Source organism: Pieris rapae, chromosome 4 (genome assembly GCF_905147795.1).
Source record: "Pieris rapae chromosome 4, ilPieRapa1.1, whole genome shotgun sequence".
NCBI classification, from domain to species: Eukaryota; Metazoa; Arthropoda; class Insecta; order Lepidoptera; family Pieridae; genus Pieris; species Pieris rapae.
In genome coordinates this window covers 6,488,527-6,557,130 of record NC_059512.1, presented here as the reverse complement: position 1 = coordinate 6,557,130, position 68,604 = coordinate 6,488,527, and the positions used below count along the sequence as shown (strand labels likewise).

The 68,604-nt window shown below is 34.4% G+C and overlaps 7 protein-coding genes across 10 annotated transcripts; 3 read left to right on the top strand and 4 right to left on the bottom strand.

The window, feature by feature from the left end:
* Window positions 1–16,121: 16,121 nt before the first annotated feature.
* LOC111003009 (3-phosphoinositide-dependent protein kinase 1) lies at window positions 16,122–21,329 on the top strand. The gene is made up of 5 exons (XM_022273334.2): window positions 16,122–16,540; window positions 17,844–18,099; window positions 18,181–19,119; window positions 19,222–19,499; window positions 19,714–21,329. Exons 1-5 carry the CDS (start codon window positions 16,391–16,393, stop codon window positions 19,816–19,818), a joined length of 1,728 nt encoding a protein of 575 aa, XP_022129026.2. The 5' UTR covers window positions 16,122–16,390; the 3' UTR covers window positions 19,819–21,329.
* Window positions 21,330–23,705: 2,376 nt separating this feature from the next.
* On the top strand, window positions 23,706–25,488 carry LOC111001796. Its single transcript, XM_022271821.2, has 3 exons — window positions 23,706–24,066; window positions 24,369–24,617; window positions 25,050–25,488. The coding sequence occupies exons 1-3, from the start codon at window positions 23,884–23,886 to the stop codon at window positions 25,203–25,205; spliced, it is 588 nt and encodes a 195-aa protein (XP_022127513.1). The 5' UTR covers window positions 23,706–23,883; the 3' UTR covers window positions 25,206–25,488.
* Window positions 25,482–28,731, bottom strand: LOC111001795 (IQ domain-containing protein K-like). Its single transcript, XM_022271820.2, has 5 exons — window positions 28,467–28,731; window positions 27,087–27,226; window positions 26,657–26,751; window positions 26,305–26,434; window positions 25,482–25,601 (listed from the first exon to the last, which is right to left on the bottom strand). Exons 1-5 carry the CDS (start codon window positions 28,714–28,716, stop codon window positions 25,506–25,508), a joined length of 711 nt encoding a protein of 236 aa, XP_022127512.1. The 5' UTR covers window positions 28,717–28,731; the 3' UTR covers window positions 25,482–25,505.
* A 459-nt stretch (window positions 28,732–29,190) lies between these two features.
* On the bottom strand, window positions 29,191–34,275 carry LOC111001808. Of its 2 annotated transcripts, XM_022271835.2 has the most exons (6): window positions 34,169–34,275; window positions 32,889–33,236; window positions 31,631–32,797; window positions 30,574–31,392; window positions 30,180–30,472; window positions 29,191–29,982 (listed from the first exon to the last, which is right to left on the bottom strand). In XM_022271835.2, the coding sequence occupies exons 2-6, from the start codon at window positions 33,231–33,233 to the stop codon at window positions 29,373–29,375; spliced, it is 3,234 nt and encodes a 1,077-aa protein (XP_022127527.2). In that variant the 5' UTR covers window positions 33,234–33,236; window positions 34,169–34,275; the 3' UTR covers window positions 29,191–29,372. The 2 variants fall into 2 exon arrangements, with proteins under 2 accessions (XP_022127527.2, XP_022127528.2); XM_022271836.2 differs by lacking the exon at window positions 30,574–31,392.
* Window positions 34,276–42,590: 8,315 nt separating this feature from the next.
* On the top strand, window positions 42,591–43,553 carry LOC111001806 (cuticle protein 16.5). Of its 2 annotated transcripts, XM_045628111.1 has the most exons (2): window positions 42,591–42,896; window positions 42,939–43,553. In XM_045628111.1, exons 1-2 carry the CDS (start codon window positions 42,675–42,677, stop codon window positions 43,476–43,478), a joined length of 762 nt encoding a protein of 253 aa, XP_045484067.1. In that variant the 5' UTR covers window positions 42,591–42,674; the 3' UTR covers window positions 43,479–43,553. The 2 variants fall into 2 exon arrangements, with proteins under 2 accessions (XP_045484067.1, XP_022127524.2); XM_022271832.2 differs by having other exon boundaries at window positions 42,591–43,553.
* A 1,968-nt stretch (window positions 43,554–45,521) lies between these two features.
* On the bottom strand, window positions 45,522–46,475 carry LOC111001794 (larval/pupal cuticle protein H1C-like). Its single transcript, XM_045628088.1, has one exon. The coding sequence runs from the start codon at window positions 46,386–46,388 to the stop codon at window positions 45,606–45,608; it is 783 nt and encodes a 260-aa protein (XP_045484044.1). The 5' UTR covers window positions 46,389–46,475; the 3' UTR covers window positions 45,522–45,605.
* Window positions 46,476–48,771: 2,296 nt separating this feature from the next.
* Window positions 48,772–49,726, bottom strand: LOC111001805 (larval/pupal cuticle protein H1C-like). Of its 2 annotated transcripts, XM_045628090.1 has the most exons (2): window positions 49,421–49,726; window positions 48,772–49,378 (listed from the first exon to the last, which is right to left on the bottom strand). In XM_045628090.1, the coding sequence occupies exons 1-2, from the start codon at window positions 49,640–49,642 to the stop codon at window positions 48,860–48,862; spliced, it is 741 nt and encodes a 246-aa protein (XP_045484046.1). In that variant the 5' UTR covers window positions 49,643–49,726; the 3' UTR covers window positions 48,772–48,859. The 2 variants fall into 2 exon arrangements, with proteins under 2 accessions (XP_045484046.1, XP_045484045.1); XM_045628089.1 differs by having other exon boundaries at window positions 48,772–49,725.
* Between the last annotated feature and the right edge of the window lie 18,878 nt (window positions 49,727–68,604).

Here is a 68,604-nt window from a genome sequence, read left to right as displayed (position 1 = left end):
CCAATTTGCCATTTACAGAACATGAATTAATAGCAAAAATACCCCTGTTTGCTTTTCTAAAGTGTTTCCAATTTTGAACGAATATAATTTATGTTTTGTTAAAGTAAAATAATTTTAAATTAAAAATCGTTTTTCCTTCATTGGCGCTTGTATGCTACTCTTAGGTAAATAAACACATTTTGTCCGCAGTGCATACTCGAGTGTTTTGCAACGCGGAGATCCCCGAGTGTAACTGACTAATCACTTGTTTATATGTATAAATGATTGCTCATTGGAATTGAATTCTATTTTTAGACGCTTGTTGTTATTTTCATAACAAGGTGAACTGCAAATTTTATGCAGGTTGAATTTATCATATAAGCAAAACACAATGAAAACGAGGCCTCGTCGTTTCAGTGCGGGCACTTTTTCAGTTCAGTATGTAGGGTCTCTTAATCTAACCGATTTTTTTCATCTGCGCCTCTACAAAATAAAATAAATAAAATACGTTTATTTTGAAACATAAGATCATAAAGGTATCACTTATTCCACGTCAATCAATTCAAACCTATAGGCATCCCTACTCATCGGCAAAGAAGACAGAGGGTGTAGGCCGAGAGAAAAAACCGGCGTAAAAAACTCTCGGTACCTACTCTTTTAAAAAAGCAAATCATCAAACAATATTTAAAACAAATGTATCAAATTAATTAGAAGTAGTCTGCCCAGCACTAGTCCCAGGCCCTTTTAACAACTAGATAATCGCTAACTTAACTTTACATAATCTGGTATTCTACTCGAAAACATTGCGCAAAGAATAATAATGCGTTTTCCTTAATGGCGACCATCCCACTACAACGCACTTTCCTTTGAATGAACAATAATTTATCGGGTTAAAAGACATCGGCCTTGCATGTATATACAATCAATCAATCTGACGCATAATGTGTCAAGCCGTATGGACTTCAGTCAATTTATAAGTTTCCGTTATCAAGATAGATCATGTTTCATGTAACCTTTGTATTGTACACATTACACGTATCATAATACACCTACTAATACGTAGATTGACGAAGCATTGGTGCGTTGTGAAGACCGCATAGGCCAGTCACATTACGGTTAAGGCCCTATCCCAGCACGAATTGCTGTGTCAGTGTCTTAGGGTAGACTGCGGTGCGCAATGGAGAGCACTGAGGCGCACCGGCCCATAATAACAGTAAGTTATGTAAAACATTAAATTAATGTAATTTTGTCAATGTTTTTTTTCAGAAATGGATTACCTGTCTTTCGACAAAATATGTCGTATAAATTACAGAATCATATTCTATATAAATTTTCGTCATAAAATGAATTCAAAGTGTCAAAAATTGGCTATGTTTGGATTTTTTCCATCGAGCGAAGTTGTTTAAATAGTTTATCGATCTTTCTAAGTAGATACATAAACTGCTCAACCCCACCATCTATTTTTTTAATTTGTCCTACTTTAAGAAACGGTGACATAAAATGGAAAGAAAGAATGCACTTTTTGGGAGTGCGCATGGATATGCCTTCGCGACTCTTATAGGCAATACCGAGGCAAGGCAATGCCAAAAAATGCAATAAATTTAAGACGTAGCCCTCGGAATCTATTGTTAATTCAAATTGTTTAATAATACTATCGAAATTTATTTCGGTCCTCAAAAAACCGCAGTAGGGTTTTTCCTGTGTAATCAGTATGAAATATGCGTTTTGACAAATTACGTTCTCTGATTAGATAAGTGTGTTTTCCATGTATGACCAGTAATTTTGATTCATTTGCACTGTTTCTTTTCTACTACTACTACTAAATAAAATTCATAATAGATAATCAATTTTATTTAAAAAAATGAAATAGCCTTTAATGGAGAGGAAATATAAATAAGAAACCCAAACGTGCCTTATACGTGTCAGTTTTTAAAAGTGTAAAAAAACGTTTGCTGATAATACAAGTATAATAATGATATTGAAGACAATACGTCGGTCCTCCAAGGTCGGGGTTATTGAACCTATTTACGTCTCATTTCAGGCGCCAACGTTGCCCTACGTCGTGGAAATTAACTGCGACTTAATTAAAAATTCAACAGCTTTGCCTAGACAATACTTTAATTTAGAAAACGATATACTTCCAACATACGTATAATATGTTACTGGCATCTTATTATTATTTTTTTAATCAAATATTTAGTTGAAAATTATAACATTTATACGTATTTTGAATAATATTTTGGGCTGTGGCAGAGGTAAAAAAAGAAAATTTGGAATAACGTAGTGGAATACTTGGGGCCATTCAAATATTACGTAAACACTAAGTCTTTTGTTTTCTTTTGTGGTGATTACTTTAACAGTATGTATGTTAATAACAGTACAGTAACAGAAGTTAACCGGTTATGTTAAAAATGCGTATGAATTCACAATCACATTACAACAGTGTCATGTAATATACGACACAATTTTAGTTTATTATCCCTAATGTAATATAAAATAAAAAAATTAAAATACATTATTGCGGTTTATATATTTAGTTGTTTAAATTGAAAATGCTTCAAATAAGGATTATACAATTAAATATTTGGTTGACGAACAATTTTAAAATATTTGTCTTCACTTGTTTTGATAGCGTCACAATGACATCGTATCGTAAACAATCGTGTTTTGCTTTGAATTGTTATCAGTTGTTGTTTTGGAATTAGTATATGCAAGCAATAAAAGTTATAGTTGCTTCGTTAAAATTCGTATTGTATTTAAGTGTGCGGAAAAGAACCTTTTAAATTATATTTTATTGATACTCTAAACTGTCACTTTTATGGACAGGACAATTAAACAATTATGTATTATGGAAGAAATAATATATACCTATAAGTCTGGAAACTGATCAGACGCAGCGCTAACCAGTTCCATGCAATCAGATCAGATCTGCTTATTAATAAGTTGTCTAAAGACTTTGAGGTAGGTACTATTGCTATAAAGTATCTCTAACGCCCGAATCCAATTATTAATCCAAAATCTCAGATTGTAAGCTTTTGCGACTGTGAGATCACACCGCGACTATCGATCGATCTCCTATCTGCATCCCAATAACCAAACCCTACGAAGACAATCCATTTTTGGCGAAGGATAGAATGCAATATCTTCGCTCTTTACACTCATATTTGATAAAGTAAATAAAACCGTACAAAAATCTTAAGATAGGATATTGGCACAGTTGAATTGATATTTTCATACAAAGGTCTACATACACCTTTTTTTTTTTTTTTTTTTTTTTTACTTGGGGAAATGCTTTGCGCATACCCTTCCGCGGCGCGACTGCTTGGTGCAGAAGGATTATGTGGGACTCGCCATTGTGCATACCCACTAAAACCCCAAGGTGCCACCAACAATCGCCTTATGCGGGATGCGGTAACAGCAGAGCCTTATCCGCTTCCCAACACGCGATGCGGCGGTTGCGTCCGCCTCTTCCCGCCCATTGTTGATTTGTGAGGATGCTTGACACAGCAAGCATCTTTCACAGACCGGGCCATACGCATTTACAAATAGCTAGGGGAGATCGGGTCCAGTACTTGCAGGGATGGGTCATCATCCCTTCTTTTAGACGCATGGACCCCTGCTCCCCGCTTAGGCACTTTTTAGGCGGCGAGAATTTGGTGAGCGCGTCGCGCGTTTATGCGACGGGCCTGCGGTTTTCTTCGCCGTCGCGGATGGGCATCGGGACAAAGCTCCCTGGTCCTTTCCGCCTCTTCTTTTATTTTCATGACCGCCTCGCAGAAATTATAAAATATTTTCCACGGGCCGTCATTTCTCGCGCTCACTAAAACCTTCAATACATTTGGAAGTGTTGCGTCCTCGCCCTGGAGTGCATCCAGCAACGGTCCCCTTTCCACGTCCCATGCTGGGCAGTCAACAATTCAACGATCCAACCTACCATTAATAGCTTGTATCGACAGATGGCTCTCCCTCTATTGGTTATTGGCACACCTTTGTCAATATTTGGATTAAGATGTCTATCTCAGATGGTCAGAAATGGATTGAGATAGGTTTTGTGCGTAGAACAACACTGAAATATGACTAAAGTCGGGGTTGAGCTTTGATTTAAAAAATACAAACAAATTTATGGTGGTCTCAATTTCTCATAGATAAACAGTAGTAAAAGTATGTTAAAAATGATTTATCAGTAGTGTCAATATGTTTTTTTCGCGATTCTGTTGAGCTAAATAAAAGGGAACAGTTTTATCAAGGAAATGTTTTGTATTAAAATATTCGCGTGACCGTTGCTAAAGGAACCAATGACCATGTCGGTAACTGACCGTCGGGTTTTTGACATCCTTCTATACCGACTGAGTTCACAGACACAGCCAACATATTTTATGTTTAGATGAAAACAGTTTAAATTTGGAAACGTGACCTGTTTATGTAGATACAAAAATAATGTGATATTATCTGAATATCTTTAGACGGATTAGAAGTGGAAATAACGAAAGAAGCCATTTTTTTTTGGGGTATAGGCAAATCTCAGGACTTGCGAACTTTTACGGAACGGATGTTAGAACATTCTTAAATATTTATTTATACATTACTTGCAATTTGCAATCGACTACAAATTGTGCAATTTTTTACCAGAATAATTTTAAATTATAAAAAGATATTGTTTGTTTATTACGATGTTTTATGTGTGGCCTTTAAGCTTGTTGCAAAAGGGGAATCCGCTTTACTAGAATACCTTAACAAAACAATTGAATATTCAAAAGTTTTTCCTTATGAGCAGTATTTATTTACTCAGCGCGACTCATTCACTTGGCGCCCGTTCTGTTTTCAAAGTTCCGTAAACATGTGGTAGATACAAAGTACACATGGGGTATTTCCGGTGCACTAAATACATAGAGCGATGCGTGCGCCAGAGTGCAATGGAATATTCTCGGAGTGAGTGAACGATGCCCCTTGTTTACAATCGTGAGTGGAACATGTATGTAGCGGACACGCGACCCTCATCGGTCGTATCACTTGCATCGGCATGGCGCGCATATGTTGCTCTTTTTATTACACTTTTGTTTTACTTTTGGGGCTAATTCTATTGTTATATCATCTATACCGTATATGAGCTGAATTAAAATTTGCTAAGTCATGTTGTAAACAACGATTTGAATGAGCGTTTTTGAAATGCCGGCTACGCACTCGCGAGTCAGGTCGTATATAGGTGGTGGCCGTCAACCCTTATGAAAGTATTTTTAATTCGTTTACTGGAATATTTAGGGTTAGTATTACATTCATTATTAAAACGCTGTTCTGCTGTTGGTTTTATTCGTTTAACAAAAATGTATACAACGTTATTATTCTTATAAAATTAATTTACTTATTAGAATTTTAATTTGCTGTTTTAGTAATTTATTCGGTAGAATAAGTATTTTAAATACCTAATTAATAATAAAGATAGTAATTTAACGGTTATAAAATAGATAATTAAACGTGAAATTGTATTTCTAGTACAACAGTTAAATGTAAAATAGTCGTCAATAAAAGATAGTGTTATTAAGAACATTGTTTAAAATATTCGACCTTTACGAACACACGGGAATCATGTTTATAAACACAGCCTTTCGATAAAAGGTTATCACGCCATTGCATACTATGTTGTAATCGTTCATATACCTCAGTACTTAAACGCCATTTGTGTTACCCAACACCTAGGTACGTTTCCATTTTTTTTACCGATCATGACACCATTGTTTACGGAATGTGGAATTCTAGGAATGAAACATTAGGCTCATGTTCTATTCATAGCGAGTGATGAGAGATCTGATGGATTTGTGACGCGGCCTCGTGGCCGACGCGCCGCTGCAGCGATCGATTTGGCTCGGCGCCGGCGTCCGTCGCCGATCACGAGGGAAATCTTGAATGTGAGATACTATGTTTGTTTTATATTTAAACATGCAACCGTACGGTTTCGTCGGTTTCGACAGATAAGTTATCGGACGTTTTTTATTAATTGATGAATGACTGAAGAGTGTTCGGAGTGTGATTGGTTCAAACTCTATTAACATTATTTGTTGTTTTGAATAGAGCTAATAAATAGGCGCTGTTAAAATTAATAATCATCTTGTAATATAAGTACTGCATTCGTAAATATCACTAGCCTATATTAAAAGATTCTAGGTTACAATATGAAGGTTGCACTTTTTTTGGCAGGCACAATATGAACACCGTTATCATCATTTGATATGTAATATCTTAGTAGTCATTAATTTTGTTATTTTTTCATAGTATAATTGCCTGGAAGAAATCGCTCGTCAGCGATAAGGTTGCCCGTTGCTTAATAACTTATTTGTACGTCTAAGGTTACGAATTGGAAATATATAAAATCACATACTAGTTTAAATTGCGTTACATGTAAATTGTATACAATTGTGTACCTGTATGTAAACAATAAACCAATTACCTCACGAAATGACACCATCTATCTGTGATGCCATCACGAAACCGCAAAAATCATGACAGTGTACAAATATTTTTAACGAAACGATCGTGTTAAACCTGTTTTTCTTGTTACTGTAATGGACCTGAAGATAGATGTTGTTTCGACTTCGTATCCTGACGTCAGCTGTTTTCGTGTCCGTGATGAATGAATAGACATTATTTATAGGAATGTCAAAATTGGGAGCGTGAACCGTTTAAGACAGGACGGATTTGGTCGTCAGTGTTGCGCCCACGCCGCACGTGATTCATTCGTTTGGCGGAGCAACGGTAAACATTACCCATTGCATGCAACCGACCTAGTATAGTCACAGACCATGAACAAGGCGATATCTAATAAGGAAATAGGATAGGTTTCTTCAGCTTTTGCATTACCTTTGGTGCAATTTTGCTTAAATTGTGATAGGTGATATTTATTGTATTTTAACGAAGAAAACTTTTTTTTGTTTATAAGAAATATATATGTATATACCAAATTATATTTCAGCTTTCATTGTCTATTATCGTATTTGTAAGCATGCGATAGTTATGGGACTGTAATCACCGGAAATAGTTAAGACATGGCGCGAAAATTGACACTAGACGCGTTAGTTTAGATTTGACAGATGACGCAAAGAATTAATATTAATGATGGAACGATGTTCGCATGAATATTTTGTAGGACGTTTAAATTAGTTTGAGTTGTACTAAAAAGTGGCGCCCGCCGACCAGCGTCCGCATTTAGCCGCAACATGATCCGTGCATCACCGCCACGATGCATCCAACAATAGAGCCCAGTCCCTAGTAGACAGATATTCTTTGTTTTGCATTCCACAGACTGATGTATTTTGCCTTGCAATTACAAATTGAATTTGTAATTGCGTTTGTCTCTGCTTTGTTAATCTAATGCGTTGTTAATACGTGCGGGCACGGTTCCAAAATGTTATAGAAGCTTAAATTATTATAATCGTAATTTATTGATTCATACGGGATTTTACACGTGATGAATGAATCGATATATCTTATTTAAGGTATTTAGAAATTAGATTGGATTCATTTTAAATTAATATAATACGACTTATTATTTATTGCAGTTGTTTACGAGAACTTACTGATTGTAGTGGAATGCAAAAAGTTAAAAAACAACTTTTTTTTAATATTTCTAATGAAACATTTTACGGTCTTTGATTGATAGAGCACAAATGTCCCAAATAATTTTATGATAAGTGAATGACTTGAATTTGCCGTAACTAGTCATCATGACAATAAGAATTCAAATTGACCATATGATTTATTTATATAATTAGTAAAATCTCTACTTTGCAAGGCAGGCAATGATTAAAGTATTCATCTGTCTCTTTTTATCACAGTGCAAATATTATTTGACAGAAAGAGACAAAAGTATACTTTCGCACTTCACCGACGAAGAAAATAAATAGTATATGCAATATGTATTTATTTTCTTCGTATATATAATATATGTAAATGTAAATTTTTAATAAATTCATATATGTATACATAATATATTACATAATAAAAGAAAATATTGGTAGTGTTTTTCGTAATAAATTAATTTAAGCCATTAAAGGCGAAGAATACATTGTTTTTCTAAATAGACCTTGGGCAATACTTTTATAATGAATTTAACCGTTACTAAGAAGCGTAAGCAACTCCTTAAATGTAATAATTTGGGACAAAAATGCCGGTGTAATAGCTAAAAATATTAACCCGCATAACATGTCTGATTTCAATTTAAATCAATAATTTTCTCTAATGCTTTTCGAATCAGTGACAGCTTCTGATTAACTTGTAGATCCTAACTAGAAATAGTTTCTAAAAGACACAATAACTTGCTTCTATGAGCAAGGTTTTAGGGTATGACTTACAAACGTATTAGATAGTCAATCGCGTGACGACTTTGAAGCCTACCCTCATAAATATAATATATGAAATCATGTATGTAAGATTGTCCCACCGAGGCTATATGGCTTTGTACATGTAGGTCGGAAGTGTTTGTACTTTTCTCGACAAAGTAGGACGATATTTCCACCCGGCTTGAGCGTAGGTAACTTTGTAAACATTAATTAAGCGTAAAAGGCTCCACGTGCAACGCAACTGCGTCCTCGTGTTTGTTTTCGTTCTGAGTTCACGGCGACAAAGGAAAATTTTATTGGTTTTTCGTGCAAATATTGTTTCTTGTTGACGATAAGAAATATCGAAATGAGTTCATAGTACTCCACGTGTAGATGCAGCACACGAGTAGTTTTACAACGCGTCCGGTGATCGTACGGAATTATGAAGATTGTCACTCGTCACTGTTATTATATGCACTGAGCAAATTCAATCGTACTAAATCTTTGTTAGTTTTAAATTTCTAAGTAGAACTTATTCAAAATCGTAGTTACTTATAATTTGACATCGTAACAAAGAGGTGTGTGTAAGGTGTAAAATTATTTCAACTGATTATTATTATCTGTAAAGGGTTTAATGTAAAGTTACACGATATTATAATACTACTCTCCAATGTTAATTACCTATATATTAAAATGGTACGATACGAAATACATATACTTATTTATTTTCTGTGTGACGTTCGATACAGACAAAAGTGCATTCTCGTCTCTTTCTGTCAAACTGTATTTGCGGTGAGATGGAAAAAGATTTTCTGTTTTTGCTTTTGAAATTAAAACAATTTGACTAAAATAGTATTATTCTCCAACTGCAGGCGGTTTATTACATTTATTTTGAAGGCTGTTTTTAAAACAGAGTAATGTGTTATCAAAAACAAATATCAAAACGTTTTACCACTATTTGCAACGTGATATAAAATCCAGATATTCCACTGATACTCACTCCACAGTTTTCACGGAAGTTCTAGGAGTACCTAAGGGAAGAACTCCTCTAAGTCTGTCTTCCGTAAGTAAACATTTAATGGAATTTGATATATTATGTGAGTCATGGTTTGACCTAAGTCTCGTTTCTTAATCTCCCTCAAAGTTTCGAGCAACAATACAAATCTGAAATGTTCATTTGAAAATATTAAGACACTTCTGCTTCGATTTTTAAATGCGACCTTCTGATGTATTGGGAGTTAGTTTTACTAAACATAGTTTTTATGCATAACCTTATAATGCATGAAAAAGCGTGCATAGATTTTTAGTATAGGGTTTCAGATAAGGCTTACACGTGGTATACGTTTACTACGGTGTAATAAACTGTGTCGTAAAGTATTTGTTGCCGTCTCGTGGGAAACATCTTACTTAGTTTTATATACAGTGACATACGCTTTTGAAAATGTACAATTGGGTGTATGCGGGTAGATTGTGCCTATTCTATATTGTATTGATAATTACTATGGGGCAGATGGTCGAGTTTTCAAATGGAATAGAAATATTGTAGCAATCCCGAGAGCACTACGGTAGAAAAAGATTTATTTGTAAAACTTATGATAATGTAGGTTATAATGTAATCGATATTTAAATAGCTTTACTCTTTTGTTCTAATTATATCAGATTGGTTATATTATGACGAATTACTTTATAATATTATTTACAAAAACAAACTAAATAAATTTATCAAGTAACACTTTTCATCTCCTTGACAATTAAACGAAGAATTTAGGTGAAGGTTAGTTTCTTTCTCATACTTAAAAAAATCGTTTTTTTAACATTTTCTCCTCTGAGAGCCCAGTAGCGTGCAAAAACGTATGGGGCTTCTTCGGCGCGGCAGCTGTAGTTAATAGTAACCAAGGTGGTTTTAGCAGGTACTCACCCTGCTTTCTAAATAACAAAGAACCTAAAAGGATACGAATCTCACATAATGCAACCTTCAATGGTGTGGCAGTTAAAAACACCAGGCGCGCTTAAAAATTATCCCAGCATTAAGCAATATATTATATTGTGTGGGATTACTGAAACAAACAATGTCTTTCACATAAAACCAGTTTAGTATTGATGTGAATAGCGAGTGAAAGTAACTGCGCCTACGTTCTCCCACATTTCATCGCGTCGTTTGTAAACAAAATGTAGTGGTTATAGCAGGTATCTAATATACTATTAAAGCCGGATGTAGCGACTCAGACGGCGAGGCGACATGATGGTTTGGCCTCTACGCCCGGCTTACTGGTTTTTTAATGAAACGGCTCCTATAGAAATTCAATACCGTCTGGGGCATTGAAGAGCATGCGACCCAACCGAATAATTGCCCTTGAAGACCGCCCGACGAATATCCCCAAATAAGATTAAAAGTATATTGCGCGGTACAATAACCTCGCTTGTCTGTCGGTATTATTATTAGTTCGTCTAGACAGAATTATTAGAACTTAAGAGGTTCAGGTGGGAATGTTGATATCACTTTGAAACGTTATTGAAGTTGTATAATTAATTTGGGTCGGTGTTAATTTCGTGTTACTTTTCCTACGTAGTACGCGTAGTTGCGCGACCTCGGCCTTTTTCTGGTATAAATATGGTCCTTGGAAATGAATATAGTACAGTTTCAAAACTTAAATTTCAATTTTCATTTTACATTTTATAATATGTTTAACCAATCCCTGAACATAGCTTTTATATTGTGAGAATAATTAAGATTTATTTTATTTATCTAATTTATTTAAAAATTCTTATGTATTAAGGATTGAATAACAAAGACTCTTAACATAATTATTTTGTTTTATAATTATTCCAAGTATTGTATCTTTTTGAAACAAGTCAAATTCAGAAACGGGTCTTAATTCGAACTACAACTGCAGTCAATAACGCATTTATTTTGAATAGGAAGAGGTGATAAAAACTTTTTTTAAATAATCAGTTAATCTTTGTTTAAACAAGTGTCATTTTCAAGCAAAGGGCATGATTTAAAAATTAATGCTACTTATGTTTTATTTCTACAAACATTTATGTTTATGTTGCGTATCTCTAAATGCCATACATTAACCTTGTATGTTCTAACTTATGTTGTTTTTCTTTAAATCGGGCGACATTGGCAGTTTCCCAGCGGGAAAAAGAAAAGGATATACATATCCTGTGAATATGGGGACTCTTCTAACTTCCGTGAGCAAGCACAAGGGGCCTTTCTTTCTTAAAATTCTGGGCAGAGCTAAAAAACGCGACTTGATTTTCCTTTCTAATAAGGCTCTTTAGACCAACAGAGAGATCTAAAGATAATCTAATATTTTTTTCACTAATAATTCTGTAAAAAAACACCTTTGTCAGAGCTCTATTGTGATAAAAAATACGGTTCAAATGCAAACAAAAAAAGTTAAAGAACTTTTTTTTCATCAGGTTTAACAGTTTTATAATAATCTTGTTTGATTTTAAGCATTTTTGCTATATTTTTCAGACAATTATACAATGTTGTATTTCGATTGGCGGCATTAATTTATTGAGGCAGAAATATAACAATTTTAGGGCCAGGTAGATGCGAACGCACGAGATGAGGTGAATGACTGGGTACACAACCTGAGTGTAATTATGGCGCAGGTTGTGAGTGGCCACACCGTCCTATGTCCTTGGAATCGGTCATTTTAACTTATTAAATACTCTTTATAAAATCTGCTATAAGACACAGAATTTATCGCTTTAAATAAATAACTTATCTAACTAATTATTAGACAATTTAACTTATTATAATATTTATTAAAAGTAGACATTTAAATGATATATGTTTTTTTTTCAGACCTTGGCCTCTATTGAATAATCACTAGGATTAAATTAACACGTGTTTTAGATTCATGACAAAAAAAGATTTAACACAAGAAATTGTTCCTAGTTTGTATTGTAACACAAGGTTTTTACGCAGATAAAGACAATAACAATAGGTTTTTTTAACTCTCTATTTTCACCAATAACATTAACAAAGCAAAGCTATTCTAAGAAAACAATTGTACTTTCATGTCTTAAGTTCTGTGGCAAGTATAAATTGTTTCTCATTTTATTATACTCCGCACCGAGACAAAAATAAAGAATCTATGGAATGTTGCTTTTCGAACGCTGCAAAGTTGCAACGAACGCGGGAAACGACCCCCATACAAGTAGGTATATAGTGTAGACGCGCGCCGTCTGACATGCATTCCCTTCCCCTGAATCACTTACAGCCTCACGCCTAAATTCCCAGCTAAACAGAACGTTGACTCTATATTTTTGGCATTTCAAGGAATCTGCAACTTATTACAAAAGTAAGCGATACGATTGGTAATACTCTTCTAATCAATTCCGTTACAATAGATAGTTTAAGGCTAATCTTTCATCGATATTTTTATAAAGAAATAGTGTTGATTGCGTATTATATTATTAAAGAGTATTAATGAAACGTGACATAATCGTGATTAAATTAATTTGTACAAAATGTTGCATAATTATATTCAGACATTGTGCAATCAATAATTCGAAAGATTTCTAAGCCTGTTTGTGTATTGTATTGTGTTACAATGGAAAATAGAAATAGTAATGTAACGGTTTTCACGTAAAGCACGTTCTAAGCTCTGCCGTACAGCATGTGTAAAGACCACGTGGTCGCCGCCATTTTGTAAGGTTTTCGCGCCTTTTCCACGACGTTTGTTTTCCCTGTATAGAATTCTAATACTATTATATTCTTTCATGTAATCATATTTTTTGTGTGTATTGCGTAGTAATATTTTTTCTATTGAAACATTTATAATTCTGTCAGAAATACGAAGGTATATATATATACCATATATATTCCCGGACGTAACTAAGTTATCTATTAACAACGTTATTTATATCTTAAATTTTTGTGTACAAAGTTTGATGTCTAAGATAGTATATTAACCATGCTTATGGCGCCAAAAAGCCGCGTGTAGCTTGTAAGGTACTCAACCACGGCGACCGTTCATTGCGCTCGCTTGGGTGTATTGCCCGCAGCCCAGTACGCGCATCCTGTCTATTACGCGTGTTATCCCTCTCACACTTAAGGGCACGACAATATAAATAAAAAGGACGGTTGTATCCCGTGCAACGATTTTTGTGCCACAGAAGGACGAGCCCCAAGATCAATGCACTTTCCGAGGACGGCGAGGCCGTTTTTATAGGAGTCATATTTGGTTTCTTTGAAATTTTATTCTTAAGGCACGGGACGTAAGATGGCTTTTGGGTAATTTTAATGATCGATGCCCAGACGCCAGACGTACAGAAACGAGAAACTAGGGGTCATTACGGGCTGCATCGCCGCAAAATTAGAAATACCACGCTAAGGCCACGCGTTAAGTATAGAACATATAATTACACCGTTGGCTAAGTGCAATATCACCATGACAAACATATCCTACACTAGCTTAGATAACCGTTATTGGGAACACGCATTGTTTACATATTTAAAAGATAAAAGTAGCTGCCTTAAAACTACCCTCACACTCTTAGATATTGTGTAATTAATAGGATATAGTGTAGATATTGATAACTATCCTGACCGTAACTCTAAACTTATCCGGAAGGAAGTCGTCACGTTAAGGGTTTCCGGTGACTGTTGACACCGCGTTTAAATGTCCTATTATTACCCACACCATAAACTAGCTCAAACTTTAATATTTAAATTTTAAATGTAATGTTTAGCAATACTATTATTGACTTTATTAAAGTTCTTACGTGTAATTTATATTTATTAGTAACAGCTGTAAAATTTCCAGGAAATAGGTCAAGTTTATTATTAACATTATTATTGCATATATTAATTGTATACGCCAAAAAGTAAAAAAAATAATCTTTATTGGTATTTACGGCAACCGAGTAGAAGGGACGAGAACTAGCAAAAAAACACCTCCACGCTTTAAAAGTCATCTACTTTATTTAACGAGATACTTGTAAGAGCTGCATGCATTATACCAGGCTTTTGTTTAATATAATACCTGATGCTATAAGTGATACCGCCCAATAGACGAATTGCCAGAAGGCTCGCAAGTGCGTTGTCAGCCTTTTAAGAATTGATACGCTCTTTTCTTAAATTTCACTACATCGTATATAATGCTATATCTAAAATATATGTTCTAAAATACATGACAATTATAATAATCATAAATGGTACAAAAAACTACCACTTTCAGTTTTAGATTTTGCTAGTTGCTTATTCTTTAATAAATGTTGCTAGTAAATCGGCGGATTAGGTACCAGATCAGGCACTTAACAATGCTTTTTTTGATTGATCATCTTATGGACATCGACGGAGTCACAGACATGCACAATGTCTGAATATAATTATGCATAAAACCGACTTTATGCATTCACATAATTATTATCAAAACAACTTACACGTGTCGTTAACATTTAAACCTACATTGAACGTCCATGAACGTTGCTGATGTATAAATATGCATGTAAAATAATCTTTTATTGCAGTGCAATGATTGTTGTCGCTAAGTACAAAATTATATTTATACATTCACCTATTTACATAGTTGCGAATAGGGCTAGCACATTCTGCATACAATTATTACAATAAACGTTCATATTAATCTTTGTCTTTGTTGTTTAAAAAGCCCAGAACTTGGAACCTTACTTATATTTTAAGCTTTCTAAAATTTGTTATAAAAATTAAAAGGCGCTCGGGTTGGCTTTTTAATTATTTATATCTTTGTATTTTCGTATATAGTACAGTCTAAAATATCTATTTCATACAAAAACCAAAGTATTGTTACATATTTTACAATACGCAGCCCTTGTTTTTTGTTAATTACCATATATCATTAAATTGGGTTACTTAAAATTCTCATTATCTAAAAAATGTTTATTATTCAAACAGAAAGCCTCATTAAATTTAAATCTGTATTAATGACGTTTATTAATATGTACCAAGAAATCATTATAAAGCTTTTACTAAAGGTAATGTTTTTATGTTATACGTGTTACAGAATCGGGTAATAATTACGATTAAAATTATATTTTAAATAGATAAAATTTAATTACAGGAAATAAACGAAGGTAATTAAAATACAAATACTATTATAGAGAACAAATTAGCACTGTTGTTAAATATGTCATTGTACAATGCGAAATGATTTCGTTTTTTATATTGTTCACTAAACTGAAAAATAAATATTATTATTAAATGCTTATCTCCGCGATAACAAAACGATGGCAAGAAATGGTGTAGCTTGCAAGGTGTGTTTATCAAACTAAAGAACCAGGTGCTGAGTTCATTACACCGCGTTATTATGTCCTTAAAGGAAGCTCTGGGGTTGCAGTAGTATAAAAAAGGCCCAAACACCTGGCTCTTAAAATACAACTGATACTTACGTATTGCCTTATGGCAGCATGCATTATAATTTCATTTTGTATTGATAAGGCTGAGTGCATGTTAGAATTTGCAGTAATACGAATGCTTTGACATATTTATATTTATAGGAACACAAATTATGTATGTGTAAAGAAATCTAATTTAACGTCAGTTACTTTTAATAATCACATGTAATACATACATTATTATGAAATTATTACATTAGTATGTAACTAAGCAAACCATTAATCAAAACATTCTTCAAAAGTTATGAATTAATTGTAATTAATGTTAGGTCATCTTTTTATTGTATTCTGATAAGGGCTTGAATTGCCCAGTTGTAAAGAACACGCACCGCGCCAAAGCATCGACGGAAGGGCGGAGGCGCGGGGCCGGGTGCTCCACATAACAGCGCCATAGCGTATACGTACCTACGACGAATCACGATTATTCCGTCTACCGAACTGAGGACGTAGTCAATGCTTCGCTTGCGTCAAGCGTTGCTGTACATACTTGTTTGTTAAATAGTTTAGTCTGCAACGCGCCGTCGAGTCGATCGGTCGTGTTTGTGCGCTATAGTAAAATTTAGTAATAATTGTTTAGTATATCTAGCTGCATTCCTTATTTATTCTAGTGTTTAATAATAATTTAATTGTCATCATAATTTTCATTTTATAAACTGTGAACGTGGTAAAACTGCTTCAAGTGTTAAAACGAAGTGATTAAACATTGTATGCGACGGTTAGAAATGAGTGGTTTGACCATAAGAGTAAAAAGAGGATCGAGGGGCAGTGCTACACTTTTGGAAGCAGCCAACAGAATTCTAAAACTCCTTGGTGTCAGTTCATCTAAACGCGGGAAACAGTCCTCACCAAAAGCGAAGGTAAGGTCAACGGCATCGCGCATCCTTTAAATATACCCCATGAAACACATTTCTACTTAGCTAAGAAAATCAATAGGAATGCGTAATACGTAAAATTTTATTTGTTGTTATAAATATTTGTATAAATAACGGAATAATATGAAATTTTATGATCATTAGTAATTGGCATACTTTCGCTGCATGTTTTGATAGGAACTTTCGCGGCGAATATTGTAAATTTCAACACGGCAATAAACCGCATACACAGTTGATGCGAGGAGCGCGCCGCGTTTGATTGGCGTGATGCAAACATCGATGGCGGGCGCGGCACTGACATGCCATCGCACTTGTTTTTTCACGCGTTGACGGCGTGACCAACTTGTTTACAACTGCAATAATTCATTATTATTATTCAGAATTACATTCATCAATTCTCCCGGTTAGAAAATAATTTATTTTGCTGTGATCTTTTATTTGAGTAACTCTTTTCCAATAAAAAAAATATAAATACTTATCACTCTCTCTATTATATTTTTCTGTATTTAATGTAAATTTATAGTTATATAATTTATAATCTATTTATTTCAAAATTATGAATTTTCCAAAACTCACCAGAATATTAATATTTATAATGTTAATTAATGTTTTACCATTGAAATGTCCTTTCTAAATTCAATACTTTTATCTTGAACCGGATGTAGAACCGTTGCTTGAAAGGATATGATTATTACGGATTTTGCAATATACAAATTATCCATTACTCACAAATCGCGTGCAATAATAGTATTTACTTGAAATGGGGAACTACAAACGCTCATGAATTCTCATACGCCTTCACTACCATTAATGACTTGAATGGATGGGATTGAGGTCAAGTACCTACATGGTGTAGGTGCGCGAAGGCTCCGGAATGCGTTGCGATGAGAATGCGCTCAGAGTACCGTTGGGGCTATGTTCACTGCTACCGTCACTCACTACGGAATGTAATACTTCCTTCTACTTCACATTAACTAGCGCCTTTCAACTGATGTATTTAGTGACTCATGCACAGACGGCATTCCTTCTCGCATATTTGTAGAACTATACTCTAGTAGGATTTAAAAATATCAATATTTTAATATAAGAAATGATTCGTGCTTAGGAATATATCGTATTAATAACATCAAACTTTATAAACAGAAGCCAATGAATGAATTATTAACAAAAGATAAAAAATATTATTACATACATTTTGCTTCAATATTTGGTCTGCGAACCGCTAACTATTCATTTTACTTTAAAGTAATCAAGGTCAGGTTGTTTAACTGTAAATTTTTTGTTACAGTCTAACGGCCGAGCTGCCAGTGAGGTACGAGCTCCCATAGCCACAACAGAGTCATTGGTGGAATCACCCAAGATGCAAGCTTCTCAGGCCGCTGCTACTCCTGTTTTGACCCCGCAATCTACACACGGATCCAGCCAATCTCACAGACATACGAAGAGAACAGCTAAAGACTACATATTTGGCAAATTAATCGGGGAAGGCTGCTACAGCACAGTATTTTTGGCGAAAGATATTCACACAGGAAAAGAATATGCAAGTAGGTTTTGAACTGAATAAGTTATCTATTATTCTTTTTTATGTAAATATTCCTTATTTGATTATTTTCTTTTCTTTCCAGTTAAAGTTTGCGAAAAAAGTCACATTGTGCGTCATCAAAAAGTTCAATACATTAAAAGAGAGAAAGACGCCCTGAATAAGCTGTTCTATGTGCCCCATGGTTTCGTAAAGTTATATTGTACTTTCCAAGATGAGGAAAGACTATATTTTGTTTTATCTTATGCGAAAAATGGTGAACTGCTTCATTATATAAACAAAGTTGGCTCGTTTGAATTAAACGTGGCTAGATTCTACGCTGCTGAATTATTATTAGCTTTAGAAAAGATGCATGCTGAAGGAATTATACATCGTGATCTAAAACCTGAAAATATTTTATTAGACGAAAGTATGCATCTTCAAATAGCTGATTTTGGTACAGTTAAAATTCTCGATCCTAAAGACATCCGACCAACAAACAACAAAGAAAGTGAGGAATCAAAGGAAAAATGCGATGATCCGTCAAATGAGCGCTCAAGAAAGATAAGTTTTGTTGGAACTGCACAATACGTAAGCCCAGATCTATTGCAGAATCGAATCGATACACGTGCCTCGGATTTGTGGGCTTTAGGCTGTATTATATACCAGATGATTTCAGGACTTCCACCATTTAGGGCTCCAACAGAATTTTTGACATTTCAAAAGATATTAAAAATGGATTACGAATTTCCTGAAGGGTTTCCAGCTGACGCAAAGGATTTAGTTGAAAAGCTTTTAGTTCTCGATCATTCAAAACGACTTGGAGCCACTGACACTGGAAATTCATATGAGAGTATACGCAGACACCCTTTCTTTGAAGGTATCGACTGGGATGACGTATGGAACCAAACACCACCAACTATCTGCCCTTATTTACCTGGCGGATCATTTGAAGAAGAGTACACTGTTCCAGATCACTTAGAACCAGGTTTAGGCAAAGATCAATTATTTCGATTGTGGGAGATAGACCTTTCGACTTCAAGAGGTAATTATTATTAACGTGCATTCAATATATTAGAATATTTTCGAATATTGTACAATCTTATTTTGTGAATTGTAAAACAAATTTAACGATCCTTTTTTTTAGGTATCCTAAATATAAGTTCAGAAGAGAGACGACGACGCTTAGAAATACAAGCACGAGAAAATAAATGGCACCAGTTTGTTGATGGGGAGTTGATTTTAAAGCAAGGTTTGGTGGAGAAGAGGAAAGGCCTATTTGCAAGACGGCGGATGCTTTTATTGACAACGGGCCCACGATTATTCTACGTCGATCCTGTAAATATGGTTTTAAAGGGAGAAATTCCATGGTCGCCAGATCTACGAGTTGAGGCCAAGAATTTCAGAATATTTTTAATACACACAGTAAGTAAATTATTCTACTTATACTAGAAATGAGTCAGATCTTTACTTCCTTCCAACTTTTATACGAATTTGACACATTTTTTTTTCTTCGTCAAAACTTTATATGCTTATAACATACACTAGATAAGGTTTTTAGTAATAATTACCTGATCATAAAAAATACGATATGCAATTTTCATACAAAATTAAAAAACAGTGTGTTTTTTTTTTGCAGCCAAACCGCACATACTACTTAGAAGACCCCGAGTCGTACGCCCTAGAATGGAGTAGAGTTATTGACGAAGTGCGTATCGGCACATACGGCCGTGACACGACTTAAGAGCGCAGACAGTGCGCTGCCTCGAGTCGCATTAGGGCCGGGCTGCACGGCGAGTGCATACTTTAGGATAGATCTAGCCTTCATCGGAGTCTGACTGACCTGTGCCCTGAGAGCGGAAACCGAAGTTTGCAACGGCAAAGACAGAAACGCCGCTAAGCGGGCGCCACATGTTCCTATACGCTTCCGAACGAGGAAGAGAACGCGAGAACGCAACCGATTAGTGTCAAGGCAATTGACTGATTCCTAACAATCCTGACTCATAAATCATAATAGGTCTTTAATTATATAGCAGGAGTGATCTGTAAATATTTGTCGCAATTGTTTAGATTTAATGTTATGGGCCACGCGCCTCCAGTAAGATTGGACTTGTTATTTGCCACCTGAGTGTTCACAAAGACCATTCCTGTTGGTATCTAGATAATTTTGTAGCTAAATTGATATTTATTTATTTATTGCCAACGGAATGTGACTGTTGTACAGTTTATTTATAAATGTAGGAAATTGGTTGATTTCTGTAGGTGTACACCTGTAAACGACTATTCTTGTTAGCTTTAAGTTGTTTTCTAATGGCAGTGGTATATTGAAGAAAGAAATCGACCAAATGAATGATGGATAGCTTCTAAGAAGTAATGAAACTGGGCAAAAGTGAGACTGATTCAATTATATCTAGTTTGTCTCTGCTTTTGTCTGGTTTATTTTAAACTCAAATTTTCTTGTTGAGAGTGCTAGGCATATTATGCAGTTAATGAAAATTTCACATGTATACTGATTGAGCCACTAATGGCACTAAATTAACATGACTTATGCTGATTATAATTTATTTAAATTATTTATATTAGAATGATAAATTAGAATTGAGTTTAATTGGATATTAAGTTTAATGTCATGGCTTATCCTATGTAGACTTAAGTATGTAATGCGTATGATTTCCTAAAACAATAAGAACTTATGCCTAAACTTGCCTGAGCTTGTGAGAAGGTTCTTTATTTTGGATTAGATCCATTTCAAATTAGCAAAATATAGAGAATTCTTTTTAGTCTGTTGTGGCACTTTCGAGAAGTCTATGACTGTAACACTAAATAAACAAAAATAGAAAATGTATAAAATTAACTGTAACCAAACCCATTGGAAATTGCAAACAAATGAAACTAGTACCATTTATATTATATAATTAGTAAAACTAGTATTGTCATTTGATTTAACAAACATCATGTATAACAAACTTGTAATGGATAATTTTAATGTTTAAGTAATTTAAAAGTCTTGCTTAAAAAATATTTGTTATAACAAAACTTAAAAACAGAATTAATTAAGTTCATATACCTTAATACAGTTGCAGCATTTAGAATTGGTCGTTTAGTTCAATATTGGTGAAAATATCAACATATGACATTACAACTGACTTGCATTTAAATATTGATTGCAGATTCACCTTGTTTATGTACTAATTATATTAAAATACCTTTTAATTCCAAGGAGCAAAATAAATAAAGTTGATTTTGAAATAAGCATTATTATTTTTTTTGTTTTTGTTGTTGAGCAACCACTCTTACATAAAATATTACATTTAGATCTCATTCTCTAATTTAATATGCATATCTTAGGTGCAGTAGAATGGAGGTTTTGCAAAGAACGATACATTAACTAGCAAATAACAATAAAATATGTATATAAATGTATAAAATAATAATGCCTAATAAAAATATAACAGATATAGAAAGAGAAAAAGGAAGAGTACGATAAAGGCCAAATGCGCCTTTATTTCGAGCGGCAGCTAAAGGTGGGTACTGACCAATGTTACAAGGTGTAATGTATCATTTCCATCGAGCGTGTTACGCATCGAGCATGTTACGCAGTGTCCTTTAAATCGACGTAACATGCTCGTCAAACTCTGTGCTCCGCTTTGGCCGCCAGTTCACTCCATCTAGATGGCCGACAGCGAGGACGTATTGGGATCTTTGATTCTACTTAGTTATTGCTTCATCCAAGTGAAGAAAAAGAAAAAACGTTACTGGGTTCCACAACACAGTGTTTCTTCTTTGTATTTTTCAATAAAATACAAAGTTCTTTCTTTGTTCCACTCCATGCTTCTTGAAACTTGATATAATTACGAGAGGAACAACCAGTGATCACTTGCGGTGTCCACATGCACTCGCAACGGCGTACTGACTGAACCGCGTAACAGTCAAAGGATTCGTCAAAAAACCGACAGGCGGGTGGAGCACTCGAGGCGAGCAACGAGCGGCTCGTCGCTCGCTGGTTTCCCCGTAACACGACGTACTGACTGCACGAATGCTCGCTGTGTAACTTGTTACATTACACCTTGTAACGTTGGTCAGTACCCACCTTTAGAGTTTGCCGAAAAGACTTGTTACTATCGAGTGTAACATCTAGACTACTTAACGGACCTTTGCCATGGAATGGCTTGCCCGTACAGAGTATCATTTTTTCTCTGAGCGAGAGCATCAGGGTTACCTCTGCCAAAGAGAACTGCCACGTTTTTAAGGAGTTTTGTATCGTTCATACGGTGTATCATGTTTTTTTTCCTTTAATACTGCTGTACTTAGAAAACATCCAAAGCCAATACCTACTTGCTAGAAAAAGTTTAGCTACAAGATTAAAAAATGTGTGTCTGACGTCAAACAGTTGCTAAATCTAGCTACAAAGGTGCTAGAGTTGTTCTAAGTTGGAAACACTGGCGCAAATATTCAAAAGTTACCTTATATGTCAATTGGAGTTTGACACTTGACAGGCGTAAACCGTATACCACTAACGCCAAAAGTATTTGTATGAAAATGGTCACGTGACATCAGCTAAGGTCATTCTTATTCAAGTTTTAAATCGTTTCGTTATTCGTTAGTGTGTCACGCCTATCTAAAAGTTATTTTGTCTCAAGCTCAAGGAAGACATAGTTAATGTTACTTTGCTCACGACTTGTCATATGACCATTTTCACCCACATTTACTTGGAGTGACGACTATCGAAAATGTAAATCGAAAGTGTAATAGTATAAGTAATAATAAAAGCCCTAGGTTAATTATTTCTTTACATTGCAATTATATGCCGCATTTACATTCAGTCGTAGTCGTGACCCAGTAACGAATAACAATTAACAAAATGATTTGAGTCTTGAGAACGAAAGAATTAAGAATATACTTTTATTGGCCAGTAAGAGCGTCGGTGACCGGTGTCATCACTCATGGTTATTAGTGTTGCCAGTAAATTAAAATTAACCATTACAAGGGGAATAATTTGACGTCATGTTGACTAAGTTAATAATTTATTGAAATGTCTTAATGTAACACAAATTTTGAATCAACTGATAAGATTTTGATAGGTTTCTTGTACTATTTATATAATATCTTTTAAAGTAAAAAGCAGTCAGACCCGATCGATAATTTAAATATTTCATATCATTTTTATTAATAATGCAAGGAATATAATAAATAATTTTAGTTGGATACTTATTCTAATAGTTAGATATTGGTAGATATTAAAATTAATGTAGGCACCAAGAAATTACAGAAAGTAAACAGTGTCCTATGTTAATCTGACGTTTTAAAATTACGACGGTTTTACCAATTTCAGCACAGGGCACTGTACTGCTACTAAATCGGAATTATTTTTATTCCACACTCCACAGATACTGACTGATACAGTGTCTATGGCTGAAGTTAGGGATGAACATTCTGCATAAAAAATCGATTTTTAAATAATCAATTATTCATTTAAAATGTAAAATCGATTAATAAATAATCGACTTTTCTTTAGAAAAAATATCGATTCCCTCCTAAGTTTCTAATTCATTTCAAAACATCGATGTATGTCAAAATATCACTAATAGTTCCTGCTCCGGGTTATAAAAGATAAAAATTGACAATGATTTTTACTTTTAGAAAACATCGATTATTTTACACATCCCTAGATCAACTCAAGAAGAGGATTTAATTGTTTATATTTCTATTTTTGGAATTGCTTAATACTTCATAATTTATGCGTTAATAATTTACTTACATACGTCCAAGGAAATAATAAGATTAAAGAGCTTCCATACATTAATAAAAAATGACCACTAAGGTTGTGAAATATGTTGGTCGCACGACCGATTTCAAAGGAAAAACCTTGTGGGAAATAGTGGGAAGCTTAAAAAACTTCGGAGTAGGAAGACTAATAGTCCGCCAGGTTTTTAATAGGTACCCTGAACCCAGTTTTATGAGAATTGTTAAAGTAGAAACTTGTCCTGATGAGGTAAGATGGAATCCAATATTAGATTTGATGCATGTAGTCCCATAATAGCCCTACTGTTATAAGCATCATAAATATAACCTTTATGTAAGGTTAGGTAGAGAACATAATATTTATGTTACTCTTTTATTATATAAGAGTAACAAAACATTGGTAAAGAATTTCAATGAACTTATAGTTCAGATTCTTTGTGTGATTGTACTTAACAATGTATTTACTTAACATTGTCAATAACTTATAACCTTAACACTCCTATTAATTCTTCTATCTAGCCCCAGTTAATTTTGTATCCAATTATATTCCAGGAGAGACGAAGAGTCCGTGTATGGGTTGAAAAAACTTTTAGAGGAAGAAAATTGCCAGAGATTACAGAAATTTATCGCACATCATATAAACCTGATTATCAATTGATATCTAAAGACGAGGAGCAAGAATTATACAAGAAGCTTGCTAATGAATATAAATATGCTGATGTTATTTTGCCTAATGTTATTGAAATGCCACCTCTAATGAAAAAGTTTATTGTTCGAGATCATGAAAAGAAAGGTTTACAGGTATGTTCAGTTACATGACAAGAATGTCATTTTGAGTTCTATTGTTCTAGGTTAAATGTATCCCATAACCCTAAGCTGTAATAGCCAATAATTTTTGTTTCTTTAATGAATAATTATAATATATAAAATTATAATAACAAAGACACCAGAAATGTTAGTTTCTGTACCCCTTCTGAGGCTTGAGCTACACCTTTTAAAAAAAAATATATAATATAAATAATAAAATTTAAACTTGACTCTAGGTAACATAAAAAATGATGTTTTCAAGCCTTCTGAAAATGAAGCAGTATAAACTAATACCTGAGATGAGCCTGCTCTTTACCTTCTATTGAAAAAAGGTGTTTTAGAAGTTGGTTTCAAATGCTTGAATATTCTTTATATTTTTCCAAATAATAATGACTTGATGATCCAAATAAAAATGTATATTTTCAGACCTTAAAGGAATTTGTTATGCCACTAAGCTACAAGCATAGCCCTAACAGAGTGGCAAGGATAGCAAAGGGTGATGAAAAACCTACTATCCAGTTTGGGATGGGTTTAGGAAAACCGATAAGTCCATCACTGTATCAAGGAGTTCCCTTAGAGTAGTTCATGCTTAAAAATATCAAAGATGGATTTTATTTTATGTAATGTATTAAATATAAAGTGTAAACCTTTGTCCTTTAAGTTTTTAATAGAATGAAGGTACATTATTAAATATTTACCTAAAATACCTTGTCTATGCACTTGTTAAAATTGTCATAGGTCCCTAATATAAAGTAGTAAGATCAGATACATGATTAGTTAAAAATAAAATCCTACTTTTCCATCAACCTAGTTACTGTTTTATTATTAGTGTAGATATTTAAATAAACTGTTTTATTAACATAAATTTTTGTTTATTTTAGTTTAATTATTTTTTTGAAATGTTTGCAAAGATGCAAACTTTTTAGCTAAAAATGGATTGGTTTCCATCTCAGGAAGGTTTTGTTCAATGTTGAGTTTCTGAAACATTAAATAAAGCCACAGTGACTGATTACGATAATTAGTTAAACTAATATCTAACTATAACAAGCATCCAGAAGTCATAAACCCTACACAAACAAACAGCTAGTGGTCTTCAAGTAAAGGGAGTGTCATTTTCTTAAAGACCGACAACGATCGAGAAAGCCCCATGTTACGTACATGTACATGGGTGGCGGTTGGAACTTAAACTATCAAATTTACAAAATCGTATATCGCAAATGCGCCAAAAAGAAGTTGCTTTTTAGAATTCGAGATCTTTCTGATAGTCTCCATTCAACTTATTATACCAATTGATATGTTTCTAAACAAACCGTCTGTTTGTTTGCCCTCTGTTTCATTAATAAATAGTCAAAACTACAAAACGGGAATCGGAAGCCTAGTTAATGTCCAGTGCGGCCGCCTGGATCTATTATAGATCATTTACCCTTTTAAAAGGTTGCAAATTACTAATCAGTCTCAAGCATGCTCATAATAGGGATGTTTAAGTCTATGGATGTCAATGTCCTCTTTGGGATTGTTCCTTCACTGTACGAGCGAAAATTAATTTCGAAGTAATAAAAAAACAGATGTCATTCGAACACACGGGTTCAGGATTGAGAGGCGCCCTATATATCTCAACTAGTAGAACAACATTCATCAGACTAGGCCAGTAATTTAACAAATAAGTCCTTATATAACTTACTCTCCAGAAATCACGCATTTCCTGTACTTCGTCCTCTCTCTGTACAAAGTACTGACGGACAGTCTTTTGTATGAGCGTAGCTGCATAATCTTCAGGCCATAACCATGATTTAGGATAGTATGGACGCGGCCTAAATAACAATCATAAAAAAGTCTCTGAATATATGTATAAAACATATATATTCAGGTCCGATTTTTCATGTTTTACCTGCTTTTACTTAATAATGTTTGTAGAAGAGAGTAGTATAGTAAATGTTAATTATTTACATTTTTACGGAGGACGGTTTCCGATTTTGAGAAATTAATAAAAATTTTACATATATGTAGGTACATAATTCTAGAAAAATATATACTTCTCTTTAAGCTGCTTTCGAACCCATGGCATGTTGAATAGATGAGATTTTCTCGACAAACGATTGGGATATCTTGGGTTATTATTCCACAGAAACTAAAACATTTAATATCGGTAAATTTGAATGTTAATTACATATATTATAGTTATTGATGAGATAAAAGAATATGGATTGAAACCGCTTTGTTTCAGCGCCATCTATTGACTACCGTGAAAGTGTCGCCGCTATACTGCTACAGCCTATAATACTGTTGTGGTTAACTTAACTCGTTCTTAAACATATATAAAACAGTAGCTATAATTTATGATAAACTGTTTATTTTGTGTACATATTCTGTTTTATTTCTTAAAAAACAATGTCTGTTTTGTTGTTCATTTTGTAAAGCTAGTGATACGACTTACTTTACTTCTAATTACTGAATCAAACTCACCTGAGCAATATTGTCAATGCCATTGAAAAAACATTTTTGTATTTTTAGCGCTTCCCATATTTTAGCTTTATTAAGTGTTTCCTCCAGTGCTGGTATTAAATACACAAATACTTGGTCTTTTATATAATCTGTTTCGGTCCCTGATATATTTCAAGGAGAGATTATATTATTGATAACTAGGGGTATATGGGCAATATGTTAAGGCTTCACCTATATACAATATTTTCTCTTTTGGTGGTTCTCAACAGTGAATGCTGACTGGATACATTTTTTAGATTCCGACGACTCAATATTATTAATTAAAATTTATGTTTTACATTGTAAGATTGCAATAAGAACTTTCTAGATGTAAGTGTGTCATTTAACAGAAATACTGTTTTATTTATTTATTAGATTAGGAAGTCGTAACGAGAATACAATATTAAGAATATCGAAAAAGTAGAAATATTGCGTGCTATACGGATCGCATTAGCACGGGCAAAGTATTCTCACCAACAATTCCTAAATTCTCAACACTGTTTAATAGGCAGGCAATCAGGCAATATAATATAGAAGTATATTAGAAGTAGCAGTAGATTTGCAGTTTGTAAGGACTGGAAATCTACAGAAGGTTGTTTGAAAGATGTATAGCTGGTAAAACGTCAACAGAGAAAGCTGTTTTTCTGGATAGAACAGGGGGCAAACGGCCAGGAGGCTCACATGATCTTAAGTGATACCGCCGCCCATGGACACTCTCAATGCTAGAGGGCTCGCGAGTGTGTTGCCGGCTTTTTAAAAATTGGTACGCTCTTTTCTTGAAGGACCCTAAGTCGAATTGGTTCGGAAATACTTCAGTGGGCAGCTGGTTCCACAAAGTCGAGGTGCGCGGCAAAACCTGCCTTGAAAAACGCGCAGTTGTGGAACGACGGACGTCGAGATGATACAAGTGGAATTTCGTATTCTGCCTCGACGTCCGATGATAAAAATCTAGCTGTAGGTATTAATCCGAACAACTCCTCTGAACACATGGTAAATGCGGTAGAAGATGCAGAGTCACCCCACATCTCTACGCAACGCCAAAGGATCAAGCCGCTCGGATAGGGATTGGTCGTCGACGATTCGCTCTTCGTTGAATACGTTTAAATGGAAGGAGTTGGTAGTTGCCACTGGGGAGCCTGCGCCCAGAGGTGAGAACAATAGGTGTGGCCTAATTTGCGCTTTATATAGTTTCAAGCGGTGGCCCGGAGTGAAGTACCGTCTCGCATTGCTATGCATACCAAGCTTTTTGGATTGTAATTAGAAAGCTTTCTTAGGAAAAGATTTTCTTTTTGCTACGGAGACTGACGCCCGTAAACATTAATGATTGATAAATCACTAATAAAGCGGTAGTTAAAAACTTACTAAGGAAGGGTTGTTTTATGATTGGCTCTATCTTGCTTTCTCGGCTCTCTTCGATTTCTTGCAATTCCTTCTCTCTCTGTTTTACTATAAGATTCCAATTTGCTTTATTGACCCTCTGTATAAGTACAGGAAACTCAATTTCAGAGCATGGTAAAGAATCGGGTAAAGTAAAAGCGGCAGCATTGTCGCTCGCCTCACTAATAGGTCCCTTATCTTTAGTTTTCTTGCGATCTGTTGTTTTACCAGCCATTATAAAAATGTGTTATGATCGCTAAAATATAACGTAGCTATGTATCTTGAAATTCGATTAATGAAACTTTGATTTATATGTTTTTGAATTATACTTCATTATGTACTGATAGATGTCAAGATGTTTTTTTTATAAATAAAGTGCTATGTTTAAATTAAACAGTGGTATTTGTATTTTAAATGGTTTATGAAATTTTAGATATTTTTAGAGGCACTGTACCCCGGCAGATACTGCAAATAGTTCATTCGGACCTAATTCATTATAGTTATGAAAAACGCCATCTGAGAGTTAATGTACGTACTATTAAGTTAATTTTTTCTTTGATTTCACTTCACTACTTTCGTGAATACTTGAGTGAATTTTTCTCTGCAGGAATAATAGATGTAGCGTTTTGAAATAGGTCCGTTTATTGTTGTTGATATGTGTAGTATCCAAAATCGTAAGTTTTTTAGTGAATTGAAAAAAAAAACAAAGTAATGAGAAAGATTTTTAATAAAATATTTATAAAATTAACTGCACAAGCATTTACTTACATCTCTGGACATTACCGTCCAAAGAAACATAATAAATTAAGTTTTAAATTACAATAAATTACACTGTATTTATCAAATTGCTTTGAAAATATATCTCCTCGACAGAGAAAGTTGCGTCAGTAATTAATAGGGGGAAAATTTCCCCGTGATTTGTGAGATCCAATCTAAATAATGAGCAACTTTTACATAAACGCCAGGTACGCCGGGTTGTCCACAACCAATGCCCCAAGACACTACACCAACCAGTTGCCAAGTGCCGCCACGTTCACAGACTAAAGGACCGCCACCATCGCCCTTGCAGGCATCCTTTCCCTCCTCGCCTCCAGCGCAAACAAAACCTGGATTCAACTCGTAGTTATATCCTAATCTTGTTTGTCTCAGCTGCTGTTGGCAAACTCCGTGAGGCAGTATCGGCACATCGACCTCCTTAAGAATGTTTTGGTACTTTCCATTTGTACCGAAGGCATCTTTACCCCATCCAGTTGTCCAACACCTTTGCCCGGAGAAGTCGGTGTATTTGTCAGGTAAACAAGCTGGGCTGATGTGTGGGTATTTAGTCCATTCAACAGGATGGTCCAGTTTTAAGATAGCCAAGTCGTTGTCTAAAGTTCCAGCGTAATATTGAGGGTGCACGTGGACAGATATAACATCTCGTTCAATATAGGGGTAGAATTCTACATCGTGGTTCACATCCCATTCTCCAAGACGCACCCGAAGGTCAAAGCCTTTGTGTCTGAAAACAAGAGAAGATATGCTTATTTTTCATTTAATTACAATCACTACATTCGTGTTTTATCGTTTGTTATATATTGTTGGATAATTTAATATTACGTACAAATGGTAGATACATAACATATTACATTAATTCAAGTTATAGTGTTAAATCATTTTTCGTTAGTATTCTGGTAAATTTGCTGAAAATAAACTTACGATTTTATACAATGGGCGGCAGTCATGATGTGAAGTCCATCGATCAAGGTACCACCACAGACGTATACAGATTCTTTGGGGTCCTTTTTGAGAATAGCTGCTTGCCATGGATATTCACCAAATTCACTGTCTCCGTCTACGTATGCTGGTGTCTTAATTCTCCCATTGATCCCTTGCGAGTGTCGAAGGCCACATTGACCACGGTTTGAAGCTTGGGGACGATGCGGTCTTCTACAACAAACTTGGTTGGAACCACATTGTTGAATTTGATTGTGACCGAAGTATCCTTGTCGCTGCAATAAAAAAGATAATAATTTTAATTATGTAATTGTTTATACTCATATAATATTATAAAACAATTATACTATGTTATAAGCAAATATGGAGGTTTTACCTCTTCTAAAATTTCAGTCATATTTTCATTGATTATGGCTCTCTTCTTTCGACTCTCGGGAAAACGAATCGTTTGTTCTCCCCGGTTTGCCCCGTTAAGGTGGGATGAAGGTATTTTAATGGAGCGGGAGTATGCGAAACGACCGGCATAATTAATATTATTGTCGTCGTTTAAAGGATGAGTACCATTAGCAGACCTTGCATAGCCGTAATTGGCATGATTATAGTCACTTTCGTCATGGTTGATATTGTCATCATCATAATAATCCTCATTACCGGAAGGAATTCCCGGTGCATTGTATGGGTGAACGCGATATTGATTGGAATAATGCCCGACATGAGGTGAGTATAGAGGAGGTTCAGCATAATGGGAATCGTACTGAGGAACAAAGTTATACGGGGGATGAGGATACGGTTGAGGATGATGATTAAAATTATTATAGGGATTATTATAATGATGATAATGTTCGTGCTTATTTAAAAGATAATGTTTCTTCTCATGAAACAGATTTCCAAGCTTATTAACTACATGTTCATTCGGTGTCACATGCAAATTGACAAATGGTTTCACAATCTTTTCGCCATAATCATTTTTTGTTACTTGTACAGCTAATAAAGGATTAACTGAAAGTAAGCCTAAGTTTATTCCACCGCTATTAAGTGCCGGTCCATAAGGATTTTGTATAGGGTTTGCATTGAAAGGGTTGATAGGATAACTGTGGGAAGGCTGGGGCAACCCAAACGAGACACCAAACGTGGGCTGCACTTGTTTGTTGTTATTACCACCATTGCCGCCATAGCCAGCGAGTCCAAGGAGGCGCTGTAGTAACAATTCAGTACTCCAATAAAAGTTTTCTTTTTAAGAATATTGTTAATTTCTAATAAATGAGTTAATTTATTTCTTGATTAATTTGACTATGAGTGTGGTTTATTAATTACAGAATGGTTACCCCAGTCTTCGCTTTCATTGTTTTATCAGGATATGAGGCTAAGGAAATTTGAATGGGACAAAAGCATGGCTGAAATTAACTTTAAAACAAACAAATAAATAAGCTTACCGGTTCAATTTCCTTTGCTGGCTCCTCGGCTTTATCAGATTTAGCTTCACGTTTTTGGATATTCTTTACTTCGGTGGCGTTTTGTTTTGAGGTTTCCAGTTCAGTTGTACCGTTTAAAATGTCACTTTGATCTTCGGTCAAAGCCAAAATGTCACTACCTTTGTTACGTGGATCAATTGGAAGGTACAGGTCATCTCTACGCCCGATCACTTCTTGACTTGGGCACTGATCGTAGTTAACACATACGCATTCGAAACCTTGGGCTTTACCGGCGTGATAGTTCTCTTGGTATAAATTGTTTTGTCCTAGCCCCTGACTGTAACCGTTGTTACCAGAACCTACGTGCAACTCCTTTTTGTAAAACTCTGTATTTTGAGAGCCAAAGGATCCTAAAGAGTTTCCGTACTTTTGATCATCGAACGCATTGTTCTGGAATTGATTGGGCAGATTCTGTGTCTGAATATTTCCGTTTTCCCTGTTATAGTTATTGTGTCCAAATTGAGAGCCATAAACAGTATCACTTTCATATACTGGTTTGACTTGATTAAATCCTCCTGTCATTGGTTTAAAACCACCAGCGTTTAAGGTACTAAAATCTGACCCGGAGGCTGTAATGATGCCTGAATTTTCTTGATTATGAATTTGGGAAGCTAAGTGACCCACTGATCCTACTGGAATTGCTACTGGCTTTATAATAACTTTTGGATCTTTTGCTGCATCATCGTGCACGTAGTGATGGTGTATGTGCTGTTGAACAACAGACTCGGTCTTCACATTAGTTTGCTGAGAGGATGGCTTATTGTATAGGGGTTTAGGGCTTTCGTATGAGTATGGGCCGTCATTTCCAAAGGGTGGTTGTTTAGTAACATAATTAAAATCGTTTCCGTAAGCGCCACCATTTTGAGAAAATTGGAATGCATTGCTGGCTGTTCCATATTTATCGGCAAAGCCAGGTCGGTTATTACCATATGTTGGCCTTTTGGATGGGTATCGCTGTGGTCGTGGAGGGTATGGCATGGGTTTTGGAGGCCCATAGGCCCTTGGTGGACCACGAATGGCGATTGAAGCAACGGGTTTTCCAACCGGTTTAATATCGACAGGTTGAGCATAAATGAGTTCATCTGGCGAAACGTAGGTTCGTTTTTCTTGTGTATCTTCATCTTCACACTGTAATAATAAAAACGTTTATAAAATTCTGTTATGCATTGAATGAATGAATTATTTTATTTTGATTTGATTATTTGCACATTAAACTTACTTGTATAAGGCCTAGCGTACAGAGTCTTCCCTTAATTAAATTTCTTGCTTCAGTATCATCGCCTGCATCTAAAGCTTCTTTAATAGTAGGGTCACTATATACATCATCAAATCCACTTAGACTTCTTCCCTGTTTGTTGCTAACCAATTCATCAACAATACCATCAAGAACAGTTCCATCGCTATTTTTGTCTTCCGCCTCGCTGATCTCTTCACCCTGTAAGAGTTCTGTTGATTTGGGCTTCGATTCTACATCTTTGTTTGTATCGTCATTATTCCAAGACCATTGAGCGGATGTACATGCTATCGTAACTAAAAGTACGCCACATATAGTAAACCACCGCATTATCTGTAATAAAAACGTGAGAGCTTAATTTAAATATTATCTATACATATGAAGTAAATACGATGACGAAACTAGTAGGTAGAGGATCACTTTTACTTTTGCGGACAAAGATTATATAAGCTTCCATAACGTCAATGCTCCGTTACGACTGTGTGCGGCGATGCGAAAGCACACTCTCATGTTCTCTTGTAATTCAAATTTATATATAGGGAGTCAAATTCGTCATACACAAAAATAATCTTGCAGTAAATTTATAACGATCTTCTTTTACATGAACAAGCATAAAACAAAGTTGTTGCCTGACTTTGATTTATTATATTAGAGTTTACTTCAGTATAAATAACTTCTAACTACAGTTTTATTGAAAACTTTCAGTCGATATAATTGGGTCACGACTTGTTTATGTTATGAAAGAAAGTATTAATGGTGTCAATGTCAACAAAAAAACCGGTAAAACTTCATCAGTAAGAGTAGCACGTCCGAAATATGCGTCACGAACTCTCGTAACATTCTGATGTAATATCAAACTAGAGTCTGTTTATGTAATTCATTGCATTATACAATTCAGCACTTTTAAATTTGTAAATATCGTCAAATAAAGTAATTAAAGAGTAAATGTGCAAATTTAATGGAAAACGAGTGTGGATGGGAACAACTTTCGAAGGAGAAGAATAAGATATTTTAATGTTAGATCTTGATGTGTTGTATCCTGTTATTGTTCGTAGTTGGTTTAAAAGTGAAAGCGCTAATTGCTTTACGCGTTGTACTTTTGAGCAAGTTATTTTAAATAAATTTACTTATTTTTAAAAGATTATTTTAAACAGTTATTTGTTCTAAAATTACTGTAAGATTGTTAAAATATAGAATGAAAATTGGGTGAATTTAAAGCACTTTGATCCATATAAAATTAAAACTATACACGCACTGAAACTTACATATTATTTTGTTACACTTTATAACACTAATAAATATTTACTGTGTTTTCACAACTTCACTGAAGCTTGGCTTGCGTTCGAATGACGGTTTCATCTACCACCACAACGCTTTATAGTCCTACCAACGCAAAGATGCATGCGCTTCGATTTTGTAAGATGATCGACGCTGGCTTGTACCACTAACTAAAACTGACGTCTGAATATGACTCCATGTTTGAAAAGAGCGATTTCAAAGCGACACTTCAAAACACCAAATTGCGACTTCGAAGATCTTGGTACAGAGTATGACGTAGATGTCGTTGATCAACCCTTGATTTCATTCATGAATTCTGACTAGACGTTAGGCAATAGGGATATTCACAAAGGTCAGGCGGATCTCGGAAATTTTAAGTAGGTTTTTATATTTTAACCTACCTTTAAACCGACTTAGTTGTAATTTTATAGAGTGTTGTAAATTAGGCAGCTCCTATATTTTGCATTAAAATTTGTTGTAAGGTACGAGGCAAAAATACATAACATCACCTCTATATACAAGTTTATATTGCAGTTTACTAAGTATCTCTGTTACTTTCGCCTTTCCATCAACTGCTAAACTTATATTTTACGAATATGTGTATATTAACTTTGTGCTCACGTCATACTTAGTCGATATATTCGGTTTAAAAACTTTGATGAAATAAAAGGAAATTAAAAATAAAATAAAATCAATGATATTAAAAATTCGTGATTATTAGATTAACTTAAATTATTTTTAAAATATGAATTTTTTTTTATAAATTATAGATTATATTGTTTTATTAGATTTTCTGTATAATCTTAACGAACGATTATTGTGACAAAACCTTAATACATGCTGAATATTGTGGCCTATGCTGTAATGTTACCTAACACCGCGTGTTTATGTCCTGCCTTAATAGGTTATAATTGTATTAACCTACTTTCTCCTGACACATCTAAATGGGAGAAGGATTATAAATTTATGATAATATATTAACATATATACAAAAGTAACTCATCACAAATGCGTAGCTCCGATTTCCATGTAATTATAAAAATTTTTGTTGTGTTTATTGTATACAGATAGATCTTTAAAGATACAGCAGACTTATTTAGAATATTGTTAAATTATGGGCTTTAGAGTTGAACTTGCGGTAGTAATTAAGAAAAGATTTTACTCTCGATGTTTGTATTATTATTCAAAACGGTAAATTTAATTTTTTTTTCAATGTATATTGAAATTACTAGCTATATAGAAATAGAATTATAAATATAAATGTAATTATAGTTATAAGTATTACGTCATTCCTTTGGTGTGTGTAAACGTTAGTTGTGTGTTTGTGTGTATTTTCTATAGTAAAGACTTCAACGCGCATATCATTTGTATACGCACAAATGAGCGATATTGATACTAAGGTAACCAAATTTTAATTTGTTCTTATACGTGACCTAAACTTACGCAGTATTGGTTACGATGGGTACCATTTTCTTAATAACATTGTAACCATGGTAACGAGCACTAGCTTAGTCCACATTTTATAATAAGGCCGTATGAGCCTTCTCCATAAGCATCTTTTGACGTTATCGAATTCAGATATTATTAATGCTGAACACTTTAAATGTGTGTTATTTAGGTCACGGCTATTTGTGGATAAAACCAGGATTTAATAGTGAAGACTTGCACAAGAGGGGCTTTCCAGTGCAACAGAAACCGGACCTGCGCGGGCGCAATACACGCTGACGATGTTCTTTGCGCAACAGTTCGCTGAACCGTTCTACCTCCTACTCAGCCCGTTGAATACTTATGGTATTAAAGCATTGTACAATACAAACATGAATAATGTTATGTCAAGGTCATATGTAGTTTGCAAACGTACCGCCAGGAATAATGTATGTGACCTACATAGGATTTTCTTGATGACTGGATTTCATAACCTTATTTGGGAAGATATAGAGTGTTGTTCTTTGTTTTTTTCTAGTGTACTATTTAATATAACTGTAAATGTTAAATGTGAAATTTGTACAAAATAAAACGTGAAAGATTTGTCTTAAAAAATATTGGCTTTGACTGTGAAGATACATACATTCATGTATAAAATTAATATTAGCGATAGGAGTTGAAGGTAGCCTATATCCTAGATGGGGTTCCCACCGTCTACCAAAGACACAATTAAACATCCATACACTAAACAAACAATTTGATTTAATACATTATAAATAGAATTATATGTTTTTGTGTTCTGTTGTAAATGTTTATGTTATTGTTAACATTTTACATATATAAAAGCTTTTAAAGACTGTGTTAAAATTAATTATACCATTTTCTACATTTATCCAACATTTCCCCCTTTATTAAACCGTTCAATAAACATGAAATATAAACATAAACAAATAATAGTAACGTTTTTAAAACGAAGTTTAAATATACATCATTTAGTAGACTGTAAAACACATTGAAAGAGAAACATGATTGTTGTTAAGGAACAGTCAACAAAGGAAATAATTATAATTCACTTTAAACTATAGTTATATAACAAATAATCACATAAAGCAACATTTCTTTTATGCTTTCTGCTTCAGTTGATGACACTAATGTGATGTTTGCGAAACTAGCAATATGTGTTTGTACTGTAAGATTATTGTGTATGTAATTTTAAGGACGTAAATAAGAAATAATTTGAAACCATCTATTCGTGTAGGAAAGTTAATGAACACTTATGTAAAACTTATTCTACTTAATTTACATCTACTGCTATCGCTAAGGTTTGTTTTCTGAAAAAGGTTTGTAAATCGATTGCATGTATCGGTAGTGTGTTCTAATAAACCTCATCATATGTCAAAATAGTAATTGTAATTAAATAATATACCCATATAAACTATCTTTTTTAATTTATCATCAGTCTTTGTATAAAATGTAAGACATGATTTTAGTAGTAAGGTGCCGAAATACCACGGTATTAAACCCTCGGTATTAAACTACAGTTTTGCAAACGGTTTCTGACAACTAAAATCAAAAATATTACAACGATGATTCCTCTTCAGCAAATTTGTGTATTGCGGCACTAATATTGATCTGATAGAGTGTGAATACTAGCTAGCCAAATTAATTCTTATTTCATTTTGCAAGGACGCTTTACATTAATGTCGATCGAAAATCTAAGTCAACAAATTGTTTATTTTGACGTCTTGTTTTCAAACGACTTTCATTTAAAAAAACACTTTTCGATCGTCGATTTTAATTCGGAAGTAGAAGGTATCGATTCTAAGATTCTCAACGAATCTTCGCTCGAAAACCGTAGCTAATCTTCGCGTTACGTAATATTGCGGTACCGAAATTTTTTTGTTGTACTTAAATGCATAGGCATGATGCGATGCAATGACCGGGATGTTCCGGTCAATGTACACTTCATCAATGTTTGTAATAAAAATATTTGTAATACGAACACAATTATTTCTCAAATCTGAAATAGGAGTAAAAAATTAATTAAAAAATATGTTGAACTAGTAGTTCTTTAACGTTTTCAGGTTGTTTTTTCACTATTCCAAACAGAAAAGATTTTCATATTATAAGCAATGGCGACACACACTTAAATTTGTGAACCGAATTTGATGTATTTAAATCAATTATTTGTATTAAAATTGTTCTTGCTAAACTTAAAGATACGAAAAACAGACATTTCAAATTTTACACACACAAATCAATTGTATTAGAACACATAAATTAAATAATAAAAAAGTAGAATACAAAATACATAACAAGTAACGCCATTTTAACGCAATATTAAATGTAATCCTAAACTCAAACTCGGAAAACCTCATAAGGATAAGTAGGAAATCATTAGGTTAAATATGTAATAAGACTTATGAAATTCAGCAATATACTGTTAGTAATAAAGTATATTAATTTAAAATAATAATCCCGATTCAATCTTAATGTTTCTTAAAAGTATTGAATTCGCGATTAATGTAATAAAAAGTAGCAAATTTTGCTATTGCAAGTGATATTGGGGGTTTTCCGAACTGCGCCTTAGTGTTGCAGTAACTGACTAGGGAGGTCAAACATTAAGAACAAAGTATACATAGAGTTGAATTATTTATTATTTCTCGAACTAAAAGGAGTTTTTATAATTATTCTTATATTTGTTTGGTGATGATTATGGAGTTGTTGAAAATATTGTACGTAGTCGTAAGTGTAATTGATATGTATTTTAGATTTATAACTTATACTGAATAAAATGAAATATATGGTGTGGTATGGTAGTGGGTGTAATAAATAATCTTAAAATCTGTATACTGAAATTTTATAAGATTTGTGTAGATTATTTATTTTATTCCTGATTCATATTACGATATTGTTTATTATGTACATACGTTATACATACGCCAGGTTGCTCATTAAATGTATAGACAGTATTTGGAATTCGTATAATTTAGTACAGATATTTACTTTTTTACTTACATATATATAAAATATGCTTTTAAAATAATTTAATAACACTTCTTAAAGTCAAATTAGTAATTTATAAAGATGAATGACGACTCTCATATTTTTCTGTGCCGATTAAATTATTGATGTCCTACATTTGGTCGATTGTTTGACTGTACCAATGTTACGTATTGGGTTTCCCTAAGGTTCCCGACAAGGACTCAACTTTGCGTTCTGGATAAAAGTTTTTTCCACCAATTAAATAAATGTTTTATATCATATAAGGCTCGGTATTGTAGTTCTTGAGAACAAGATATTCTATTAATATGTTTATATTAATTAAAAAGATACAGGCGTGTAGAACTGTTTCCCTTAGTAGCTTAATAGTTCACGCTCTTGATGTAACTGAAATTTCTTGATTTGAGTCTTGGAAGCAACATGAGAGTCGGGAAAGGAGTTTCGGAGGAGTTCAACCACAAACACCGCGACACGAGAATTTTATATATAAGATAACGGACAACAACAGTAAAAAATAAAAGGCTATTGAAAAAAATAGATTTTAACGCCATCTAGTGGGGTGTACTATTAACAGTGTAAAAGTCGGATCTTTCAAGGAACAGTTCTTTTTACAAATCGTGAAGTAAATTCTTTGAACTTCAATATTTTGAACAGTGTCTTATAAGATCACTAGATGGCAGGCATTTTAGATTGAGCATTGGCTAATTAAACTTTTTAATATTGGAATTATTAACGAACTTAAATGTAATTTAGACAATATTATTTCCGATAAGGGAAGTTGTTACTTTCTATATATAAGAATCCATTTATAAAATGTATGCATATTTAAGACAAGACATTTAATCATAAATAGTAGTGGATTCAGAGGAATAAAAATCGTGATTAACTTATAGGAAAATGTTTGTAATCATAAGTTTTTTCTGAACACACCATATAATCATGTCTATTATATAATTTATTCCAAATACCATTTTTAATTGCGGATATTTTAATACGCCCTTAATAAATTACATTTTATGTAATAATTAAATGTCACGTATGCTGTTAGAAGATTTGTCGTTTCCATATAAGTTTTGTAAAATTATTGATTGCCTTTAAGAGTTCCGTATACCAGAAAAATTTTCTACTATTTTAGATGTACGAATAATAAAGGTCAAATCTAATATAAATTACTTCAAATGTAATTTAAGTTACGCATTTTATCCACATTTTTAAAGTACTTAGGGTCCTTCAAGAAAAGAGCGTATCAATTCGTAAAAGACCGGCAACGCAGTCGCAACTGCAAGCCTTCTGACATTGAGAGTTTTCATGAGCCGTTTGCGCTCTGTTTAAAAAAAAACAATGCCCATAAATGAATACCTATTCTAATAGAATTATTATGTATGATTTGAAATGCAGGCTTTTTTCCGTACACATCGACAACGACAAGACAAGCAATACTATACACCATAAGCAAACTGTATACGGATTTGTTATAATCTTAAAAAAAGGGTAAGAAATAACGCCAATTGAAGATTTAGAATACAGATCGCTAGAAATCCGATGATCAAGGACGCCCACATGTCCTATCTGCCTCAACTTTAATGTGAGGATGTAAAATAAATTAGTGGGTGTATAAATAGAGCGCTTCACCCGAATAAAGTCAGTCTAGTAGATATTTTTGTGTTGATTTTAAAACAGAACACAGACCTCGCTCAAAATGAGATTTTTGGTGGTGTTCAGCGTTTTATTCGCTCTGTGTAGTGGTGCACCCAAAGACAAAAGATCAACGATCTTGGTCTCTGAAGCAGTTCAACCAGTAGTTGTATCACCGAACTTCTACACTGTACCTGCGGTTTCCCATTCATCCCGGTTCGACGGAAAAGTAGTTCCAGTTGTTTCTCAAGCCTACTATACGTCACCTATCGTTGAAACCATTCCCGTAGTTGCTCCAGCCGTCAAATCCGTGGCCGTACCTGTAGAGAAGACCTACGTCGGGGGCAGTGCTGTATCCCACCAGTCTAGAGTTGACGTGAAGTCATACCCAAGTATCGTGTCGGAGCAGCTTGTGGCACCAGCTGTGGTGGAGACTGTCCCAAGCGTTGTCGATGCCCGCTCCGTTTACCTTACCCCAGCGGTCTACCAGGGTGCCTCTGCTGTCTCCCATCAATCTCGTGTGGACGTCAAGTCTTCTCCAGCTGTAGTGTCACACCAATTCGTATCTCCAGTCGTCGATGTTCACCCAGTCTACGCTTTTTAATTATGCATCTAAACTAAAATAAAAATATCTGCAAGAATAATGTGTGTTTTTCTTTCGTACAAAACGTATTTTACGATTGCAGACAATTTGAAATAACTCAGCGTTAGTAATTGTTAATAGAATCTGTGTCAAAATAATTAAAATTTACAAACTCGTTCAAGGTCAAAAAAATATATAATTTATTTAAAGGAAATCAAAATACTCAACGATTAGTTTAATGTATTATTTACCTTATTTATTTCGGCTGAATTAATAGTGAAATGCTTAAATATATTCCTACCAAAAATAGTAGTAGAAGTTATACATAATAATCTATAGCAAGTCAGCCTCCGGTTAAAACAAACAACAAAATATAGACATAAACAGCAGAGAACAAGGACGTTTACTTTCTTAAGATACTTTGAGATTGCCCTTTCACTTGTTTATGATTAATGTATAAAGAAAAATTATCACGGAAGTGCGTTTTAAAAATTTTATTTGTTGGGTTCCAAAAACCTACGATAAACTCTCTTAGTTTATTTTAGGTTAGTTAGTGAGTTTGTTGATAAAATTACAATAACAACAGCATTGTCGTGGTGAAGGAGGATATTGAGGGCACTGCTGTCAATTTTTTTTCCAAGACAAAAGGCAAATAACGATTGACATACTAGCCTGCATCCTACCTTCCTTCCGTCTTCTAGAACTGTCGCGGAATGACTCTTCTGATCAAAGAATGAGGCAATCATCTTTTTTCCTTGGCTTATTCCTTTCTTTACCTTAGTTGGGCTATCCTCGAAGGTTTCCACTGATCTAATTGTCTTTTGGTTCGGGTTCATAGCTTATCAAGCTTTCATCACCTGTGTTAATGTCAAATACTGCATTTGAGTAACCACCGTCGAACTTATCTAACATTCGGCGACACCAGCCAATGTGTTTCTGGTCGTCGGTTATAGTATGGGGAATCCGTCTGGTACAAAGCTTCCAGACTTCTTAATGTTCGTGTAATATTTTTTGAACTTGATTCATACCAATGCGAGATGGGGCTAAGAAATGCTAATCGCAGCCTACCATAGTTTTGTTGTTGAGTAAGCCCACAACGAAAGTCATATTAAGTCACCGAAAATATTCTCGCGTTAGGTTTATTTTCACGTATAACAAGATTTAGATTTGCCGCCAATTCACAAAAACAAATGACAAATGAATGCAATATACTACATCAGGTTACCAAAGAGGTTTAAAATTGAAATTGAAAAAGAGTTTTAATTAGTAATGTTTCTAACTGGCCAGAAACATTTTCAGTGTTACTCACGTATAATGATTTATTATATGCCGCGATTTTCTGGCCGCGGCGTAACAATAACTTTGAAGAATCACAATTTTTAATATTATCTAGCGTATTGGACGTGAAAAATGAACATATACATAATAAATTCTATAATATTCTATTGCTTAAATACACAAAACGGACGGTGACAATTTTACTTTTGCATTAAATTAACATAATAATAAGGCGCGTAAAAAATCTCTGCTTCGTAAAACAGTACTTTATTTTTGCATGTTTATACTATAAAGGCTTAGTTTTTATTATTTTAAACATCAAACAATGATTTTCTTAGTTCGTTATACATATATCTACGACATAATATTTCCTTAAAATGTATGACCGACATTGAATGTAACAAGGTCGGTTATTTCATTTATACTTAACATTGTTCTAACACTGAAAACTTTTTAATTACGCACGGTCAGTATAAATACCCTTGATACTGCGCCAAATTTATCAGTCGACCGTGCACGGTTTGAAGTGATCTACTTAGTTCGTCAGCAAAACACAGACCACGTTCATTATGCAATCGCTGGTGGTGTTATTCGCTCTCGCCTCCGTGGCATGCGGCTCTTACATCCCTCTGGCTCAGCCAGCACATCATCCCGCAATTGTGCTGGACCCTCACGGCCGGCCCTTGGATACCGCCGAAGTGATCCACGCTCGTGCCGCTCACCTGCAAGCTAAGGCTCTGGAGCCACACGCAGCCGTCGCAGTCGCTCCCGTGGCAGTCGCCCACTCCGTGCTCGCCGCTCCTGTCACCCACTCAGTGGTTGCTCCCGCCTTGGTCGCCGCTCCCGCTGCCGTGTCTCACCAGTCCCGCGTTGATGTGCGCACCAGCCCCGCCGTCTACGCTCACGCCGCACCCTTAGCCGTAGCCGCTCACGGTGCATACGCCGCACCTCTTCTCGGTCACTCCGCTCTCGGCTACGCCGGCCATGGACACTACTTGGCCAAGCGTTCTCTAGGACACATTGCCTACAGCGCCCCCATCGCCGTCCACACTGCTCCCGCTGCCGTGTCTCACCAGTCCCGTGTGGATGTTGTGTCCAGCCCAGCTTACGTATCACACTCCTACGCCGCCCCAGTGGTTGCCCATGCTGCCCCAGTCGCCATCGCCCCTGCTGCAGTCTCCCATCAGTCCCGCATTGATGTGCGCACCAGCCCCGCTGTTGTATCCACCGTTGTCGCTGCACCCGTAGCGCATTCCGCTGTTTACACCGCTCCCCTCGCGCATTCTGCTGTCTACGCCGCTCCCCTCGCGCGTTCCGCCGTATACGCTGCCCCATTAGCACATGGTGCCGGACACTACGCTCATGCCTGGTAATTTAGCGAAAACTGACGAATTCCCGATACTTATTATAAATATTTATAAAAAATAATAAAAATAATGTAAATAAAATTTAATCTTTTAATATCCTTTGTAACACCCTCCGCAATCATTATAGTAAAAGTTAAAATTACATAAAAGCACGATTTGCAGCATTACTTTGAATAACGCTTTTGAGAAAACTTCTTTTGACGAAAGTTAATTTTTAAACTATAAAAACTAGTACTACGTAAAAATCTAATTCAGTGACTTTTATATAGAGAATATTTAAATCATTAATAACAGTAAAATATGTTAAAATATAGATTAACGAATAAAAAAAAGGACAAATATAATTTAATTACAAAAATTACATTTAGGTTAACTAATAAATGTTCAGTATTAAAATACAATTTGAACATTATACTAGTAGTCAAAACACTATTAACGTATAAGACTTTAACAAGGACAGTTTAAAACTTAAAAAAAATATAACCTATTTATTATATTGTTTTAAATAAACTATAATTATCAATAAAGATTATAACCTAATGAAAAATTTGTAAGCCACAACGAACGTTATTTATAACATACATATTAATAAAATAATAATTATATATGTAATAATATATATTAATAAAATAATAATTATATATATAATGAAATATACTAGTTACAATTTAGGCTGGAGACGATCCAAGGTCTTGATAAGACAGAAAGTATTAAGACAGAAATAATAACGATTAATTTAATAATTGATGAACCCAAATTATCATGATAAATTGGTTTCGTAATGTATTTTTTTTTAATTTCTTGCTTTTTATATATGTTTCTGTTAACCCATTTTGGTACAAATATTTAATTTCGCTGGTCATGTCCACATATTATAAGAACGATCCAATTTAAATATTCTATTTTATGAGTTATTGCTAATTTAAAAAAATACTCTCGTAACCTATTTCATCTTAGACGAAAGTCATTCACAAGAATCTGGGATCTGGTCTAGGCCTGGTATGGTCTAGCTGATGGTCCACCTACCATATTTTAACGTGCCTCACGATAATATTTAAAGTTTTTATTTTATTTTTTCGCCTTAAAATAAACTTGGGTCTGCTATTGTAGAAAAATGGGTAAATTGACATTTTATATTATTTGTTAATATTGATTTAAATTAATTATAAAACTATACAGAAAGCTAATTACACGGTAGATTTTGTCATTCTTGAAGGGATTGTAAAGCATAAATTACCTTTGTTTAAAATATTTGAGATTACATGACCGGTTTACGACAGACATTCTTCTATAGTAATAATTATGTTTATAATAGTTATGATATGCAGACATAGGTTTTAAAGGAGTCTTCATCTATTATTAAGTTTTTTGTTAATTTGTTTTTTAAATTACACGAGAGTAACATGTCACAGTAGATACCTCTATAGAAAACACATTACACGTTTAAAATAATTGGGGTTTTTTTAAATCTCATTACTAAAAAAAAGACGATTCGAGAAGAAGATTCGAGTGGTCGATGTACAGCTCATTGGGTGCCGAATACTTGGAGCCAAGGAACTAGGGATGGCAATGGTTTCATAAAATGAACTGGTTGCTCGCAGGAATTCGAGTGGGCGGCACCGCTGCTATGACCCCGCTCCACTCGGAGCCGAAAAAAGAACTTAATAAATTAGTAATTGAATTTTTGTCAAATCCATCTCACAGCCCATATTTTTAGGCATTTAGGCACCATGAAGTTATGGAATAAGATCCCCGATCCTATTTTTTACTGGATTTTGAAAGCTTTAATTGTTATTCAAAATTATTAGCGTTTAGTGTTTTTTATAAACGTTAGTTTAGTAATTGTATAAAGTCTACTTTGTTATTTGTAATTTAATTTTCATCAATGAAGTCTCTTTTTGAAAATATTATTAGTATTATTTGTGAATCTATTTCTTTTATTTTTAATCTAGAAGCATAAGAATATTCAAAAAGTAAAGCCATCATGGTTATTTTAATTATTAAATATTAAGCCTTTTTAATTATTAATTATTAAAACAACAAAATTTTTATAAATTCTTATTTTTTTATTGATTTATAAATATTTAATGAGTATTGTACAAATAATCTTAGGAGTTCGTCAGTTTCGCTAAATTACCAGGCATGGGCGTAATGTCCAGCACCATGCGCTAATGGGGCAGCGTATACGGCGGAATGCGCGAGGGGAGCGGCGTAGACAGCGGAGTGCGCTACGGGTGCAGCGACAACGGTGGATACAACAGCCGGGCTGGTGCGCACATCAACGCGGGACTGATGGGAGACTGCAGCAGGAGCGATGGCGACTGGGGCAGCATGCGCAATCACTGGGGCGGCGTAGGCGTGCGATACGTAAGCTGGGCTGGACACAACATCCACACGGGACTGGTGAGACACGGCAGCGGGAGCAGCGTGGACGGCGTGGACGGCGATGGGGGCGCTGTAGGCGTAATGTCCCAGAGAACGTTTGACCAAGTAGTGGCCGTGGCCAGCGTAGCCGAGAGCGGAGTGACCAAGGAGAGGTGTTGCGTATGCACCGTGAGCGGCTACGGCTAAGGGTGCGGCGTGAGCGTAGACGGCGGGGCTGGTGCGCACATCAACGCGGGACTGGTGAGACACGGCAGCGGGAGCGGCGACCAAGGCGGGAGCAACCACTGAGTGGGTGACAGGAGCGGCGAGCACGGAGTGGGCGACTGCCACGGGAGCGACTGCGACGGCTGCGTGTGGCTCCAGAGCCTTAGCTTGCAGGTGAGCGGCACGAGCGTGGATCACTTCGGCGGTATCCAAGGGCCGGCCGTGAGGGTCCAGCACAATTGCGGGATGATGTGCTGGCTGAGCCAGAGGGATGTAAGAGCCGCATGCCACGGAGGCGAGAGCGAATAACACCACCAGCGATTGCATAATGAACGTGGTCTGTGTTTTGCTGACGAACTTAGTAGATCACTTCAAACCGTGCACGGCCGACTGATAAATTCGAGTTGCCCTCAGCCTTATTTATACGGCCCGGATATAATTAAAAAGTAAGGCAATTTCAGTTGGCAAATGGACGGTAAGTTAGAACAATGTCAGATGTCAATAAAATGTATGACCTCGTTGCGAACATTATAGTAAATATTAAAAAATACTTTAAAATACGTTTTGCATCATAATACGCATTTATCAAACTCTTCCTGAAGTTAGTTTGATCAATGATTTTGAGAAAACTTTTTTTACAATAGTTCGATTTTTGAACTGTCTTAGTTTTGTTTTACGAAGCGGAAATATTTTATGGAGGGAATAACAGTCAAATATGTTAAAATATAGATAAACGAATACAAATAAAAAAGGACAAATGTAGCCAGTATTTTTTTATGTAAAGCATTAATAGTGACATGTAACATTTATATGTTCTATAATAAAATACCAAGATTTAAGACATTATCTTTGTAGAAAAATTACAATTAACGTATTAAGACGTAACGTATTAATTTGTAAAATTGTACTAGTCACAATTTTAGGGTGGAGGCAATCCAGGATCTAGATAAGACAGAAAGTGTCTAGCCTCGGCTAAAAGTAAAATTTCTTAATATAACACAGTACACAGTAGAGACAATTTTATTATTTAAATAATTAATTGTTATTGTTAACCATTTTTGGTACAAGTATTTAATTTCGCTGGTCGTGTCCACATACAATAGGAACCATTAATATATTCTATTTGTTGAGTTTGTCCTAATTTTGTGGCCAAAATTTCAAAAATTAGTCTCGTATCCCTTCATCTTAGACCAACGTCCTTCAGAAGAACGTCTTGGATCTGGTTTCGGTCTGATCTGGTCTAGGTGAAGGTCCACCTACCATATTATATACGTATCTTACGATTTTTGACATAAATAGAAATTGGGTCTGTAAGTATGTATAATATAATAATAAAATTAATATTTTTTATTATCTTTTAATAATAATTTTGTTAATTTGTATACATCCCAATCGCTTCGTCTGAGTTAGCTGCAGGCTGTTAGTGATAAAACCACTTGAAAAGGCTTGAAAATAGGGTGCATCACGACTGCTGCGTTACATTACTCAACTGGCACACGATAATCGGAAACACCCATTGCAAATACATCCTGCCGAACCAGAAAATCTTACCCCAAGCGAAAATTGACTCCGAATTATGGCAGATGTCTCTTGTACCGCAAACGGAAAAGCTAGCAGCTAAAGAACTAAGGCTGTTTAATTGCCCTAGGTGACTACTGGGACACGTAAATGATAGATCACATATTGCACAATAGACTGCTACCAAATTAGAAGAGCTTCAATTGGAATGTCTAGACATCCACCTCATTCCTCGGACCTTGCTCCAATATTTTACTATTTTTTTCAAAACTTTCATAAAGTTTTCAAGGCAAAAAATTCAACTCTCATGGGGCTGCTGAAGCCTTGAGGGATTTTATTGATTTCCGTCTGAATGGTATTTGTCAATCATCAATAAGGCATCGCTACCTATAAGATGACAAAAGTGCAATGCAATGCAATGGTACATACTTTGATAAATTAAAGATTAATTAATATTATAAAAAGTATAGGACGAAGGACCTAATATTAAATAAAATTAATTATAAAAAGAGACTTATAATTAATAAACAGAAATTTGGTTGCTTCATTCTTGAAGGCTGAATCTATTTTTAAAATAGGCTTAATCTATTTCATTACGTTGTTTTAAAAGCCTCCGTCATATTTAATTCGTTTTAAATTGTACGAGAGCTATACGTTATAGTAACTTTTTAAATGAAATAGATATGATTTTTCTCATAACCAAAAAAAGAAGACACACAGGCTATGTCATGTTGCTATTCTGATGTAAAGTAAAAATCAAAAGAAATAGTTTATGTGTATAATTAGTAATTTAATTTTTGTCAATTCCACCTCACAGCCCATATTTTAAGGCATTTAGGATTTGCACCATGAAGTAATGGAATACGATCCCCGATCCTATTTTTTACTGGATTTTGAAACCTAGATTTGATTGTTATTCATAATTCTTAAGATTTGCGTTTAATGTTTTTTTTTTATTTTAGATGTTAGTTTGCTAATTTTGCCATTTAATTTTTATAAATAAGTCTATTTTGCACACCCTTAAGTATTCCTTTTTGTTTTGTGCAACAAAGTGTTGATAAATAAAAAAATATATTATTAGTATTATTTGTGAAACTATTTCGTTTTTTTAATTTTAAACAAGATAATTTTAAAGCCTCATGGTTATTGTTATTATAAAAAAAGTCAGTGCCGAAGTATTAAAACACCAAAAATTTTATAAATTCTTATTTTTTTATTGATTTATAAATATTTAATGAGTATTGTACAAATAATCTTAGGAGTTCGTCAGTTTCGCTAAATTACCAGGCATGGGCGTAATGTCCAGCACCATGCGCTAATGGGGCAGCGTATACGGCGGAATGCGCGAGGGGAGCGGCGTAGACAGCGGAATGCGCTACGGGTGCAGCGACAACGGTGGATACAACAGCCGGGCTGGTGCGCACATCAACGCGGGACTGATGGGAGACTGCAGCAGGGGCGATGGCGACTGGGGCAGTATGCGCAACCACTGGGGCGGCGTAGGCGTGCGATACGTAAGCTGGGCTGGACACAACATCCACACGAGACTGGTGAGACACGGCAGCGGGAGCAGCGTGGACGGCGTGGACGGCGATGGGGGCGCTGTAGGCGTAATGTCCCAGAGAACGTTTGCCTAAGTAGTGTCCGTGGCCGGCGTAGCCGAGAGTGGAGTGACCGAGAAGAGGTGCGGCGTATGCACCGTGAGCGGCTACGGCTAAGGGTGCGGCGTGAGCGTAGACGGCGGGGCTGGTGCGCACATCAACGCGGGACTGGTGAGACACGGCAGCGGGAGCGGCGACCAAGGCGGGAGCAACCACTGAGTGGGCGACAGGAGCGGCGAGCACGGAGTGGGCGACTGCCACGGGAGCGACTGCGACGGCTGCGTGTGGCTCCAGAGCCTTAGCTTGCAGGTGAGCGGCACGAGCGTGGATCACTTCGGCGGTATCCAAGGGCCGGCCATGAGGGTCCAGCACAATTGCGGGATGATGTGCTGGCTGAGCCAGAGGGATGTAAGAGCCGCATGCTACGGAGGCGAGAGCGAATAACACCACCAGCGATTGCATAATGAACGTGGTCTGTGTTTTGCTGACGAACTTAGTAGATCACTTCAAACCGTGCACGGCCGACTGATAAATTCGACTCGCCCACAGCCTTATTTATACGGCCCGGATATAATTAAAAAGTATGGCAATTTCAGTGGGCAAATGGACGGTAATGTTAGAACAATGTCAGATGTCAATAAAATGTATGACCTCGTTGCGAATGGCGGCTATAACGAAAGAATTTCGTGGTCGAGGTATGTAGTACGCAACAATTGTATACCTCACCTATGTGAAGATATAATCGTTTGGTAACTTGTGTGTTTAAATATATGTTCTTAAAAATTTGGAGTTCATTAGTATTAATTAAATAAATATTTAAAATTGGGTAATTGCTTACATAGTTATTTGTAGTTAAACAACTTCGTGTTACTGCCATGCCTAGATTTCATAATTCGTAATAGATTTTGAAACTTAGTTCTAGTCCTATAATTCGTTTAGGTTATATGCGGAGAATGTGAATAGAAAGGTAGCCTTGTTAACTTCGACAGTAGCAGACTAGGTTCACAAAGAAAAGCTTAGTTCACTTGAACTTAAAGCGCGTTAATAATAATAATTAATATCGTTATAGTTCCGCGTATACTAGTGACTTATACTTGTTAACGGAGTTAAATTCTTGGCATATCTATATTACCTTTGTATTTCATAATTCTACTATTAATTATATATTGGTATTATGTATTGGCTGCTAGGCCACTAGTGGTGACACAGGCTTTAGCTCATAGACTTAAGCGTGTGACACCCATCCCTGAGGTCGTAGGTTTGATCCCTAGCTTTGTGTGTACCAATGGTCTTTCTATCTATGTGCGCAATACTCTACTCTCAAACATACAATACTCGCTCGTACGGAGAAGGTAATTGTGATTTTAGCGGTACTTGTCAAGTCAAAAATCGACGACATGTCAGATGTCAGACAGCACATATACACAGATGGTGATCTATGTGCTGTCTAACATGTCTTGACTTGTCTATGAAAACTATGATCAAACAAGAAGATGCAATATGAAGCATAAAAGGATTGTAGTTCCACGTGACTATTTTGAATATTTAAACAAATTTAATTTACTACAGTCAAAAGCTTATACATATTTATCGGATGTCAAATGTTCACAGTTCATCTGGCATAATTAATTCATATAAGTTTTTAAAACGTACCTATTAATTACATGTCTTTTCCGTGTAGCTTAGACTACCGCATACTGCGGAACTACGATACAAATCTACATAGTCAGCTCATATAAAAATATACGTAGATACATAAATATTATTGATACATCTAACTGTGGGCGGGTCCGGTTCCGTAATTTGACTGAACAGGATTTGTTTGTGACGTGTAGGTTTCAAGCTCAATTTCAAAAACCCGTTTGTGACTTACACTTAGATAACATTGAATAGTTTGCCGTCATTGATCAAAGTATGTTTTGATTTGTTCAATGAAATATGTAATAACACATGGCTTGATCTTCCTAATAACGACCGTAAAAATCTTCTTAGCTTCTTCACTTTTTCTCTTGCCACAAAAAAATTAAGAAATTGAGTTAAAAATCCTGTTTGTTATTTTCAGTTTATAACAGTTTTGATGTATATTTTGCCAACACCAACATATTGGCGTTCTTGTGAGTTCATATTGAGTTTAAAAGCTGCTTTCATTTGAAAATCAGGAAGGAAGTAAATATTTTGTAATGACAACTTATTTTTATATTCAACCACGCAATGCTATGTTCCGTATAGTAGTGGAGGTCAATATTGTAATAATATTATAATGCGTAATTCCGATCGACTTTGAAATGTATTTACTGTTGCGTACATGTCGAATTTATAAGATCATATTTACGTACAATTTTATTGCGTAAATAAACACGCTAAATGTATTCTTTTAATTAAAATCTACTGTCTCTGATAAATTGAGTGAACGCTGTAATAAAAAGAGACAGGTATATGGTTGTTAGTGCCTATTTCTTGACTTTACCTAGGTCTACGTATAATTAGCATAGTATCGAAACATTTATAAGCCTAAACCGGTGTGGATTAAAGCAGATTGGTCTGGAATGTATTTTTTAATAGTGACGCTTAAGTTTGCATACACATATGATTAATTCTATTTAATTTGAAGATATAGACATAGTACATCTCATTTTTAGAAGGATTGGACTTATGTCGACGATTTTTGGTTATTAGTCTTACGTATGGAATATGCACAGTCGATGTCTTGGAAACCCCACACTGGCCTGATACTCCTTATATCATAGAAATGATCAAAATAATGACATAAAAGCTTTTTTTGTAACAGGGTCAATTTGTAGTAACTGGTCCATTTAAATCTTTTGTATGCGTGAGGCTTCTCGAGGTAAAAGTACAAACCTTGCTCCGATTACTGAAATGAATAAAAGATCGACTTCCTAATATAGATCGACATAATTAATTACTGTTGTTATAGGAATTTTTTGGAGAAAATTATGATAGTGCTTACAACTCCGTAACATGATTCAATAATTGTCATAGGTTTGTTGGATAATAGTTAAACAGTTTTGTATACAAATCGAAAGGTAATGATTTGGCAATAAATTAATAATTAATGTATTAAACTGTTTGAATTATCTTTAGATAGCTTTTTTATAATAAGCAAAAGAAATTATAGTAGTTAACATATAATTTTAATCATGTCATGCCAAATTGTATAGAAATGGAGATTTACAAGAATTTTTTTTTTAAATATTTAAATAAATTTGTGTATTGATCCTAGTTTTTTGCCGACCGCATAGGAGGTTTCCCATCACAATTACAAACCTTAGCTAATAATGGAACCAAACACTAGTGGTGTAAATTGGCTCAAAAAAATAATTTTTTAAATACAGGAAATTAAGTAAATTTCATTGCTTTTTTAATTTGTAATTTTTACGCTTCGCACTAATGGATAAAATTAAGATTTATCTGCATGATTAGTTAATCTATTATTATATTATATACAAGATATGAGAGCCAGGATTTTCTGTGCATAACTTCGTCGTTTACTCGTGTGAACGAATTATTGCAATTTGTTCGCAGAAGTTAGAATGGTAAATGGCCTTGATATTAATTATAAAGCGCATGACATTGACAGAAGTGAGTGTATACTTAATATATATAAGTTGATACTGACCGTTTGTACATAGGTATTCAGGAGTTAAGCTAAGTTATGCAATATACAGTATAGTGTAATTTACATGCCATATCTCTCATATTTATCCGCTTTCATAGCTTCCATTGACAATAATTAATGTGTTAAACATATTTAAAAGATAGACTTCTACAAACATACGAATATTTATAAATCCATAATTTGACGCTAATATGGTTTTTGTATAACTAATATTTTGATATTTAACTTTTTTTTAGTCACTTATCTCACTTTTCTTTTTAGGGTTCTTAATTATTTATTAAACTTAAATTAAATATACTAAATAACACTAGTTAGTTTGCTTTTTTTTCAATCCACAATATACAGAACAAACCACAGTGTTTACACACGACTTAAATAAAAGTACAAAGCTGCAAGCAAAAATTGATCCACTTTGATATTTTTAAATTGTGCCCGTCCAATGAATCATAAAATGTTATTTCTATACTAAAGTCTTGTCGTTAATTTGATTTTCCATAAATAGCTGTTTTTCATTCTTAATATAACGAAGTTGGAACAGTAAAGGCGCCACTGGTTCCTATGCTTCTCTTCTTGTTTTAAACAATATTTTTTTAATAATAAACCCACATTTGGCCGTGTAGGCCAAAAAAATGTATTTTTTTAGAATAACTAACTAACTTTTTTTCTGGCCGTGTATATGTGGAATAGCACAATTTTAATGTTTTATATGTATTATTGTCATAACAAGTCTTTGTCTTAATATAATTTTGTAGTCAAAATAAAACCTAGTCGCCTCTTCTAGTTCAATTATTCTCTTACAATCTGCAGCACCTATTAACAGTTTGTTTATAAATTATACGCTAATAAAGGAGCGAAAAAAAAATACAAGCACTTATATACAATTACTATGCAATATAATAATGGTTTTTCTTAAACATAATCTTCTAAATTACTTGGCTGACCCACGCCGAATACTCGAACACACATTATTATATAAGTCGGTCAAGGTTCTATAGTTTTTGGCCTACATAATCATAACTGTATAATCAAAATAATATTCAATCGTAACTGATGCTAGTAGAACAAACGCCGACTACACACTCGATACCCATCCTTGAGTGTCCTTTGATTATGAATTGCGAATGAAGTTTTTAACTAAAAACTTTATTCACTATTGAAATACTACATTATGTCTGAGTAGCGGCCATATATTTATTTCAAGAAAACACTTTTTTACCGGATTGAAGCTAAAAAAATGTATCATTGTAAACTTATAATTATTTAACATAATTTTAAATTTATCCGACGTTTCGCGTGCTTTACAGCGTGCGTGGTCACCGTGACCGTGTTTTCTTTAAATGTGTAAAAGCTATGTTAATAAAAGACAGTACCATATATTTATTTTCAAACTATTTCATAGAAAAAACATCCAATCGTAGAAAGAACTATTTTATAATTAGTTATATTTTGTTACTATGGTAACATATTTTAATGTAGGTAATGTAAAGGCCGATGTGGTTTAAACTTAAAAACAATATTATTTAAAGTAGTTCTTTGCACGTTATGTACAATACAAGGCATACTACAATATTCCAAAAGCGATTCCGGTTTTAATATTAAGTTTTTGTACTGCGTTATTCCAAGTTCAATCCTTCAGATATTTAAAGATCTAATTTCGTTTTTGACGTTGGATGAAAATATTATAAGAATCATCACTTGGAGAAAGTGTGGAGCTCTGATGATGAATTTATAAAAAAACATATTTTCATTATAGAGTACCGATTTTGTATCTCTAGGCTTAGTAAGTAGTGCTTATAACGGCCTGGGGCTAGGACAAGACTACCTTAACAGTAGTGTACACCAATAGTACATCCACTACAGTTAAGGCATCTTGACTATACTACCTCCTGTATTCGTATATCGCCTTCGATTGAGCCGATATCCGTTATACAGTGCTCAACCTTATCTTCTTGTATATGCCACACCATTTTATTTGTTCATCTGTGGATAGAAAGCTTAGATACAGATATTATTCGTAGGCAACCGGGCCAGATCACTTGAGATAATTTTTGTACAAAAGTTACTATGAATAAATGTGATTTAAAATGAACGCCTCCATAGAGTACGGCAGCTATAGACCGCGCTATGCCTTGGTTTTTAAACTCGTATTTAGTCTTAAGACTCTAACATACGCCGATGACTTTGAGGATTTGACCTCTACTACAAACAATAATTTACTAACGCCATCTAGTCTAACAAAATAGTGAATAGTCTAACAAAACTACGTGAATACGAAACCAATTATTAGCTAAATATAAAAATTTATAAATAAATATTGGTCTAGAAAAAATGGTGGCTGCCAATTATTTAACTAGTACATACATGATTTTTTTACATGTTTAATTCGTTCTGAGGTTAAAACTTTTTAATGTCAGTATTGCTAAAATACCGAAACCGAGTCATCATCATCAGCTGACGATGGACTCTGATGGTTGGTACTGGATCTCGAGGATGGTAAGCAGTAGACATACCGTCATTGAGCTCGTTGTAATCAGCTCAGCGAAACGATACTAGAAATGTGACTATATGAACCTGATGATGGACTCCGAAGGTGAGTAGTGGATCTCGAGGATGGTAAGCAGCAGACATACCGTCATTGAGCTCGTTGTAATCAGCTCAGCGAGACGATACAAGAAATGTGACTATATGAACCTGATGATGGACTCCGAAGGTGAGTAGTGGATCTCGAGGATGGTAAGCAGCAGACATACCGTCATTGAGCTCGTTGTAATCAGCTCAGCGAGACGATACAAGAAATGTGACTATATGAACCTGATGATGGACTCCGAAGGTGGGTACTAGGTCTCGAGGATGGTAAGCAGTAGACATACCGTCATTGAGCTCGTTGTAATCAGCTCAGCGAGACGATACAAGAAATGTGACTATATGAACCTGATGATGGACTCCGAAGGTGGGTACTGGGTCTCGAGGATGGTAAGCAGTAGACATACCGTCATTGAGCTCGTTGTAATCAGCTCAGCGAAACGATACTAGAAATGTGACTATATGAACCTGATGATGGACTCCGAAGGTGAGTAGTGGATCTCGAGGATGGTAAGCAGCAGACATACCGTCATTGAGCTCGTTGTAATCAGTTCAGCGAGACGATACGAGAAATGTGACTATATGAACCTGATAATGGATATAGTAAAATTTCTTGTATCGTCTCGCTGAGCTGATTACAACGAGCTCAATGATGGTATGTCTACTGTTTACCATCCTCGAGACTCAGTATCCACCTTCGGAGTCCATCATCAGGTTCATATAGTCACATTTCTAGTATCTTTTCGCTAAGCTGATTACAATGAGCTCAATGACGGTATGTCTACTGCTTACCATCCTCGAGACTCTGTACCCACCTTCGGAGTCCATCATCAGGTTAATATAGTAAAATTTCTTGTATCGTCTCGCTGAGCTGATTACAACGAGCTCAATGACGGTATGTCTACTGTTTACCATCCTCGAGACTCAGTATCCACCTTCGGAGTCCATCATCAGGTTCATATAGTCACATTTCTAGTATCGTTTCGCTAAGCTGATTACAACGAGCTCAATGACGGTATGTCTACTGCTTACCATCCTCGAGATCCAGTACCCACCTTCGGAGTTCATCATCAGGTTCATATAGTCACATTTCTAGTATCGTTTCGCTAAGCTGATTACAACGAGCTCAATGATGGTATGTCTAATGCTTATCATCCTCGAGACTCTGTACCCACCTTCGGAGTCCATCATCAGGTTCATATAGTCACATTTCTAGTATCGTCTCGCTGAGCTGATTACAACGAGCTCAATGACGGTATGTTTACTGCTTGCCATCCTCGAGACCCAGTACCCACCTTCGGAGTCCATCATCAGGTTCATTTAGTCACATTTCTAGTATCGTCTCGCTGAGCTGATTACAACGAGCTCAATGACGGTATGTCTACTGCTTACCATCCTCGAGATCCAGTACCCACTATCAGATTCCATCAGGTATCAGGTTCAGCAACTTATTTTACTTGGTTGTACAAGTTGCATTTGAAACTTGACAACTCTAAATTTGAGTTTTGTTTGGGTTGGTACTTATATACATATACTTATAACATACAATAATTTCCGAAGTTCATGTCCTCGCCTCACTTGATATTTCTTTTTATATTTTGGCATTTCTTAAAAAATCCGCGGGTAAAAACTAAAATACGCAAATATTTAATTATTATTGGCTTCGACACACAAGCGTAGTCCTCCCGTCGCAAAGCGTTGAGGTGGACTGAAGACAAGCCGCATGCAGGGCTCGCGGGTGTGAAATTGCGGAGGGAAGCCCATTGCGCTTGAGTTTATTTACCTTTTATTACTTTCCATGCCCAGGAAACGAATTAATACAATTTTTTTTTTATCAAAATAATAATATATGCTATATCTAATAATACGTGTAATATTAAAATAAATCGCATAAACCGTTTTGGAGCGAATTTGTAATTTATGTCTAATCTACGGTTCGATGGTAAATTTTTTTTTGGGAAATTGGTATTGCTTTTATCTTTTTTGGTTTTATCAATCGATACAGTAGGCTTCAACCCACAATATATATTTTTTTCAAATGCATATGAGCGACAGTTCTTCCAACAATTTAATTTAAACTAGGGCTAGTTGACCGATTTGAGCACTGTTCAAGCCTTAACTCTGAATATTCCCTAAAACGTCCCGTCAAGCCTGCCATGAACGTTTATTGTGACTGTTCGAATGTCGATTTCGAATCGATGAACGCACGCCTATGTTATGTGTACTGGAGAGTAAAAAATAAAATAAATTAGGTTTATTTAATTAACGTGGCAAATTATTTTGACAGTGCAGGTAAATTTTTGGAGGCCAATTCAATATATTTAAAAAATGCGTTTTATTTTATAATTCTAAAGGATTAGAATTTTGAGCTACTAACAGTAATAAGTTTGTTAGAGAGAGTCACCGAAGAAATAAAACTGTTCCATGGTAATAGAATTTGTAAGGCGAAGGTTTACTGGCTCAGTCAGCATCGATTCGACCCTTTCGTGTCAAGTGACTGTATATAATAATATTTTTAAAGCAATCAATCCAAAAATATTTATCTTCATAACAAAAAAAAAAGCCTTTTTTTGATTCACTTAAATGTGTGAGCACCTAATAACACTTCATTTTTCCCAATGTCAAAGAGTCCCGGAGCGAAAACAACCTGCGACGTTAGCCCATTTTATATATTATGTATTGACTTATTTGTAGTGACGTAGCGAAAATACTTAAGGAAAATAATCTTATCTATCCAGTTTCTACCACTTTAATTTAATCTTGTCGAAATGGTATTTGCAAATTTGAAAGTAAAGTCTGGTCAAAGCTACCTCTGTCCGGCCACAAAACCAGTTTTCGTCCTTAGAGGACAAAGCTGTACTGACAATTCGCTCTATGCTAATTGTTGTTTTACTTGAACTTAATACTTAATATATCCGTCAACGCGTTTCTAATGTCTACGTCTTCTTGATCACACAAAGCGTATTTTAAAGCCCATATGAACTAAATCGAGACCTGTCAAAATATACTTTTTTTTTTTTTTTCCAATTTCTCTTTACTTTTTATATATCTGAGTAATTCAAACATGAAGTGATATACTGATGATTCTGCAATGTGAATGTTTAATTGGTCTTGGGCAATACCTAGGACTTGTGCTTTATTATTGTTTTCCAGAGTAAATTATTACAAATAAATGCCATTGAGATTCACTTGTTTTTTTTCCTTGAATATCAATGGAATATTTTAAAAGGTAAAATTATAATGATAACTACGTGAACCATAATGTTTTGATGTAGCATCGTTGTATTAGCATTTATAATGCTCAGCCAGTTTTCGCAGTGTCTTATATATTTTAATAACAAAGCTTTTATAGCTGAAAATTGATATAATATGAAACAACAACTAAGAATACAGTATTAGGTGCGTGTAATCTAACACGGTTTCAGTGAGTTACACATTTCATACTGAACACTCGCTACACAGGCTTTGTGAAGAAATTATTGTGAACAGTTCCTTCAATCTAAAGAGAAGATCCTCGACCAATGTAAACACTGACTGACCAACCCGAAGGTCCTATTTATGAGGCTATGAACCAGAATAAAAAAATACTTAATGCCTTGAAGAACTTTGTTAGCGCGTTCACGGTAATCACGTCATCGTAGTGCATACTGTTCCAGCTGCTTCTGTTCTATAATCTATGGTTTTTCTCACACAAATAGCGACCTGCAAACTACCTAAAGTCGCGTATATTTTTGTGTGCCTGTTTTCGAACATAATTCCCACTCTATTTATTTCACGAATTAGCTAGCACTAAAAAAAATATTTACATCATTACTTACTAACTTAAGAAGGTTAAAATCATTTCAACAGCTTAAGTATTATCTAGAAAGGTTTGATGTCTTTAAGATACATTTAAAGTGTTTATAATAGAATTATCTCTGTGACCTAGATCTCTATTTTGCAATTGTTAGTGCACCAAATAATGTTATACGACTTGTGCTTTGTCCGAATATAAAATATAGTTGTAGTCTGTTAAGCGAAAATGTAATGTATAACTTCTGACTGTGAATACCTTTTACTGTACTGTTTATTTACAAGTTGGTTCGTGGAGTAGATTTTTACTCATATTTTAAATATGCTTAATTTCAATTATTGATTTTTTTATTCTGTTTTTTGTCTTTAAAGACACGGTTCTATCGCATTAGCAATGCGTGTATTATGTAGATTATAAATAAATTGTTATTAACATATTAAATATTATCATACTATATACATAATTAATTAAAGATATATATATGTTTCTTTTTTGTCATTAAGTTTAATATGTTGCCTGATGGATATTTAGTGTAAAATGCTGTGTACAGATGTAATTGGATATCAGATTTTCAAATGTTGTTTAGTATGTAATAACTGTATGTATACTAAGCAATCTGTTTTCTGTTTCTATACCTAAATGTAAAAATAAAATAAATACGTAAACCGGGTCTGATCACTAACAAAGAGCACGTGAAGATCGTTAAGAGCTCGTAAATAACTTTTAAAGACGCTTAAAACTTAACTATACATGTAAGAAACGTTTAAGTAGACAATGATGTTATCAAACATTATTTTCATGAGTGAAAGCTAAAGTTAAAGCGTTAACCATTACTTTTTCTTTCGTTTTTATGATAAAACATATTGATAATAAATTGTGGATATATTATGATTGAGCAGCTCCAAGTCTTGTTGCCAATTAAGATATGTAACTTAGACGTGAAAAGTATTGCATATGTACACATGTCCTTAGTGTTATTTAACGCATTTTGTAAACTTCCTACTTTCCACACCCACATACAAAACAGTAAACAATTCTGTTCATTTTTAAAAACAAGTGTTTTATTGTTTTACTAGTGACCCGCCCCAGCTTCGCACGGATGCAATGCTGATGAAAAGCAGGTTTTTATTATGTATTGTTATTTTCGTCGCTGGAAAGCTCCGATAATATCCGCGACATATACTATATAGATATATACCATCACGGAATTTTCTGTAGACCTTTTCAATGTGTACAATACTTAGTACATTATTTTGATAAAACTCGTAGGGTTCAGCCTGCGTTTGCAATGTAAGCGGAAAAAATTTAATTATTTACGACATCACATCAGAAACCTCAAAAATAACAGTACTTCTCCACTATTTAATGGATGTTATTATACATATAAACCTTCCTCTTGAATCACTATATCTATTAAAAAAAACGCATCAAAATCCGTTGCGTAGTTACAAAGATTTAAGCATACAAAGGGACAAAGCGACTTTGTTTTATACTATGTAGTGATTAAACAATAAACCGTCCCGATTTTGTTATTTTGTTCTTAAAGAAAAATTGTTTTGTAACGGATTGAAGTTATGTATTGTTGTAAATTTATAATTATTTAAACATAACTTTAAATTTAACCGACGTTTCGCGTGCTTTACAGCGTGCGTGGTCACAGTGACGGTCCGTTAAAAAAGTTAAAGTTCTTTAAATGTGTAAAAGTTACGTTAATAAAAGACAATACTATTTTGTTCTTATTTTCTTCCATTACGTTGAATGTAAAATTAAACCTGAAAATACTTTAGATTTATTCTTAAATTGGTGAACAACTGAGATAGGTCATTTATAACTTTAGTTACGAATTTTATATTTGTTTTTTGCTTTTAGATATACTCTCAAGTCATGTTATTTGTAGCCCCCCAAAACAGTGGCAACTCTAGTGGCACTCCTACCATTATGGTCTGGGTATTAAATTCCTGTATCTGTTTCGTAATTATTTCTTTTTTTAATAGGCGATCAGTTTTCTGACAAACGACTTCGACTTTTTGGGTCTAAAAGATGCCGGTTTCGTCAGGATGTTTTTCTTCGTAGACAGTCCAGTCTTAGACAGTGCGTACCTACGACCTTATGGATGTGAGTGTTAAAGAAGCTTGAATCTACTTGGCCAAAACTTCTCTCAAGGGAGACAAATAGCTTGTGATATTTTTTCGACAAAAAAATGTTTTTTTCAGAACAAAACATGCTTATTAAGATATTTGTGTACTCGTACACTTTGAACATCTCTGCCTTTTAACTCTTACGTTTAAATGACCTTCATCATCGTTTTTTAGCTTTTGGCTTTTTTAGCAATGTTTAGTATACATTAAATCTGACCAAAATGCACTTTTTATTATATCGCGCCAAGTTACGGGTATCCGTCAGTATTATAAGTTCATCTGAGTCCAATAGGACACTTTGTCAACATTACGTATGCTGAGCGCATACCAATCTTCCGGGCGTAATCTCCTGTCACTCAGTACGGGTTCAACCTGAAAACATATGAGGTCACTGAACTAAGGAAAACATGTGTAAACAATAAGGTATTTGTTCCAAAAGACAGTGTTAGTTTGACATATGTTTATATTATCATTGAACGGAATTTACGTATTCTTTTTTATTAGGTATATCTGCGGCAAATATACCTTTATTTTTATATAATTTAGCAAATGTAAAATGTTCTTTACATTATTAACATATTTTTTTATTGACATGATAGATACTAGTATTGTCTTTTATTAACATGATATATGTAATATGTAACTATACAGATACTGTTATTTATATTCGGCATCCTTTCTTATTGTAAAAAATATGTTAGATATGGCATACAAGATTCCAATACTTTTATTTTTTTTATAGAGCAGAGGCTTTCATGACGTAAGCATTGAATTAATAAGGTTTGATGGTTTAACAATTTATTCTCCTCATAATATCTGCATACTTAATTACCGTTGGCTCAACAGCCTTAAGGGTATGGGCCTCAGATTACTGTCTCAGTTTCGAGATCATTTATATTTTCTAATAGGCAAGATACTAGACATTTTTATTAATAATCCAGAGACGCTATAACCCTTAATGGATGTTGGCCTCAGATTGAATGTCTTCTTATTTCACAGACAGGTAGATGATTGTGCTCATTCTGATGAACCATCTGTGTTGAAACACGCAGTTGTTTTGCATCTAGAGCATGCCGATTCCTCACGATGTTTTCCTTTACCGTATGAGCGAGTGTTCCGAAAATGATATACATACGGAAAATGTTTAAGTACTTAAACTTTCATAGGGTCTTAAAAGTATCTTTAATCGTCTTAGGGAATGTGCTTAATTTTTTATCTTAAAGACTAACGCAATGTAATATGACGAACAATTTTATGCAGTAGTCCTTTTTATTTATATCTAAATTAGAAGAACTAAAAAAAATACATACATATACTTTGGTATCGCCTTGATGTATTAAATTATCAAATTTTACAAAGGGGCTGGGTAGACGCATTTTTTTGTCTTTTTATTTATAATTATTTTAAGATCAAAAAGTGATTAGCTTCTTGATACGCGTCGTCGATCTTTGGCATACTAGTCTCTACTCACGTTTTTATTCCACCTACGAGTTACGAGTAAGTGTTAATGCACACATAGAATGCTGTGTTAACTTGACCTTGGTCATATTAAATTAAAGGTTTCATGGCTGAGCGGTTTTGTAAAGGGACCGGAACACCTGGGGTATTCCCATTAAGAGTGCAAAATATAATAAAATTTCTGCTTGATTATATAGATTTATGTTTTATTTTTTTTTCTCTGCGGCAATTTGTCATCAGCCCTAATGCTATGAGCGAATTTGTTCTGTGGTGCTGTCGTGTGGAGTGACTTCCCATTGGAAGCTACTCATCTTCTGCCTAGAGCTACTGCCGGTCTTCTAGCTCTAGAAAATGGTGACGTTTTAGTCGACTCACATGCTGTCTAATGGTGAGTTGGCGAGCAAGTTCGTTCGGATGACATTAGCTTCAGCTATGTTTTATATAGAAAATTAATTCATACATGTTATGACTAGTCTGCTGGTGGTGTCACCTAGTGACACAATGCGGTCCAAGTGCGGCGACTTTGCGCTACTGCTTGCCAATCTGGCCGACTGGGATTAAAAAAAACAATTCAATAAAAAAACAAAGAAATACGAGTGACTCATAAGACAGTTATTGTATGTAAACAGATTGCTTAGGCTGGTTATAAAATAATAAAATGATAGTTCTAATATTATTTAAATAATAGCGCCAAGAAAATCTTTAGTTGTTACTAGAACGAGTTTTTCTAGATCAAGGTAACCTACAACTGCTTGACCATACTACTCATTACTTCCCGTGTTAGAAATTTTAATAAAGGCATTTAAGATTAATTATAACTTAAAAGTCTAAAGTAAAAATATATCCTTCAAATTACTTCCAATTTTTTTTTATTTTATAAACAAACTAAAAGATTCGTTATCTAAATCCAAAGCATAATTCTTTAATCAATCATAAATATTCAAAAAAGGTTAACTACCTTTGCTTTAAATTTCTACTATTACATTGATTACAGAAAATAACCCTTAGATGAATAGTATATATATATATAAATAGTTGTTATATATTCATGTATTAAAACATGAACAGTGTTTCAGAACAAACAATACATTTCTAATTGTGTTTGTCCAAAAACCTAATATTTGTAAAACGCTGTGAAACGATGAAACTGTACAATTTTTTTCCTTAAAATTTTTTAGAATTATGTTATGTGTGACGCGTAGCAATCACGACTGGTTAATAAAACTCCGAAAGTGAATGAAAAGGTATTGTGTTCTTGTCGCAAATAAGTTTTTCGTAAAACTATTATAAACACCGTATAAACATTAAAGGAAGTTCAGTGGTATTAGTTTTTGTTCAAGTTTTTGTTGCCATATTAGTGCTGATAGCCTTGAAATACTTCGGTGTTATTCAATAGCGGAAATGGTTTGATATACTTTTTAATTCTTTACCTACTTTGAATGGCACGTGTAGCACAAAGGTTGAGTCATGTTAAAGAAACTCTAAGAGCAATCTAACACAGTCTCGGTCTTTGAAACTTATAAATGCTTTGATCCTTGTCACAATACCACGCCAATAATGCTATGGAATGAATGCGATGCTTACCATTAGTACATTACATTTTCTGAAGATAGACAGACATACTTATAGGCGCTAATCGAAAAAAGCACGTCTTTATGTATGAACCATTAGCATACACATACAGTCTCGGGTTATTAGTGATTTTTCGACAAAATATTATTGTGAATAATGAATAAATAATAAATGTCATTGATTTTTGTGCCGGTTTCCTGACAATATTTTTCTTTATATGGCACAATGAACAAGAAAACCATTGCTTACAATGTAATTAGCAATGCCTTCAAACAACCAGTTTTCAAACGCTCAACACTAGGACGACACTGATCATTCAAAAACATGATGTATGGATTGTTGTAAAAAGAACTATCAACTCGATTTCCAAATCACTACTGAGAATCAGTGATCATCAAACGCAACTTATATGAACCATAGATATACTTTTTGTGTATTATTTTTTCTTGTGATGCACCTTCATATGTGGAGGTCAGGCACCAAGGTTGTTCTTTAGTATCCTTGTTTTATTAACAAGATATTTAAGGGCGTTTGGCACGCCATCTAGCGTTCTAGCATCGAATTAATCGGTATTTTGAATAAATGAAAGAATAAAGGGGAACAATACAAGTAGAAGAAAAGAAGATTATATTATATTGTCATTGGGTTTTAATTTTTTTTTCGCCCATACCGCCTAGTCTTTCGTAGAATTTTTCCATTAATTATATATAAGGTTCATTTATGTCTTTCGTAAATTTCAATTTCTTTTCAAATCCATTTTTGGGTTTTAAGATTTATGTATAGGGATAATAAACGATCTAACCAGGATTATTATTACTATCTCTCATGAGACAACAGTTAATAAATGCCACAGATAACGCAATGATTAAATGCACACATTCAACCAACATATAACAATAACATTTCGTAATTGTTCTTATTTTGAAATTCTTAATTAGTGTCTTGAGGTCATATTACCACTAAACTCATGTGAAAAACTGATTAATAAATTAAATGATTATTGTTATTATTATATTATTAAATATTACAAAAAATCTAATGAGTATAAGGCCTATATAAATATAGGAATTATTAAATAAATTTAGTTAAAGTAAATCTTTCAAACAGTTTCTACGTAAATTCAATAATCATGATGTCCAAAGCGGTAAGTCTTAGAACACAATTTTTAATTTGAATTATTTTCGCTACTTTCCCGTTTGAAAGAAATCATGCCTAAGATTTTCTGTACCCGTACGACGAAGTTATTATTATGATATTTATTTTTGTGAGTGTCACACAATAATAAAATACATTTTACTCCATACTAGTATTGCATTTCGCAGACTGTATAATACAATGTGCAACTTTACAATTTCCAATTCGAAATAAATGTAAAATTGTTGAACTACGCATTTATTCAAAAATATAAAAAAAATTGATGAGTCCTTTTTTTGTAGTAGGTATCGGTAGTACATAACTCCTACACTGCAGTAAATTGGATAACGAACCTTAACTATAAGATGATATAAATTCCTAATATATTTCTATACAGATAAAACACGAAAACCAGCTTATTTATTATATTTCTGAAACCTAATACGTGAAGGAAAATTATTTTTCGGTGGAATTGGAAAGGATGAGAAGATATTATAGAAATAGTAATGTAGGTCGTTTTGATGTTCAAGTGCCGGTGTCTTATGACTGGGGTCGTTAACCTGTGCATCTTCAGAGCTTCGCGTGTTTACAAACATTTTTTATGTTTTCATAGATTCTTCCGGTTGATTACTTTTATTGAATACATAAGAGAAGTTGGTTTTTAATCCTTTTTGCCGAATATTATTTGTGTATAATTGGTTGTATGTTAACATGAATGTGTTCATATAATTCTCATATATTTATATGTATGTCTGTGTGACATATACTGGGTTCCTTTATGTAAATGTCAATGTAAGAAACAAAACATAAGTAATTGTTGATATTAAATGTAGCGCCATTTCCTGAATAAATATTCAAATATATTATTAGGTGTGTGTAAGATTTTAATTGTTAATATACACAAGTATTATAAAATGAAAAAACTTTATTTTTTGATCGTTTGTAATATGTAAAGTACTTGAGCAATTTTAAAAATACATTCGCTAAAAGATTTAAATTATGTGCGAGTAGGTAATACCCAGTACCGGATTAGCCCAGCGCAGGGCCTATAGCAAATTCTATCAAGGGGCCCCATTTCAAAGTTTATGTTTATTGTATTAAATGAAACAAAACCGTTACAAATTATTTTTCGATTTAATATCGGAAAATTTAGAGATAGATTATTTAGAGATAATTAATTTTTACAATTAAACGTGAGGAAATCGAGTTATATCTTTTTATTACGGGTACGTTTAGAGCCCGGGGCCCCCAAATTAGCGGGGCCCGTAGCATTTGCTACTCTTGCTACGTGGCTTATCCGGCACTGGTAACACCCTCTTGAAATTGTAGATACACAATAAAAAAAATTGTGACTATTAATATAACATTTGCAAATAATGTACACATGTAGGATTCTTTGTTTGTTTTTTGTTTGTATGAGCGTCATAATTAAATCAGTAACAAAGACAGCGTTTTAATTAATCATACAGTTAAACCGGAATATTTGTGTATGGCCATCACTTCAAAATAAAATTATCATAATGTTATCTAATTAATAGCATTGTTTTAATGACTACGCGACTTCTGTAGTATGAACATTTAAGTGTAGTATATAAATCTCCCATTCCGTTATGCATAATACAAAAATATATACAAGACAAGTTTGTATTTTATTTTAACATATGATTTATTCGCAATAACATATGATTTATCCTCATTCCTGAGGTCGTAGGTTCGATCCCCGGATGTGCATCAATGGACTTTCTATGTACGGTGAAGGAAAACATCGTTAGGAAACCGATATGTCTTAGACCCAAAAAGTCGACGACGTGTGTCAGGCACTGGAGGCTGATCACCTACTTGCCTATTAGATTTAAAAATGATCATGAAACAGATTCGAAAATCTGAGGCCAAGACCTAAAGAGGTTGTAGCGCCACTGATTTTTTTTATTCGCAATTCAATTCGCAGATGAGCTGAGATAATATCAAAATCGGTTGTCCCATAAGAATGAATTCAACATTTGTGTACTTGCAGGTTGTTAAATAGAGGAGAGCAGTTTATTTCATATATTATCTAGCTTATAATTTTATTTCAAAATTAAGTGATTCCAAAGACAAGTTTTGCTAGTTTAAAGTTTCATTCAACGTATATAAACCTATTAATTAACCTGAAAGCTTAAATTATAATAAAAAAGATTTTATTTAATATGATCGCGGTGTACTTTTATGTTGGATTTGAAAAATCATATTCGTTTTGTTTAGTTATGTACGAAATAAGTCATTGCCCTTTACCCAATCGCCGGAAATTAAGTTTAATTTGATGACATTCCTTTGGTAGATTCAACAAAATGTATCTTTTACTTACTATCTAACTCATTCATATAATATAGAGTTTTGAACCAAAGGCCAGAGTTTGGCCCTCAGGATAGATCTATTTTTATTTTGTCCTTTACTTTCAGATCTAAAAAAGTATGTTTTCCAGTGATTTTATTTGTATAGACTAAGCGCCATCTATTGGCCCGAACCTAAAGCTTGAAAACATACAATATTTAATGAATGCATTTTAAATATTTATGAGCTTGAAAAACTGATAATTAATTAAATTTCAGGTCTTCCTGTTCGCCCTATTGGCTCTATCGATGGCAGCTCCAGCACCTAGCAACGTCCTGACATACGCTGAAGTGTACCCAGCAATTGAAAGCTACTCCAGCTATTCAGACTCTGTGGTTCAAGGCAGCCCAATAGTCTCCTTGCCATTGGTTCAATCAGTACCAGTAGTGCAGGCGTATGGATATGATCAAGTTCTTTTCTAAGCTTTTAACTTTTTTATGTATATTTAAAATGTCTATTATTTAAAGCATATGTTATATTATATATTTTTTCTTGTGATTAATAAATGGCCTTTTGCGGTTAATTCTTTTTTCATTTCGTTACACAGTATTTTAAAGAAGATTGTTAGCTATGAATAACACTTTATTTGAGATATAACAGAATAAATACATGTTAGAGACTGGGTATACAGGGAAAGTGTTACTGATTTGTTTTAATAATAAAAAAGGTTTTTTTTCCTACACCGATGTTGATAAAATGTTTCGTAAAATTCCGTTATTTTAAGATAAGATAAAGCAAC

Coding starts and splice junctions, on each gene's coding strand:
- LOC111003009 (XM_022273334.2), top strand. CDS start 16,391: ATGCGACGGTTAGAAATGAGTGGTTTGACCATAAGAGTAAAAAGAGGA. Junction 18,100..18,180: donor CACAGGAAAAGAATATGCAA/GTAGGTTTTGAA, acceptor TTTTCTTTCCAG/TTAAAGTTTGCGAAAAAAGT. Junction 19,120..19,221: donor AGACCTTTCGACTTCAAGAG/GTAATTATTATT, acceptor CCTTTTTTTTAG/GTATCCTAAATATAAGTTCA.
- LOC111001808 (XM_022271835.2), bottom strand. CDS start 33,233: ATGCGGTGGTTTACTATATGTGGCGTACTTTTAGTTACGATAGCATGT. Junction 32,798..32,888: donor GTACGCTAGGCCTTATACAA/GTAAGTTTAATG, acceptor TTATTATTACAG/TGTGAAGATGAAGATACACA. Junction 30,473..30,573: donor TGACTGAAATTTTAGAAGAG/GTAAAACCTCCA, acceptor TTTTTATTGCAG/CGACAAGGATACTTCGGTCA.
- LOC111001806 (XM_022271832.2), top strand. CDS start 42,675: ATGCAATCGCTGGTGGTGTTATTCGCTCTCGCCTCCGTGGCATGCGGC.
- LOC111001795 (XM_022271820.2), bottom strand. CDS start 28,716: ATGGCTGGTAAAACAACAGATCGCAAGAAAACTAAAGATAAGGGACCT. Junction 27,227..28,466: donor CATAAAACAACCCTTCCTTA/GTAAGTTTTTAA, acceptor GAAATATATCAG/GGACCGAAACAGATTATATA. Junction 26,435..26,656: donor CGAAAGCAGCTTAAAGAGAA/GTATATATTTTT, acceptor ATTGTTATTTAG/GCCGCGTCCATACTATCCTA.
- LOC111001794 (XM_045628088.1), bottom strand. CDS start 46,388: ATGCAATCGCTGGTGGTGTTATTCGCTCTCGCCTCCGTGGCATGCGGC.
- LOC111001796 (XM_022271821.2), top strand. CDS start 23,884: ATGACCACTAAGGTTGTGAAATATGTTGGTCGCACGACCGATTTCAAA. Junction 24,067..24,368: donor TAGAAACTTGTCCTGATGAG/GTAAGATGGAAT, acceptor ATTATATTCCAG/GAGAGACGAAGAGTCCGTGT. Junction 24,618..25,049: donor ATGAAAAGAAAGGTTTACAG/GTATGTTCAGTT, acceptor GTATATTTTCAG/ACCTTAAAGGAATTTGTTAT.
- LOC111001805 (XM_045628089.1), bottom strand. CDS start 49,642: ATGCAATCGCTGGTGGTGTTATTCGCTCTCGCCTCCGTAGCATGCGGC.